General features: G+C 37.4%; 1 protein-coding gene across 10 annotated transcripts; it reads right to left on the reverse strand.

Annotated features, from left to right (window-relative positions):
* Positions 1 to 285: 285 nt before the first annotated feature.
* On the reverse strand, positions 286 to 58,637 carry TDRD5 (tudor domain containing 5). 10 transcript variants are annotated; one of them, XM_037506377.2, is made up of 18 exons: positions 58,539 to 58,637; positions 57,308 to 57,553; positions 56,299 to 56,706; positions 53,874 to 54,064; positions 47,789 to 47,872; positions 44,511 to 44,567; positions 36,531 to 36,684; positions 28,081 to 28,289; positions 23,288 to 23,508; positions 20,489 to 20,701; positions 19,582 to 19,648; positions 11,847 to 12,047; positions 11,185 to 11,343; positions 9,855 to 9,965; positions 5,805 to 5,987; positions 4,925 to 5,068; positions 1,378 to 1,588; positions 286 to 717 (listed from the first exon to the last, which is right to left on the reverse strand). In XM_037506377.2, exons 2-18 carry the CDS (start codon positions 57,537 to 57,539, stop codon positions 470 to 472), a joined length of 3,093 nt encoding a protein of 1,030 aa, XP_037362274.1. In that variant the 5' UTR covers positions 57,540 to 57,553; positions 58,539 to 58,637; the 3' UTR covers positions 286 to 469. The 10 variants fall into 10 exon arrangements, with proteins under 10 accessions (XP_037362274.1, XP_037362273.1, XP_037362267.1 ...); XM_037506376.2 differs by having other exon boundaries at positions 58,535 to 58,637; XM_037506370.2 differs by lacking the exon at positions 58,539 to 58,637 and adding an exon at positions 58,175 to 58,269 and having other exon boundaries at positions 57,308 to 57,548.
* Between the last annotated feature and the right edge of the window lie 796 nt (positions 58,638 to 59,433).

A 59,433-nucleotide genomic window follows, 5' to 3' on the forward strand; every position in this document is an offset into this window, starting at 1 on the left:
GGGAAGCAAGATAATTTTTGTCTTTCTAAACATGGATCACAAAATAGTTTTTCAGTTCTCATTTATCAGTCATGATAGGTCCAAGAAAAAAATTAATAAACACAAAAACTAAAAAATAAGAATGCTTTTAAACCACATTAAACAAAAGTGAACAAAACTAAGTTAAGAATTGCAGTCAATTAAAATGAAAATTAACAAGAATACCAATACTTACACAACAAAGAGAACTGTTAGCATAATAAAGCTAACATACAATACTTACACAACAAAGAGAACTGTTAGCATAATAAAGCTAACATACAATACTTACACAACAAAGAGAACTGTTAGCATAATAAAGCTAACATACAGTCACGCAGAAAGACAGACATCAACTATCAACACTCTATTTGGTCTCAATACCTGCACCTTATTTTGGTCTGGGAAATCACCAAAGCCCTAAGCAGCTGGTTTATTTTTCCTCTCCCTCTCATGCTTCCTTCCTTTTCACACTGGGGCACCAGTGTAGGAGGCTTCTGGATGTGGCTAACCTCGCAGCAGCCCCTAAAGCAGCAGTGGCTGTGCTTCGAGGAATGTAGAGCTTCTGCGAAAGCTGGTGCTCAGGAGACAAAATCAAAGAGAGCTGGTCCATGGTTTCATTACTCGTGCCTTTGAACACTGTAATAGCATGGCTACTAGAAAAATCTTCATTCTTCAGGCTCTCTGGGGAGCTCTCCACTGGGGAAAAAAAAAAAAAAAGACCCAAGTCTTTTCAAGTCTTATCTCCCACTCACTGCCTTCTCTCCCCCACTGCAGATCTTTTACTAACATGTGCAACGATCGTCTTCTGTTAGGTGGTGACAATTAAGAAATCAGAGGATGAGACTCAGACACCAGTCAGTAAGTGGGAAGAAAAGTGAGGATGGGGAATCACGCACTAATATTAAATGAACTACGATCATGATAGGGTAGAGAAGAAGGGGGGGAAAATGCACTTTTGATCAAGGAAGGGAAGATTTGTTTCTAGGACATTATAAAAATAAACTGGATGTAATTCTAACTCCAGGGAAGAGTCTAGGACTCCCCCCACCCCCATTTCCTCCCAGCAATAAGCAAAATGGTGCCCGTGGGCATTCTCTTTTGCCAACATGTTTCCAATTACAAGTCTGTGCCAGTGTAAAGACAAAACTCATCAAGTCTGTGATTGCTAAATTCCAGAAATCAGTAATCAACCACAAAATTAATCCCTTAAGAATGAGTTTTAAATAAGAAAAAGGAACAAGAGATAAATGCTCAAGTCAGCAATTTTTCAGGCTTTGTTCTGGAAAAAAAAAAATCAATGAAGATTTTTAGCAACATGGTAAACCACTGTATTTGTCAATTACTATGTAAACCTACCTGAACCATAGTGTTTTTCTGGGGAATCAGCCATTGTAGTTGTTGAACTGATTGCTGTCGTGGAGAGCTGAATTTGCTTTGGCGGAGTCTGAACGTCATCACGCTCACACTGGTTCTCTTCTGCCAACAGCTGTGACTGGATAAGAGAGACATAGAACTCTTCCAATTTGGGTAATGTGGAAAAATCTGAGGAACCCTTTAAGTTTGGCTGCTACAGAGTGGGAAAATGGGGCAAAAGCATGAAAAGTAACTATCAGTATAATAGAAGAATGAAGCCTGCTTTGTTTCCTTACATACAAACGACAAATTTTTTTTTTCATATAATTAGTAAATAAAACTCCTCACTGTTAATAACCTACACACTCTCTAGAAGAGAGACCATCAATTCAAGAAACATTTATTGATTTCATGTACTGTGTTCCAAGCCTGGCAGGAAATATTGCCACACACAGCCCAGGAAGAGTGGCAGGAAATGAGCAGTGAGCCCCTCTTGTCAGGCACAGGGCTAACTTATGTGCATTTGAACAGAGAACAACTGTTTTGGTGCATCACATCTTCTTGGTTATGGCTTCTTTCACTTAGCATAATGCTTTTGTGGAGGACTGAATAAGCTATCAAATGTCAATCTGCACATGAAGTGGCAGGGGTTTGAACTCAGGCCACCCTATGTTCTCTATGCGCCTTCAAATCACTTCCCAGGAGGATAGGATCCCTGTCCCCAAGGAGCTCATGGTCCTCAATGGGAAACTGTGCCTCAGCTGGCCAGGAAGGGCAGTGTGAAGTGCACTCTACATAGCAAGCCACATGCTAGGAGAAAACCAGGGAACTAGGAAGACTCCTCAGAGGATGTGACAAAACGAAGCATTAAGTGAGAGATAAATGTCCCAGGGACTGAATTTGGGCTGAATTAATGGACCGCCCAATTTTAGCCATTAGATTCTATTGATACATAGGCATTGCTGAAGTAGATATAGTCACAGCAACTTAAACAGCATTTATCTTCGGTGAGGTTAATTGCCAGTAATATGATTAAAGTGACCACACCAGGACTAGGCTGTAACAAACTGACCTAAGTGGCTTGGTGCTGGGGATTTACTTAGAATAAACTGAAACAAGAGTTATACAAACAGAAAGTATAGTGCTTTAGATGTTGTTCAGGCTCATGTTGTAGCAGACATTTAGTATCAGTCCTGTGTTTCTCTGTGACAAAACATCTTGCTCAGTTTCAAACATGGCTGGCGTGAATGTGACTACATAATTATGTAATATGCAAATGGTTACATGTATAGCCTCATTTTGTTGAGAAAATAAACCTATTTTTAAGTGCATCAAAAAGAATAAAATATTTAGGAATAAATTTAATAAAGAAGTACAAGATTCACATACTGAAAATTGTAAGATGCTGATGAAAGAAACTGAAGACTCAAATAAATGGAAAAACATTCCATGTTCATAAATTGGAAGAACATATTTTGTAATTTCCACCCTACTCAAACTGATTTATAGATTCAATGCAATCCCTATCAAAATCTCAATGGCCTTTGTTAAAGAAAACAAACAATCCTAAAATTCATGTGTAACAACAAAGGACACTAAGTAGTCAAATCAATCTTTTGAAAGCAAAAACAAAACAAAACTGAAGACATCCCACTTCCTCATTTCAGAATATATTACAAAGCTACAATAATTAAAATATTATGGTACTGGCATAAAGACATCTATAAACAACAGAACAAAGTAAGAGCTTAGGGGAAAAAAACCATACATACAATGTCAACTGATCTTTGATAAGAGTACTAAGAATATGCAATGGTGACAATGACTTCAATAAATAATGCTGGGAAAACTGGATATCCACAGGTGAAAGAATGAAATTAGACCCTTCCCTTACACTGTAGACAAGAAGACTCAAAATAGACTAAATACTTAAGTATAACACTTGAAACTGTTAAGACTCCTAGGAAAAAAAAAGGGAAAAAATTTCATGAGATTTCTTAAATATGACACCAAAAAGACAGGCAATAAAAGCAAAAATGAGTGAGATTACATGAACTAAAAATCTTCTGCACAGCAAAGGAAATAACACACTCATTAATGACCATATATTGTATGACATTTATATGAAATGTCCATAATATTGAGACAAAAGGCAATTTAGCATTCACCGAGAGCTGAGGGAGGATGGAGAAGGTGGTGTAAATGGGTAAAGGTTACTTTGGGGGCAAAGGGGTAATGAAAATGTTCTAAAATGGACTGTAGTGTTAATTTCACAAATCCGTGTATACTAAAGATAGTTTGAATTGTATGCTTTATTTTTTTAAAAAGATTTTATTTTATTTATACAAGAGCTGTGGTACAGGCCAGAGGCATGGGGATTATTCACCAGAGACAGAGCAGGGAGCAAAATAGGCAGATGGACTGAAAGCACTACTGAGGGGAGCAGCAGGCGAGACTGGAGAGGTCTGCTGCGCCATGTGGGTCTCTCCCTGGCCGGCTGGGAATCGAACCCATGCTGCAGAGGCTGCGAACAGCTTCACAGTGCTGCGCTCAACCCGCTGTGCCACTGGGGAGGCCCCTGAATTGTAGACTTTAAATCAGTGAATGATATGGCATGTGGATTATATTTAAAATTTTTTTTTGAAACTTGTGGAAAACAAAATACATGACTTTTTAATACTAAAATCTGTGCTCTTAAGCAACTTAGATTTCTGGAATAGACTATTCTATGTAATACAGCATATTTTATCATTGCTGTCATACAAAGCAACCATTTCTGCAGGAAATATATACTCAGAAGGTTTATTTTATGCAAATTTGCTTTACAGCAAGTGTAGACCTCGAGCCTTTTATTTTCCATTTAACACACACAAAAAAAGCCATATTTTTCATTATTTTTTTTAAAGATTTATTTATTTATACAAGAACCAGGGTACAGGCCAGAGGCATGGGAGGGTGAAAGAATTCACCAGAGACAGTGCTGGAAGCAAAACAGGCAGATGGACTAAAAACACTGCTGAGGGGAGCAGTGGGTGAGACAGGAGAGGTCGGCCATGCCATGTGGGTATCTCCCTGGCCGGCCAGGAATCAAACTAGCACTGCAGAGGCTGTGGACAGCTTCACAGCACTGCGCTTAACCCGCTGAGCCACCAGGGAGGCCCCATATTTTTCATTATTTACAAAAACCATCCTGCTGTTTTTATGCTTAAATATGTTTTTAACATATTTAAGAAACATAAAATAAATGGGTTCTGTTCCAGGCTTAGTGCTTTCTGCCAAAGTCAACATAAAAAAAACTGGTCTAGCTGACAGGGTAGACATAGTGTTTAAAATGTATGACAAAGTTTATGAAAACATCTTGTTTCTCTAACTCTAACATATAAGTTTAATTGATCTTTAAATTCCAGGTTCAAAATTTCCTTCTGAATGGGTGAAAAACATTTAATGTCGTTCTGCCAATTGCTAAGAGGGACCATTAACCAGAATTTTACTTTCTAAAAATAAGAGCACTTCCTCATACAAATATCTGTAACAAAACATTAGAATTTACCTTTGGGATTCCTGGTGAGCCAGTGTTATTTTCCTGAGCCCCCACTCCTTCAGGTTTTTGAACTTCTTCTTTCATTCCATTTACCAGGCCTGAAGACTGCCATGAATCATCCCATACATCTTTGGGTGTAGAGAAACACCAATCCTAAAGAGAAAGAATTGCAACAATAAGCTGAACTATAATGCTACATGACCCAAACAAGAGAACTTGGGCAAAGTAAAGGCAAGGAGGCAAAGTATATTAAATGAGAAAAAGTATTTATTAAATTTCTATATCAGTGTGACTTCCCTCTTGTTTTATTGGTCCTTACCCACTATCTTTAACTCTTTTGAACACACAGGTATAAAAAGGAAACACCTCTGTTTATAGTATTTTCCTTAATACCGTTTTTATAGCTAGATGAATTTTCAAAATCACCTAGTATTTAAATGGCACAAGCACTAAGGAGCAACTTAACTGCATATATTTCTTCTTTCTTGTATGATTAGGAAGAAAATTAAGTTTTAAATATATAGTTAGACCCCCAATATTAGCAAATATTCTCACTGCGGAGATCCAGAGGTTCTATGACAAGGTTAATCAAAATAAAAATATAATTAGGGCAAGCAGTTTATTTATAGATTCTAAGGCTTTGACTAGGTGCCAGCGTAAAATGAAAATCATGATTGGAAGGTAGTAACTAGGCACAAGTCCGTGGTTAGTGCCCCTGCTTCATCCTACCACAACCATCTTCTAAAAACCCAACATGTAGTCTTCTGAATTATTATCCTATAACTTCTTCTGAATTCCAGATTGCATAGCTTTCTTGAGGCTTGGACAATTAAATTCATATTTCCTTTTTTCAGTAGTGATTTGCTTTCTGCTTTTCCAAGGATCTTACCTTCTGTGGTATTTCTTTACATGTTGAATACTGTTTCTTTCCACCAAGGCTAGAGGCAAATAAATGGGAGGCAGCATCTCCTCCATTTCCCATTTTAGCCTGTAAAGGTAACCAGTTCTCATCCCAAATATCATCACCTATGGTGACTGACTCCAGGCATGGCATTCCAGTGGGGATCTCATCCTAGAATGTATCAGAAGACAAAGAAAAACTTTAATTTATGGTTCCTGTATGAGCACCTTTTAATATTCAGTCTTACAATTTTTTCTGACCCCAGATAAAGATGGCAGTTTGAATACACAGTTGATTACTCTCTCTTCCTGATATTTCACCAAAATAAAATGAAGAGATTTAAGGTATAAACTCATGGTCTCAGAAAACAGGAGAAATGCCATATACATCCTGGATGCAGGAAAGCAGACAAGTGACAGCTGATTAAGCAGTCCTGAGAAAGTGGGATCCTGACCATGCAGTGAGAGAAATTGAGAAGCAACCCAAATGTATAGCATGAATACTGCAAAGCTCAGGAATTTGGTATTGCACGGTTTGGAGAAGTGGAAGATAAGGCTCTAAGTCCAAACTTAATGACACAAAATCAAGAACCTGACAGCAAGAGTTCAGGAGAACTATCATGAAGAAACTCAATGACGTTTGAGAATCTCAATCCGGCAGAATTATCATTCAAATATGATGGTGAAATATTTTCCCAAGCAAACACTAACGGGGTTCATAATCATCCCACCTGCCCTAGAAATACTGTTTAGAGTTTTTCTACAGGAAAAGAAAAAACAAAAACATAAAACCTTGAGCAAGGTGATAGGTTGTAGAACTGGAAACAAACAGAAATAATATGAGACAATAACAAAACATTAATGCGGAAGACAAAAGGACAGAATTTGTAGAGTCAAATATTGATGACTCAAACCAGCACAGAAAAGGGCTATTTTAGACACAAGTTTAATATAACCCTTCTGGTAGCCACAAAACAAAAATCTGGAGCAGAGACAAGTAGGTAAAAAAAGTAAAAAGGCAGATAGAAATACATGGGAAAAGAAACAACAGAAATATAAAACCACCAGAAAACAGAGGATAGAATGTCAGTGATGAAGTCCCATATATCAAAAATTATCCCAAATGTGAGTAGTCTATCTCACCAATGAAAAGACACAAAGTGACTAGATAGAATAAGCAGGATCCATCTATATTATGCATTCAAGAGTCACACATCACATTTAAAGACAACATAGAAAAAAAGGCAGGAAATGGTATCCTCATTTCTGATAAATTGTTGACGTGTGTGTGTGTGTGTGTGTATAGAAGAAATAGGGTGTAGACCAGAGATGTGGGGGAGGGTGAGAGGATTCACCAGAGACAGTGAGAAGCAGAACAGGTGGATCTACTGAAATACACTGCAAGGGGAGCAGTGGGCGAGACTGGAGAGGTCTGCTGCGCCATATGTGGATTAGCTACCTGGCCAGGGATTGAACTCAGGCTGCAGCACTGAGGCTTAACCCCTTGGCTACCAGGGAGGCCAAAATTACTGACTTTCAATTGGAAAAGGTAATATGAGATGAAGTTGATATTACATAATGACCAAAGAGTCAATCCATCAAGAAGATACAACTACAATTAATATATGTGCACTGAACATGTGGAGACTAAAACAACATGCTCCTGATTAGCTCTTGAGTCAATAAAGAAATCAAAGGAGAAATAAAAAATTACCTGCAGACTAAAGAAAATGAAAAGACAAGCTATTGGATCCAATGAGATATAGCAGAAATGGTATTAAGAGGAAATTTCCTAGCAATACAGGTGAATATCAATAAACAAGAAAAGTCTCAAGCAACCTAATCTGACATTTGAATGAACTAGTAAAAGAAAAATAAATAAAATTAAAAATCAGGAAAAGTTAGGCCATAATAAAAATCAGAGTGGAAATAAACAAAATAGAAACCAAAAGGACAAAAGATTGATGAAACCATAAATTCCCTCTTTGAAAGAATAAATAAAATTGATAAACCCTTAGGCAGGTTTACTAAGAAAAAATCATTCATCATGACTAAGTGGGACATCCCAGGGATGCAAGGATGGTTCCATATATATATATCAATATAGGTTAATTAATGTAATATACCACATCAACATTATGAAAGATAAAAATCACATAATCAATAAATAAATCTTTAAAAATATATTTAAAAATCACATAATAAATAAATCTTTAAAAATATATTTAAAAAATTTTAAAAAAATCACAAAATCATATGAATAGTGGTGAAAAAGCATTTGTCAGGGTTCAACACCCACTTATGATAAAAACTCTCATGCATGGAGTATAAATAACCAAAAGAAAAAGTTAACAAATCACAACAAAACTAACTCTGAAAAATATGATGGTTATGGGGGGAGGGAGAAGTAGAAAAGGTCGAAGGGGTCAATCTGATAGTGTGAAGGTCACTAAGACTTTGGTGGTGGGTGAAATGAGGTGTGAAGCTATTCTCCAAAATTAAAGCCTATAAATCAATAAAATTTTATTTTAAAAAATCACGTATCTGACAAAGGACTAGTATACAGAATACATAAAAAATTCTCAAACCTCAAGAAAGCAACCAATGAAGAAAATAATCGACAAGGGTAAAAGGCTTGAGGAGACAAGTAGGTGTGGATGACAAGTAAGAACACGAAGTGATTTTCAACATCAATAATCATTAGAGAAATGCAAAATACCATGCTGCCACCTAACTACACACCTACTGGAATGGCTGAAAATAAAAATTACTAACAACACCAAGTGTTGACAAGGATATGGACCAACTGGAATTCATACACTGATGGTGGGGATGCAGAGTGGTATAGTCACTCTGGCAACAGTTTAACATACATACTTATCACATCATCTTGTAATGTTACTCCTGCTTTTGTTCATACAAAAACCTATAGATGAATATTGAAAACAGCTCTACTCGTAATTATCAAAATCCGGGAATATCCCAAGTGAACCTTAAGGTATTATGTTGAAAGAAAGAAGCCAGTCTTAAAATTACATACTGTATTTATGATTCCTCTGATAACACAGTGCTGAAAAGGCTAAAACTATAGAGATAAAAAGAAAGATGCATGTTTGCCAGGGGTGAGGGATATAACCAGAATGTGACCACGAAGGGGTCACTCCAAGGATATTTTTCAGGTGATGGAACTAACCTGCTTGTAGAGGTGCTGATGCAAATCTACACATCTTAAAATCAATAGGACAGTACATCAAAAGAAAATCAGTTTTATTCAAAAGCAAAGAAATATTAATGCTAGAGAAAATAAAAGCCATGCAGAAAAAGGAAAAGTTTTCATAGCCTACTGTTTGGCTGTGAGTAGCATTTACAGTTATAAAAATGTAAATACTGAATGATGCATAGTGCTGCTTGATATAACTATATTAGTAAGAGGGTGGAGGAGGGGACAGAAATATGTTTGTCTATAATGGGTGTAAAGGGATGAAAGAGAACTAAACCCTTATCTTTCCTAGTGGGCAATCCCTATTTATTTAAAACTGAAAAATTGGGAAATGAAAACAATAAGCATGTTATTTAATGAAAGGAGGAAAGCTCAATTCCAAAGCAGCAGCTAAGAGATGAAAATGGTTGCTCTGTGAAATAAGAAATGCAGAGGAGGGGGTCACTAGGCACTCTCAGTCATGTGTATATAAATGTTTAAATAAATCCTGTCCTCCAAAATAGTTGTAAATATTTTCCTCTGTTGGGAGACTTTTCTTAATATTGTTTCTCAATACTAATTTCTCATTACTTACTACCTAATTATTGAAGAATGCCCAAAGCTGTGGGGTAGTAATTGATACATCAAAATCTGATACAGTCTTTTCTTCTTTGTGATAGAAACTGCATTGCTAAAACATTGGTCTTGGTAATTGTTAGAAAACAATTTGTAATTCATCTAAAGGTGGTGCTCTGCTGGCACTGAGATTAGGGTCCTTCAGAATTATTTTACTTAGTTCCCTTCATTTATGAATTAACTATAATACATTTATTACATTACCTCATTTTCTTCCTTTAGGTCTTTTGGCTCTGGAATAGACCACTCAGAATTTTCTTCACAGCTTTTATCTTGTGTTTTCAAAGAACTGAGTTCAGAATCCTTTAATGGCTCCTTTGACACAGATTTAATGTAATTTAGACTCCTTTCATCATTAATATCTTGTTAGTAGAATATGAAAGATAAATTATTTATTTTCTGTACTGATGTTGTTTTCAAAATCTACATGTCTATAATTTCTGGGCATGTAATTATAGGCTGTGGTTCTGTTGTGGTTCATACAAATGCTACATTATTTTCTAACATTATCTAGGACCCTGGGTCTTCCCCTCCAGCACAAGTCAACAAAGATTCATTAAGCACCTATTATGAAATATAAACAGGGTAGTTCTACGGATTCAAAAATGAATCCAATAGGTCCCAGTTCTAAGGAACTAAAAATATAGCAGGAAGACATACAATCAGATAATTGCAGTACAACCTTCCTCGTAAAGTCATCACAGAGACACAACCAAAATACAACTGAAGGAGGAGTCTGTGTAGATGCAATAAAGGAAATAAAGTGTTAGGGTGCTTTAATGGAGAGTAGGGATTACAGGAAACTCCTACATGTGTAGATGTATGTGTGGGTGGCACTTGGGAATCTCACTAGGTTATAACGTAGACAGGGAAGGGATAGAGGAGCTTTAAGCCTATTCCTCATGGAAAAGATGGCTTTAATTCATTTCTGAGACTGAACTACAATTATCTGAAGATTTCAATGGAGTGATGATAGGATATTTAAGAATTTAAAGGTTGAATTTTGTGTTAAAAATGTGTTGCTGATGTTATCATTATTATGAGTTGGAATAATATATAATGATGATGATGACAATGTTATTACTGTGAGTGGTTGTTAACCAAAGATTACAGAGGAATCAAGAGGTGAGCACTCTGAATAAACTGAGGATTGTAAAGATTAGAACAGCATTTGAATTAGTAAAGTCACATTATCTAGGACCCTGGATCCTAGATAACTGCACCAAGGCAGAAATGAAAATTAATGTATGAGAGAAATCACACTGGAAGAAGCATAAATGCAGCAAAGATTTAAATCAGTAAATAATGAGAAATGAGACAGCTGTTCAGAACATTGTGCAAAGTTTCAAACTTTCCTAGATCTGGAAAGCCCCAGTTTCCACATCTAAAAAACAAGAATAATTATAGTAACAGGGATTTTTGAGGATTAAATAATGCCTCATACATAAAGTGCTTTTTGTAGTGTTTGGCACATACTACTCATATGTTAACAATAACTTTAAAAATTATAATAATATTTGCAAAGACCTCCTACCAGATTATATAATTCACTCTCTTTTGATTGTGGACTTATCTCTCGGTCTTCATTAAAATAATGCTGCTGAGATGGGCAACCCATTTCTGTCAAGATAATGTCCTCGGGCCCTGTGCTGGATTTAGTGTACAAAGCTAAAGGATTGAGTTCTCTGAAACCCTAGGATTAGAAAAAGAAGGAGATGGTGTTTAATTACAGGATCAACAGAGAAAACATTATCAATTCAGGGTTTTCAAATGTTGTGGAAATGTATTTTCTAAAATTTAAAAAATTTTTCGATATAGACAGCTTTCCATATTTAGAAAAACTATTGGCATTAATACTAACAGTGATATAGCTAGACGTCACTATCAGTTAACTGCAAAATAAGAGTGTGTTGTTCTCTAAGAAGAACTCGAAGAACTAAATACTTCGGGCAAAAGAAATTTCCAATCAATTACTTAAAATGAAAGCATTCATATTCAAAAGTCAACAGGCCAAATGTAATTTTCTGTGGTTATTCAAAAATAAAGAGAATTCTGCATTAAGAGGGGGGAATCTCACAGAAGTCTCAAAGATTAAAGAATAAGTTAAATAACCTTCTACATTAAAATCTCTTATACCTTGAAGTGTTGAGATTAAAGAGATTAAATATATTACAAAACACATCCAGACTGCTCCACCTTAGAAGGGACATTTTCTCGGCATACAATAGCATGGCCCTCTGTTCTCAAGACATGATGGAAATAAATGTCTTCATTTGAGGATGTATCACACAGAAAAATGTTAAGGATCTCATCTACGTATTCATCCACTACCCCGACTAAAGGCTTCAAACCACACAACTTCTGGAACTGTAAAATAGCTTTCGCTGTCCAGTGTTCCTGAAATATAATCAAGATATTAGATTCAGAAGATAAATTTAAACAGAAATTATAGCAACCATATGTAAAAGTGAATTTATGCTGAACTAGAGAGTTAAGTGGAAAAAAATAAAGCCAGACAGGTACTAAAATAACACATTGCAGAATTTTTCCAATTTGTGGATGGGAAAAGTCAGAATAAAGGAAAAATGATAAAAAATGTGATTATGGAAAAAGCTATTATTTGTGTGGTGAAAATATTCATTTTCAGAACTGGTGAGCTAGATTTTTCAACCAATCCTGTCATAGAAACAACTAAAAATTCTAGATAAAATATTTTAAAAATATGTTCATAAAGCATCAAAGAGCTGACAAAAGGTTAATTAAAGGGAAAATGAGAACTACTTTTTCTAATACAGGCAGAGCTGAACTTTACTTGTTTTTATAGTCTCCCAGGAGGGGACAAAAATCAAAGTCAGTATCCACCCCCACAGAATGGAGTAGAGAGAACTTTCTTTCATGAAGCTGGCTCCCTATAGGGGTACATATTCAGCATAAGGGGGAAAAGAAAACTACTCTCACATGGACTTGTGGCTCAGTTTTTATATCACATGAGTGGTATACAAATGTTCAAGTTGTTAATTTAAATTAACAAGGTTCGGGCCTCGCTGGTGGCGCAGCGGTTGAGCACTGGGTTGCGAAGCTGCCGGCAGCCTCTGCGGAGCCGGTTCGATACCTGGCTGCTCCCCGGCCACCAGAGGAGGGTCCCACATGGCGCGCAGACCTCTCCTGCCACCCGCTGCTCCCCTCAGCAGTGTACTTCGGTCCTTCTGCCTGCTCTGCTCCCCGCTCTGGCTCTGGTGAATTCTCTCACCCTCCCGCACTTCTGACTGTACCCAGTGCATGTATAAACAAAACAAACAAATAAATAAATAAAACATGCCTCTAAAAAAAAAAAAATTAAAAAAAAAAAAATTAAAAAAAAAAAAATTAACAAGGTTCTGGATTGGTAACATTCCTAGGTTCCTGGCAGAAACAAATGTAAACCCTATGGAAGTAGGCAATCGTCCTGTGGTTTTCAGCCATTCTTAGAAATATTTTTTCAAAAACAATGAACAATACCTAGGGAAGATAAGACACATACAGGGAAACAATGAATCACAAGAAGAGCAAGCACAAATAACATACCCTCAAAAACTTTAGATATTTAAATCTCTAGACAAATTATAAAATTAGATTTACTATGCTTATAGTTAAAAACAAAACTACCTGTTTGAAAGCTTCTGTAGAGATCTACTGGACGAACAGAACCAAGAGAATTTGTAGAAAGTCAAGACACAAGTAACCACAACAAAACCCCTAGTATGTTATTAAGCAGCAGACTGCATAGAATTAAAGAATAAATTGATAAAGTGGCAGATAACTGGGAAAAAACTACCCAGAATGCAGAATGCTAAGACAGAAATACATAAATACAGAAAAGAGGTTAAAAGATATGGGCGATAATTTGATCTGGTTTAACATACTTTTAACTATAACTCCAGAAACAGACACAGAAGGACTATAAATATGAAATAAGGGAAAAGACAATAAATGAAGAAATAATAGATACGAATTTTCCAGACTTAGTGAAAAAACATAATGAATGCCACAAATAAAAGAATTTCAGTGAATCATTAAATATATAAGAATACAGTAAATAAGAAAACATAAACACACTAAAGTGGAAGAACATTAAGCAACATAAGCACATAAGCAATGAACATAAGCAAAGGTTGCCATCAGCAAACCCTCACAAAACAATCCTAAAGAAACAGTTCAAATAGAGGGAAAACACTCTAACAAGACAATGGGTTTGAGTGGCATGAATGGATGAAGAGTTAAGTAACTGAAATAAATTTATGTCTAAATGGACAGTGTTAGTATTTTATATGGTCAATTTTTTGAGGGGTTGAAAACAAAAACATTAATTACAACAAATTAGAAGAGGAGGCTAAAATGTTCTGATATCCTTGTAGATAAAAGACAAAAGATGGGCCTCCCTGGTAGTGCAGGCGGTTGGGCGCAGCACTGTGAAGCTGTCCGCGCAGCCTCTGCAGTGCGGGTTCCATCGATCCCGGGCTGCGGAGATACACACATGGCACGGCAGACCTCTCCTGTCTTGCCCGCTGCTCCTCTCAGCAGTGTATTTCAGTCAGTCTGCCTGTTCTGTTCCCCCGTCTGTCTCTGGTGAATCCTCTCACCCTCCCGCTCATCTGGCCTACACTCCAGTTCTTGTATGCATAAATAAATAAATCTTAAAAAAAAAATAGAAGACAAAAGATATCAGCCTGAATTTTGAAAAATACAGCTATGTGTAGTTCATAAAAGACAAATCTAAAACACAAGGACACATGTGGGTTGAAAGTAAAACAATGATTTAAAAAATGCCAGGAAAACATTAACTAAATGGAATGTGATGGAATTATATTAACATCAGACCAAACCAATTTCAAAATAAAAAGCATTATCAGAAATAAAGAGGCTAACTTTATTTTTTTTTTAAGTGTTTCTTTTTTTTTTTTTTTAAAGGGGCATGTATTTTTATTTATTTATTTGCTTGTTTGTTTGTTTGTACATGCACTGGGTACAGTCAGAAGTGTGGGAGGGTGAGAGAATTCACCAGAGCCAGAGCGGGGAGCAGAGCAGGCAGAAGGACCGAAGTACACTGCTGAGGGGAGCAGCGGGCGGCAGGAGAGGTCTGCGCACCATGTGGGACCCTCCTCTGGTGGCCGGGGAGCAGCCGGGGATCGAACCAGCGCCGCAGAGGCCGCGGGCAGCTTCGCAACCCAGCGCTCAACCGCTGTGCCACCGGGGAGGCCCAAGAGGCTAACTTTATAATGATCAAATAATCAGTTCATCAAGAAGACATATCAATTTTGACGTTGCATGTACCTAATAACACAGCTTCAGTGGATACAAAACAAAAACCAACTGAAATACAGAAACAGACAAATAACAATGTAAGCAAAACTAGACTTCTTACAATAATTGACAGAAAAAGCAGCACTTAAAAGTCAGTTTGGATAAAAACTGCACACAATAAAAATGACTTTATGAATATTTACAGAATACTGCACACAACTGCAGAACATACACTTTTCAAGCATTCATGTCAGAGGACCACACAGAAGTTTCTCATATTTCAAAGGATTAGTATTATCCAGAGGATGACTTGTGACCACAGTGCATTTAAACTAGATTTCAACAACAAAATTAGAAAAATGTTGATAAATTTAAAAGTGTCTATCAAGTCAAACAGGAAAACAAAACACAATTTACAAAATATTTTAACTAAATATTATAATAATAACTTCTAAATCAAGAGGTTGGAGAATGAATAATAAATCCAAAGAAAGTAGTGATAAGGAAATAATAAAATTAAAATAAGAAATTAACAAAATAAAAAACAAGCATATAATAGAATCAAAACAGACTAGGTTCATTCTTTGGAAAACTAATTAAAATGGTAAATATCTGTCTCGTTCATAAAAAAGAGAGGAGATATAAATAAACAATCTTCTGACTGAAACAGGATACATCATTGCAGATATTGACATTAAAAAGACAAGTGAATATTGTGAATGTTTAAGCCAATAGAATTAATTTTAAATAAAATGAACATATTTATTCCTTGAAAAATATATCAAAGTAGTCTCAGGAAAGAATAGAAAACATCTTTTCTATAAGCACTGTTGTAATTTTTTGTTTCAATACCTGTAATTAAAATGGCCAACGGTGATTGAAACTTAAGATAAAAAACTTGTTGCTCAAAACCAAAAAATAAGTATAAAAAACAAATATATCTTAAGCTAAAATTTAGGCCTTCAGATAGTATTTTTAAAGTTTGCAGCATTTATACTTTTTAAATTATTAAATCTTAAAATTTCCCTAAGACTTCTGGAATATATATTACCTCTATGTGTGTTATAAACTCCAACTACACTCACAAATTTACTTTAAAAGTTCTTAAAGATATATTCAGAAGAATGAAATAAAGGATATATTAGTTTTTTTTTTTAACATATACTGACCATCTCCCATAACTCATTGTTTCCTGCAGATCTGAGTTACCATCTTATTTTTTCCCTTCAGTCAGAACTTCATTTAGCATTTCTTGTAGTTGTAAAGATTGCTAGTTACAAATTATGTTTTACTTATTTGAAATGTTTTTGTTTCATGTTCATTTTTGAAGGATAGTTCCCAAGGATATAGAATTCTCAGCTGAGAGGTTTTTTACTTTCCTTTCAAACCTGTAATAATTTGGCAGCTAGCCACTATTAGATTACTCTTCCCCTTTTGCTGTTTTCAGGATTTTCTTTTCTCAATGGATTTCAGCAGTTTGATTACGTATGGTGTTCTTTGTGTCCGTTCTGCTTGGAGTGTTGCTCTTCTTTGGTGACATTGTTCACCAAATTGTGGCGATCTCTGCACCATTTGTCTTTCTTTCTGGGAGTCCAATTACATTTATGTTGGAGTGTCTGATAATGACCTTCAGTCTTGTTCATTTTCAATATTTTTTATGCTCTTCATCAGACTGGATCATTTCTTTGGATCAAACTTCAACTTCAGAGATTCTTCTGTTGTCTCCAAATCTGCTATTAAGTCTATCCAGAAACTTTTCATTTGTTATTTTACCTAACAACTCTAGACTTTCCATTTACTTTTCAATAGTTTCTTTTTGTTGAAATTCCTTATGTGTTAATTATGAGTACATTTTTAAGTCCTTTAACATATTCATAATAGCTGCTTTAAGATCTTTGCTAAATGCAACTTCTGGGCCATCTCAATGTAAGTTTCTATCAACCAATTTTTCTCTTGAGTATGCCACCCTTTGCAGTTTCTTTGTATGTCTAGCTTTTTTTCTTTTTAAGATTTATTTATTCATGCATACAAAAACCAGGGTACAGGCCAGATGTGTGGGCGGGTGAGAGGATTCACCAGAGACAGAGTGGGAAACAGAACAGGCAGACTGACCAAAATACATTGCTGAGGGGAGCAGCGGGAGAGACAGGAGAGGTCTGCCGCGCCATGTGGGTATCTCTGCGGCCGGCCGGGATTGAACACACACCGCAGAGGCTGCGGACAGCTTCACAGTGCTGCGCTCAAGTGCCTGCACCACCAGGGAGGCCCTCTAGTGGTTTTTAACTGAACAGTAGACATTATCAGTATGTTGTTGAGATTCTGTATTCTATTAAGCTCTTTTGAATAATTTTTGTTTAAACAAGCAACTATATTGTTTGGACTCAAACTCCCTTGCAGACAGCAACTGAAAGACCTATCCATTTTCTTCAAATACCAAATGTTAATTTTCACTAGGGTCACTGGGTTTTCTCTAGTACTTACAAAATTTAGGAGTCATCTAAGGACTTGAACAGATTATATACACTAATTTGGGGACTGACTCATTCTGTGGCTCACTCCCTTCTTCCCTCCACCTTATCCCCTTCTTCACTTTGGGACTGTTCTGCCAGTCCCAAACTATAATATACTCTTAATTCTTCAAGCCAGGATGTTACATATTGAGAGGGTCTTCAGGAAAAAAAGATAAAAAATTCACAATCTTGCCTATTGCAGATTTACTTCCAATGGTAGATTTCTGCTTATCTGCCTGCTTTTGATTTTGTCTATGGGCACACTAGTCCAACATGCTACTCTATTGCTACTCTGCCATTACCAAATGCGTTACCTATTTTTGACACACACACACACAAAAAAAAAAAAGATATGGAGAGATATATTCATTTAGTAAAAACACTGAGCACCTACCATGTACCAAGTGCTAATCTAGGCACTGAAGACAGAGAAGAAGCAGACAATGTCCCTAATCTCAAGAGCTTATACCACTGTGTAAATAACTAGTACCCGATAGTATTACAAAAATAAAGTCACAATAGTTGACTGAAGTGGAAATGTGCACTTTAAAATGGCTGGTCAAGGAATGAGCCCCATATATCAAATAAGCTGTTCCAGTGATCAGAATGGGCAAAAGTCCTAAGGAAAGAAGAAGCTGAGGAAGAAAATAAGAAAACAACAACAGAGAACCAAAAATGGAATAATCTAGCTGATATGACCCACCTGGCTACAAGTGGGTCACAAATTTATCTGTGAGCTTTCCAATGACCAAAGTAGTAAAAAAAAAAAAAACAGTCAAGGATAAAAGTACACTAGAAAACAATCCTGAGTAGAGAGTTGTATAAAAAGCACACTTTGTATATATCATTTATAATATTTAAAAATTAGAAGCAGACTGACTAATAAAAGAGGCGTAAACAGGCTATGATGTATATTTAACTGCTAGATAACTTAAAAACTGTGATATATAAGTGTACTTATGGTGTGATAATAAGTTAAAAAAATAGAACACAAAATAATATTTCTATTTTATGTTACTCTGAAAACCTTATAAAACTCTCAACTCTGACATTCAATAAAATAAACTGAAAGAAACACCAAATTTCTAAATTGAATGCTTTTAAAAGGTGGAATTATAAGTAATTTTTTTCTTCCTCTTTATTTTTCAGATAAAAATGATTTTCAGGAATAATCCATGATATATAAGCAACTGATAACTCATTTAGTGTTAAACATATATATGATATAATAAATGTGTATATAATTAAGAGTTCTGAGGGGAAAAACATATGACTAGGTACACAATTGTGACCACATGAACAAATATATCTATATGGATAAAAATGCCTTCTCTAGCCTATCTAGTGATCTCCCACAACGGTGTTATTAGAGAATTCTTTGAAAAAAACAAAAACAAAAACAAGTATTTTGGGCCTCCCTGGTGGCGCAGGGGTGAAAGTCTCAGCACTATCAAGCTATTGCCCGCCACTACAGCCTGAGTTCGATCCTTGGCCAGCGAGATAACCCACATGGCGCAGCAGACCTCTCCTGTCTCGCCCCTGCTCCCCTCAGCAGTGCATTTCAGTAGATCCACCTGTTCTGATCCCCACCCCATCTCTGGTGAATTCTCTCACTCCCCACACCTCTGGCCTGCATTCTAGTTCTTGTATGCATAAACAAACAAAAAAACATTTCACTGTAGCAGTTCCCTCGACACACCCTCTAGTTGCTCCCCAGCATCTAAAGTTCACTGTCCAGATTCCACAATATGGAGAATTCTATTTCTCTAACATCACTACCATGAAACCAATACTGTGCGGTCAAATAGAAACCACTCAAAATGCTACTCTCCCCTTGCCTTGCCTGGAATGTCTTTCTTCTCCTTTTCATCCAAAAAGTAGAGATTCCTAATCTTTGTAATTTCTACTCCAATGTTACCTCATAAGTGGACCTTTTCTGATTACTTTGAAAGGAGATGAGCACTGTTCCTTTTGCACCTCTAACCACACCTGTAAAAGTCTCTACTAATAGCAAACATGACACAGTGCAACAATCCTCCATACTAACTACAATGATCCCTCTGTGGGCTCATTCCATGTTTTATTTTTGTATCCTCAGAACTACTGTTATTGCTGACTAAATGGGAAAATAACAAACATACCTGTACTGGCCTCACCCAAGCCAAGGAACAAGGGATAGCCTGGGCTGGCAGCTTTGTGTAGCAGCACCTGCAATAGGTAAATATATGATATTGACTCATACTTTAGAACTATATTTTATGGCATCTCTAATCCATTTCTTGATTTTAGCTATTCATATCACTTCAGCGTATCTTATTCATGTACTTTTTAAATAGTTTTTTTTTTTTTTATAGAGGCATGTTTTTATTTATTTATTTATTTATTATATTTGTTTGTTTGTTTTGTTTATACATGCACTGGGTACAGCCAGAAGCACGGGAGGGTGAGAAAATTCACCAGAGCCAGAGTGGGGAGCAGAGCAGGCAGAAGGACCGAAGTACACTGCTGAGGGGAGCAGCGGGCGGCAGGAGAGGTCTGCACACCATGTGGGATCCTCCTCCGGTGGCCGGGGAGCAGCCGGGGATCGAACCGGCGCCGCAGAGGCCGCGGGCAGCTTCGCAACCCAGTGCTCAACCGCTGCGCCACCGGGGAGGCCCTCATGTACTTTTTAATTAATACTTTATATTTTCAAAGCAATCCAAGAAATAATACTGTAAAATATATAGTCTTAGAACCATGCAATTAGAATATAGGTAGAAACAGTTCAACCTTCATGCTACATTAATATAACCCTTACCATGACCTCTTTTCTTAATGAGATTGAAATTTATTCTCGTGGTCCACTCAGTGTCATGGTCATGAAAGAAGACACAAGAGATTCTATTCCATCTGTGAAACTAAATGACAATTTGCTAAGTTTGCACTAAGAAGAGGGATGGGCGGGAAGGATGGAGGGAAGAAGACAAAAGGAAGAGAGATCCTAACTCCACAGTGCTTCAACATTATGATTCAAAACTTAAGTCATCCTCAGTAAATTTGCTCACTTACTTGAGGAACCTCAGGGAGGACTTCTGAACAGTTCCAATATTTCCAAAGTCTGGATAGAACACTTCAACTTCTTGTTTCCCAAGGACCCGATGAATAATGACCCGATACCACCATTTATCCTCAGAAATCCTTACACAGCAGAGATGTCCCGGTTGGATATAACAATCTGACATAACATATCGATCAGAAACCAGCTGATTGGAGTAACAGCGCCTATGGGGTTCCACAATCCACAATAAAGACAAATCCACAAGGGAAGAAAAAAATTAAAGATGATTTATTTTTAAAGATTTATTTATTTATTTATTTATTTATTTATTTATTTATTTATTTATTTATTTATTTATTTATACAAGCACTGGGTACAGTCAGAAGTGTGGGAGGATGAGAGATTTCAGAGCAGGGAACAGAATAAGGAAGTACACTGCTGAGGGGAGCAGCAGGCAGCAGGAGAGGTCTGTGTACCATGTGGGACCCTCGCCCAGTGGCCGGGGATCGAACTGGCACTGCAGAGGCTGCGGGCAGCTGCGCAACCCAGCGCTCAACCACTGTGCCACTGGGGAGGCCCTAAAGATGATTTTTATTGCTGTATCCAAAGCAGGAATGTCTTGGCAAGAAGCAAAGAAAAAAATACTCATTTTTTAAAGATTTGTTAATGCTTATTAATACCAATTAATTTACTTTTATTTTTCCTATCCAAATCTCTTTTCCTCATCACTTTCTTCAAACAGAAACTCATCACTCATTTTATCCCACATTCTTGGTTGTACAGAATGTCGTCCAACTTTACTTCCCAGCACTTTCTAAACTGCACATTTTAAAGGCATCAGTGATCTGTTAATTCCTAAATCCAACAGCCTTTCTCCTCAAGTTTCAATATACTTGCTCTCTCTGCAGTGAGTAGGATCCTGAGCTCTTTCAAGGTCTATACTACCCAGTTTCTAAGAAACTATTTTCTTCAACTTCTTCCTTGTCAATAATTATTCCTTTATTGGCACTGTAATTGCCTTATCTGTTGGGTTCTCTGGACCTTATCTTTAGAAAATATATTTAAGAGCTTGGGCTTTGGAACCAATAACTAGATGCAAATCCTCACTCCACAATTTACTATTTGTGTGATGTTATCTTTTTGTGCCTCTTTTCTTGTTAAGGATGATGATAATATAACCAGTTTTTATAAATGTTTTATATAAATATTTAGCTCAGTGTCCAAATACAGTAAACAATCAAATGTGAGCTATTAATTATTTGTGCTATATTGCATCTCATCCATTGTCATGTCTTACATTTTAACGATTTTCATAATAGTAATAAAAGTAGTATTTGCCTTTTTCACTGTGCTAAATATTTGCATTGATGGTAAGAAAGCAGAGTGAGTTAAGCTCCAAGTGCCATAGCTAAATCAAAGCAGTGGCACCAAACATTTCCAGTAGTCATTTTTCATCACTGCTACAAAATTCACATTTTAAAAATATAAACAAGGGGCGGGGGGGGGGGAACAGGACAGTTTCACTTAAGAAAGTCCTTGGTAAAGCAATAGAAATTAAATTTATTAAATCTCAACAACTGAGTGACCATCTTTTCAATATTTCTTGTGACAAAAATGAATTTTACATAAAAAATTTCGCAAGTCATTTCAAGAAAAAAGCACTTATGTGTTTGAGTTGAGAAAAGAACTAGCCACCTTTTTAAAAAAAACATGATTTTTACTCAGAACATGAACTAGACACTTTTCTCATAGAACACTATTTTTGTCTGAAAGGCTAACTAACAAACTATGTATATCCAGATTAGGCTATTTCACACACATTTACCTCAAAAATTAAATGAGCCTGTCACTTCAAGGAAAACAACTGACAGTATTTATTGTTGATGATAAAAATTCAAAGCTCTCAAACAAAAATTAGGATTGTGGGTATACTGTGTCCACCTCAAGATAGGCAGTTTATTTAATTCTTTCCTGAATGTGATTATACATAGTGTGTGTGATGAAACTTGTCAGCATTTGGAAGATCTACATATCTCAGCAAACCAGTACATTCCAAATGACCAATGCATGATGTTATTAATCATAGATGAGGGAAAGATCCATTTCGGAGTTGTCTCATTTGAGGGCCTTCTGCTTGCTTTATGCTCTGCTATTGCTAGTTTGAAATTCTTAATTTTCAAATGAGGAATGTTGCATTTTAATTTTGCGCAAGGGTATACAATTATATACAAGTCCTGGATCCAATCAAAGTGGAAAAGCAGACCAATGGATTTTAACACAGTGTGTATAAAAGGTTCAAATTCCACATCGCCACTAATCTTCAAGAAATTATCCCGTCAACTAATCTTTAAGAAACTATCCCTTATTAAAGAAAAAATAATCACAGTTTTCTGAAAAGGCTTTTAAAATACTCCTTCTCCCAACTACATACCTGTGTGAGTTAATATGTTCTTACATACTGTAACTAAAATAAAATCTCTAAATAGACTAAAGACAGAAGCAGATATGAAAATCCAAGCTTCTTCTATTAATCCACATATTAAAGAGATCTGCAAAAATGTGAAACAATGCCATGCTAAAATTTTTTTTCTTAAAAGGCCAACTTTTCATTAAAATATTATTTTTGACAAAATGGATTTATTATTTTTAAGCAGTTTTCAACATTTCTGTTTTAATTTCTATATGAAAAATACTGATATACAAATGTTCTTGAGTACTCAAATTTTAAGAGTTCTGAGGCCAAAATATTTGAACACTGCTAATTTAGAATGAGACAGATGACAAATATATTGAAAACAATGGACTCCTACCGCATTTCAATCATCATGTCTTCGAGTAACTCTGATGAATCCCTGCTGTAGATTCGGATGTAAAATTGACTAGGAGATATGATATACTCTACGAATACCCCCACAAGGGTACTTGTATCTAGTGGTGGCAGTCTGTATAATTTCTTGTCTCGTACAGCATCCGGTGGGATATCATGATTTGCCATTGCCAAGTTGAACTGTGACTTGTTCATTTCTCCTTGCTACAAGTTGGAAAAAAAAAAAAATCAAAGAAAGCACTGTAAGCTTTTGAGTGATATTTCAAACTCTTATATTTCATGAGTTACTTTTATCAGAATCAACTGAGAAATTGTAAAAATGCAGTCTTGGGTTTGAGCCCAGACTCACTGATTCGGAATACCTGGAATGAGGCCTACAATTATGTTTTTTTTTAAAAAATTTCCCAGATGTTCTTTCCTATGTTAAAATATGAAAACTACTGATTTAAGATTTTTGGAAAGAGTAAAAAGAAGTACATTACATAACTGTCCTATACAGAACTGAAAGCATGATACTTCACCATTAGGCTTGGGGTTGGGCAAAATGGCTGCAGAGTGAAGATGCTGGGCTCACCCCTTCTACCTACTCGCAGCTAGACTGCAGCAGAACAAAAGCCAGTAACTTTTTTTTCTGCTCTTAGAATGTCTTTTTTTTAAAAAATAATTTATTTATACAAGCACTGGGTACAGTCAGAAGTGCGGGAGGGTGAGAGAATTCACCAAAGCCAGAGCTGGGAGCAGAACAGGCAGAAGGACTGAAGTACACTGCTGAGGGGAGCAGCGGGCAGCAGGAGAGGTCTGCTGGGACTCTGCGCCTTGTGGGACTCTCACCAGGTGGCTGGGGATCGAACCTGCGCTGCAGAGGCTGCAGGAAGATTTGCAGCCCAGCGCTCAACCGCTGTGCCACCAGGGAGGTCCCTGGAATGTCCTTCAAGAGCCCAGTAACTCTTTTTTTTTTTTTAAGATTTATTTTTATTTATTTATACAAGCACTGGGTACAGTCAGAAGCGCGGGAGGGTGAGAGAATTCACCAGAGCCAGAGCGTGGAGCAGAGCAGGCAGAAGGACCGAAGTACACTGCTGAGGGGAGCAGCGGGCGGCAGGAGAGGTCTGCGCGCCAGGTGGGACCCTCCTCTGGTGGCCGGGGAGCAGCCGGGGATCGAACCAGCACTGCAGAGGCTGCGGGCAGCTTCGCAACCCAGCGCTCAGCCACTGCGCCACCGGGGAGGCCCAAGAGCCCAGTAACTCTTGAAGGAAAAACAGATGTTTTTTTCATAGATTCATATAAAAGCTAATCAAAGAGATACAACAAAATTCAGGAAAAACAACAAAGTCAATGAACAGAAGGTAGAAATTGGACAGAAATTCAGGAGGTAAGGAGTACTATAACTAAGATCAGTAACTCTAGAAGTAATGCCCAGAAGAGGGCAACCCCAGTGAGAAGTGAAATGGACCAAGCAGGGAGCCTGCCTGGGTAAGCGAGGTAAGCCTGGGTGGGCAGCAGAGTGGAACCAGCAGGCAGCAGAGTGGAACTAGCAAGGCTCTTACATGATAACCCTTTGTAGACGTCAGTGAGCCAGAGCCCAGGGACAGGGCCTGGAAACAGACCCACCACAGTAGGCCGACATGGACATCAGCAAGCTCCAGTGCAGGTCCTGAAAGCAGTCCCACCAGCAACAGACCTTGGCAGACCTCAGTGAGTTCTGGGGAGGGGTCTCAGATAGGGATACTGTTCAGATAGTCCTTGGATGGGCGTGTACTTGATTATGCCTTGGTCAGCAGACAACAGTGCAGACTTTGGCAGGGTTGAGACTGAGGAGATTCATGCTACATTGAAGAGGAGGTGGGGGAGATAGGGACCCATGGATTGTGGTCTGCAGTAGGGGACACCAGTGGCAGGGAGGTCAGCACAGGCAAGGCCTGGGGAGAGAGAAGCAGAGGATGTGTGGAAGCACATTCCCCTGAAAGGAGGAAAACCTTGTGGAGGAGATGGGGCGCTCCTCACAGACAGGTTCCCCAGTAAAGATAATAGCAGAGTGGGCATTCTGATCCACACTCCCCCTTCCTTCCCCTAGGACTGCTACTTACTGTGTGAGTAGAGGGATTGCTGAGTCTTTCATTCCAAACCCCAGAGAGGAGGGATAGTTCGCATGCCAGTCCCATCTCACCTCATCCACGTCAACATCTGAATCCCTCCAGGTCTCTCCCCACCCTCCAGGCTCAAACACTACAAAAAAGATTTGAGTATACACAGAAGGCAGCAAAGGCATAAATAAATTAAAAAAAAATACTAAAGATATTTAAAACAATAATAAAATAGGGAGACCTCAAATAGACAAAAGTATTACATGTGGAAATACAGGACCTCAAGAGAGTAGGCCATCACAAGGAGAGCATGACTTTCTGGAATCCAAATACAAAAAGATGAAAGATTGTTTTTTCCTATCACATAAAGAGTTCAGCACTTCTATAATAAAGAAACTCAAAGAGACAGAAGAAAACTCAGAAAGCCAAGTTAAGAAACACCAAAGGACTTAGATAAGTCAAAGAAATACAAGAGAACATAGAAAAGCTAATCAAAGAGATACAACAAAATTCAGGAAAAACAACAAAGTCAATGAACAGAAGGTAGAAATTGGACAGAAATTCAGGAGGTAAGGAGTACTATAACTAAGATCAGTAACTCTAGAGAAAACCATGGTGGAGAATAGATTGAAAAGAAGATCAAAAAAGAACAGAGGATCAAATCAGTGACCTCCAAGACAGTAATACCATAAGGATCCAGGTGGAAGAAGAGAAGGAAATGAGATGCAAAAAAAATGAAGAGGCAATTTGAGAATTACCTCACACCATTAAGAAAACCAACATACGAATAAGTTGTATCCCAGAAAGGAAAGAGAGATGGGGAGAGGGAAACAGTATTCCTGTATACCAATACCCACATATTACACTAATCACTCTAAATGAACTCAGCAATTGGAAGGCACAGAGTAGAGATTTGTATCTGAAAACAAAACCCAACTTGGTGATTTCTCCAGAGGAGACCTATTTGAGCTTCAAAGATAAACACAAGTTCAAAGTAATGGAGAGGTGGGGGTGGGATAACACATCTGAGGAGGTGTGACGCTATTGCCCTAAATGACGTACAGTATTATAAACCAGTGCTATCACCATAAAGAAAAAAATATTTCACGTTTAACTAAGATTCTCATCCTATCCAATCTTACCAACAAAGGTAATTTTATGGAATGGACTGCATTTCACACTAGTCTTCTGATCAAAAACAGGTTTTCCAAGTACTCTCATTCAAAAATGTATTACTTTCGGGCCTCCCCGGTGGCGCAGCGGTTGAGCGCTGGGCTGCGAAGCTGCCCGCGATCTCTGCGGTGCCGATCCCCGGCTGCTCCCCAGCCACCGGAGGAGGGTCCCACATGGCGCGCAGACCTCTCCTGCCGCCCGCTGCTCCCCTCAGCAGTGTACTTCGGTCCTTCTGCCTGCTCTGCACCCCGCTCTGGCTCTGGTGAATTCTCTCACCCTCCCGCGCTTCTGACTGTACCCAGTGCATGTATAAACAAACAAATAAATAAATAAATAAATAACATGCCTCTATTAAAAAAAAAACAAAAAACCAAAAATGTATTACTTTCCATTATTCCTTCCTATTGTCCTCCTAAAAAAGTAACAGGCTAGCCAAACAAAAAATTTTCCATCCATAAAAGAATTCAGATACAGAGGTATGGAAGGTAGCAGGGAAGAAGAATGGGCAATTAATTATTTAATAACAAATTAAGTAATGGAAAGTGACAAGACAAAAAAGAATTATGTGTGGCGATGTCATATAAGAGAAAAAATTAAAGCGCTCTGTCACTGAGGACCAGTGTACAAGCAATCTGTAGGAGTTGTTGAGGCACACAGCCAAACAAAGGTCCTTGATTCTATTTTCTAAAGCCCTGAAAGATTATCAAGTTGCATTTTGAAACATATGGAGAGAACCAGCAATGTCATCATGAGAGAGCTGTCAAATCTTCCAAGCCATCTAACATATTGAGACTTGATGTATTTCGCTGAGCATGATCCCTTCCAGCTCCATCCATGTTGCTGCATATTGCATGAGTTTATCTTTTTTGATTGTTGAGTAATATTCCATTGTGTATATGTACCACATCTTCTTGATCCAGTCATCTATTTTTGGGCTTTTGGGTTGTTTCCATAGCTTAGCTATTGTAAATAGTGCTGCTATAAACATAGGGGTACAGGTGCTTACTCATAGCAGGAATTTAGAAAACCTAAATAAGGGACCAGGAAAAAGACTAATTAAAGAAAAAATCAAAATCAACAAATAAATACAAACCAGAGACACACTATGGGGGGTAGGGAGAGGAAGGATGAGGGTCAAAATACGGGGGGTGCAATTGTATGGGGAATATAACTAAAATGAAAATGCATACATTGTGCAAAAATGAAAAATGATGTAAGAATTATATAAAATATTATTTTAAAAAAATGGGCAGAAGAGCTAAAAAGACACTTCACTGGGGCGGGGTGGGGGTGGGGGGGTTGGAATATGAGACTTGAGGGAAAGCCAGTTACGTAAGATTGAAAACCAGAATAAATGCTGCAAAAAGTGATGTGAGACCAAATCTAGGGTCACTTCCAAGAAATGATACATCTAGTATGAGATTTTTCTAAAACAGAATTTTGGTTTAAATTCATATTCAGTCACTTATGTTCCACAGCACTGAATGTTCAGGACACAGGGGATCTAGCCCTCACTCACCAGTTGTAAAGGCTTTACCACCAGATTAGGCTTCTTGTAAATCTTCTGTTCTGGGTCTTTATGGTTTTTTGAAGGGCAATCCCATGTAGTCTCCTTGATAGTGGCAGTAGACAGTGAATTTCTAGGGGGACTGGAGACACAAGCTTTGGCTTCTATCTTCTTATCTGTTTGCACTGAACATGAATTTCTGCCTGGTGAAACAGCTCCATCTGAAATGATCAATGGAGTGGCACATCCATATTAATTAAAATAATTTGTATAGCTGCTAGGAAGCATGATCTATATGCCAGGCGGTGGGGAGACATTGGTAAATGAGAGAGGTGAATCTGTCTTTGCGGCCCTTTCAGCACAGAGAGACACAAAGAAAGCTCTCTATGGCAACAGACCTTAACAGATTCATATTGGTAGGTAAAGAGGCTTGCAGTTGGGTAAGGCTTCGTGAACTTTGCAAAAAGGCTTAGTTTTCCAACATCCTGCTTTCCACTTACTTCTTGTTCAGTTTTAGCAGTGAGCCTTCCTTGTTGCTTAATGTATAATATATGTGGCTAACATACTAATATTCCATAATATAATGCCTTAATTTTTAAGGGATTCCAAAATCAATCACATTTTGTTCAAATTTACATGTGTATAATGTTTGCAAGAGTTTGGTACATTAAAACAGACCCCAGATCTGAAATGATAGTAGGTCCTAAAGAGATAAACTAACAAATGTACAAAGATGTAGGTACAAGAATATTTGTCACTGTATTTTTAAAGTAATGATAAAATCTAACTGACTATCAACAGACTAAATGAATTATAGTGTAGTCACATAAAAGAATTATATATACCTTTAAAATAATGAAATAACATATATAGTATATGGAAGAATATCCACAGTAAATGAACATAAAAAGCAAGGTCTATTACAATATTTATACAAAACTACTTAAAAAAATTATACATAAGATCAATAACTACTATATATAAAGTGCCTAGAAATAAGACACACTAAAACTAGTAGCAGCTCTGTATTGTTTGACTTGTTTAAACAAGCAAATACGTTTTTGTAATTAAAAAAAAACATAATTATGTTCATATATACCTTGAAAAAAGTCTGAAAGGCTACATAACATTTTCAACAGCATTATTGGGGGGGGGATAACATGATGGAAAATATTCATTTTCTACATGAAAGTCACTGCACTGTTTGATTTTTTCAGGAGAAACATGAGTTAGTTAAAAATCAGAAAAAATCAATAAAGATATTTTGGAAAAAATAGCTCTCTCTTATTATAGAAACTTATAATAATAACATCAGTGCCATATTGCACTAGTCTTGTTTGGCAAGACATTATTATTTGGGAAGCTGAGGAAAGAGTACATAGGGTCTTCTCTATTAGTTCATGTAACTGCATGTGAATCTACAATAATCTCAATAAAAATTTCAAAAGAAAAAAAAGATACCAAAAACCAAAAACCGAAATCAAGTACCTTGAATGCACTGTGTTATCCTGGAGTCGATCAAGAAACAGAGAAAGAACAATTGTGAGAAAACTGGTAAAACTGGAATAACATCTGGTGTTTTGTTAATAGTACTATATCAATGTTAGTATCTTAGCTTTGATAAAGGTATCATGACAATGCAAGATGTTAATAAAATAGGAAACTATGTAGGGCATACTATCTGTACAATCTTTGCAGCTTTTTTCTAAATCTAAAATTATCCCCAAATAAAAAGTTTATTAAAAAAATATAAGTGCAGATTAGGAGGGGGCGGAGCAACATGGCGGCGAGGAGACACTGCGAGTAAGATCTCCCATTAAAAAAAGTTAATAGGGAGGAAAAGCGGCAGGTCCCAGTGAGAAGTGGGACACGGAAGATAAACGGGTGACGCCAGCGAACTGCCCGAAGAAGAAAGTGGCCATAAAAGAGGACTAGAAGGGAGGGAAGCGCAGAACCCTGCTCCCCTCCCCCGCCCACAGAGGCGGCACTCTCCGACCGGCAGAGAGGAGGAAACAACAAACCAAAACGGCCAACAAGAACAAACGACGCAGCAAGCGGGACTGTGAGTGGAAAGGAACTATTGCAGCCACCACACCCCGTGAACGGGAGCTGAGGCGACCCTGCAGGATCCGCCGCAGCGGTGAGCGAACGGCTCCGGGCGCCATTAGAGAGAACAAAGACCCCGGGAGACGCGCACACAGCCCGGGCTGCCGGTAAGCTGGCGCGGAAACGCGGCGCGCTCGGGGAGCTTGAAAAGCAAGTGCAGACCTGGATCGCGGCTGCCCAGGTCCCCGCGCCTGCGACCTAGGCTTGCGGGAGACAACCTAGGCTTGGGGAGACGCGCGGAGGTCCTCACTGAGGTGAAGTCCCTCCCTGAGTGAGCAGGAACCAGGCGCCCAGGCACGGGAGCAGTGCAAAAGGCGCCATTCCCGCGCCACTGAACTGGGCTACAGCCCGCGTCCTGGAACTGAGGGCTTTGAACTGAGACCCGGGGCACGAAAATTCGGGGCGTGGGTTCTCCACGACGGTGGGGCACAAGGCAGACACAGCACCCCAAAGCTGTTGAGGTGTACCCTACCATTCCCGCTCTGTTCTCTGTCCCACGGGGTGGGGGGAGGCGAAAAACAGCCCCCCAAGGACAATAGGAGAGATCTCTGGCGCCACCTAGCGACCAGGAAAAAAAAAGTCACTAACACCCTATAAAACAGGACATTTCTTAAGACTGCTTGAAAAGGGCAGAAGGTCTCTGGAGGACCCAGTGGCCAGCCGGGAAGTTATTCCACGCCAGGCCCCTTCCGAACAGCAGTCTGAGCCCACAGAGGGAGCAGGCACCCACGTCCGGGGCAGACCGGGTGCGCAGAAGAGTGTGCCTGAAACCGGAGGCGCAGGGACTGCATCCCGCTTCGCCATTGAGAACAGGGACATTTCTTCAGTAAAAACTGCCTAAAACCAGCAGAAAGCTCCCCCAGAAGACAGAGATGGCTCCTGGAAGAGCCAGAGGGGAGCGGAGAAGTTCACCCAAGATGTCAGTCAGTCCGAGCAACACAGTGTCCCAACGCATACGACAAATTAGAAAACAGACAGTAGGGAGTAGAAGAACCACACGCAACCTAACAACTCCTCAGGAAAGAAGCACACCACAAAAAGAAACACACTCCCCAGATTGCAACGACAGCAACTTGGAAGAACTTCTGAGCTTCCAGAAAGAGAATTTAAAATTGCCATGATTAAAAAAGTGATAGATCAGAAGAAGGAAATTGAGTCCCTAAAGAGGGAAGTAAGAGAAATGCAGGAGATAAAGAATTAATGGAGGAACTAAAAGAACTCTGGAAAAGCAATGAAAGCAGAATAGATGAAATGGAAGAACGAATAAGTAATCTTGAGACACAGAAATAAAAGAACCAAAACAGAAAAGGAAAGAGAAGTACGAAGGAAAAAGAATGAAGAAAGACTTCGGGAACTATCTGACTCCATGAGGAAAGGAAATATAAGAGTTATAGGAATTCCAGAAGGAGAGGAGAGAGATGTAGGAACAGAGAAAATATTCATGGATATAATTGAAGAGAACTTCCAAATGAGAAGAAGGAGCTGAAAATTGATATACAAGAAGCAAGAAGAACACCAAACTTCCACGACGAAAGGAAAAACACAGCAAGACACATAATAGTAAAGCTCCCAAGAATCCAGGACAAGGAAAAAATAATGAAGCTGACAAGAGGGAAGAAACAGATAACATTCAAAGGAAAACCAATCAGGCTGACATCAGACTTCTCTGAAGAAACACTACGGGCAAGGAGAGAGTGGAGGACATAGTCAACAGACTCCAAGAAAAAAGATCCAACCAGAATACTCTATCCCGCAAAGCTCTCTTTCCTCCATGAAGAAAGAATATGGACCTTCCCAGACAAAGAGAAAACCGGAATTTCATTGCGACTAAACCCCACTCAAAAAATACTACAAGGAGTCCTAAAGCCAGAACCTCAGAGGGACGAATAAACAAGAAGAAGACCAAAAAAAAAAAAAAAAAAAAGTTATTAAAAGAATAAATAAATAAAATCAAAGGAAAAGACAAACATAATGGCAAATACAGATGCTAACATATTCAATAACTCTAAATGTAAATGGACTAAACTCTTCAATAAAAAGACACAGAGTTGCAGCCTGGATTAAGAAACAAACCCAACCTTTTGCTGTCTCCAGGAAACACATTTAGCTACAAAAGATAAAAATAGGCTCAAAGTCAAAGGATGGAAAACAATCCTACAAGCAAATGGGCCAAAAAAGAAAGCAGGAACAGCTATACTTATATCAGATAAACAGACTTCAAACTCAAAAAAATAAAAAGAGACCCCAATGGTCACTACATTATGATTAAGGGGACAATACTTCAAGAAGAAATAACACTCATTAACATATACTCACCAAACGAAAGAGCACCAAATATATCAGACACAACTGTTGTCCTCTCTGAAAACAGACATCAGAGAAAACACATATGTAGTGGGAGACTTCAACACACCACTATCAACAATGGATAGATCAACAAGACAAAAAATAAGTAAAGAAACTAAAGCTCTAAATAAGGACCTAGAGCATTTGGGCTTAACAGACATCTATAGAACACTAAACCCAAAAAAAACAGAGTACACATTTTTCTCAAGCGCACACGGATCATTCTCCAGGATCGATCACATACTGGGGCACAAGACAAACATCAACAGATACACAAGATTGAAATCATACCAACATCTTTTCTGACCACACGAAGGCATCAAACTAGAATAAATCATAAAAAGAAGGCAAGGAACTATCCTACCTCATGGAGATTAAAAGCCACACTACTGGAAGACCACTGGACTAACGAGGAGATCAAAGAAAAATTAAAAAATTCTTTGAATTGAATGAACAAGGAGGACACCAATATCCTAAATGTATGGGATGCAGCAAAAGCAGTAATAAGAGGAAATATATAGCAATAGAAGCTCACATCAAAAAACAAGAAAGAACTCAAAGAAACAACCTAATCTCGAAGCTCAAAGATCTAGAAAAAGAACAACAAAAAAACCCAGAGACCAGTAGAAGAAAGAAATAATAAAAACCAAAGCAGAAATAAAATGAAATTGAAACTAAAAAACAATCCAAAAGATCAATGAAACCAAGAGCTGGTTCTTTGAAAAAAAAAAATAAAATAGACAAACCCCTAGCCAGGCTCACAAAGGAAAAAGGGAGAAAGCACAAATACACAGAATCATAAATGAAAGAGGAGAAATCACAACGGACACAGCAGAAATCAAAAGAATAATCAGTAACTACTATGAACAGTTATATGGAAACAAGTTCAACAATCTAGAGGAGATGGACAAATTCCTACAACTCTACAATCACCCAAAGCTAGATAAAGAAGAAATAGAACACCTAAACAGACCCAATTACAAGCAGCGAATTGAAATGGTAATTAAAAACCTCCCCAAAAACAAAAGCCCAGGACCTGATGGATTTACAAATGAATTCTACCAAACATTCAGAGACGAATTAGTGCCTATCCTTCACAAACTCTTCCAAAAAATTGAGAAGGAAGGGACAATACCAAACACGTTCTATGAAGCCAATATTACACTAATACCAAAAGAATAAGGACAACACAAAAAAGGAAATCTATAGGCCAATCTCCCTAATGAACACTGATGCAAAAATCCTCAATAAAATTTTAGCTATCAGAATCCAACAATGTATCCATAAGATAATTCAACCACGACCAAGTTGTTCATTCCAGGGGCACAAGGATGGTTTAACATCCGAAAATCAATCAACGTTATCCAACACATCAACAAAAAGAAATATAAAAACCATATGATAATATCAATAGATGCTGAGAAAGCTTTCGACAAAGTGCAACACCCATTCATGATAAAAGCCCTTGAAATTCTTGGGATACAAGGAACATACCTCAACATCATAAAGGCCATCTATGACAAGCCAACAGCCAGTATCATTCTCAATGGTGAAAAGCTGAAAGCAATTCCATTAAGATCTGGAACAAGACAAGGATGTCCACTCTCACCACTGCTTTTCAATATAATACTGGAAGTCCTAGCCAGAGCAATAAGACAAGAGAAAGACATCCAAGGAATCCAAATAGGAAAAGAAGAAGTCAAACTATCACTATTTGCAGATGATATGATAATATACATAGAGAACCCCAAAATCTCCACAGAAAAACTAATTCAACTCATCAATCAATTCAGTAAAGTGGCAGGATACAAAATCAACACGCAAAAGTCAGTAGCCTTCCTATACACAAACAATAAATCTGAAGAAGAAGAAATCAAAAAAACCACCCCTTTTATTTCGAAACAAAAAAAAATCAAATATTTGGGAATAATCTAACAAAAGAGGTAAAGGACCTATACAAAGAAACTATAAAACACTGTTAAAAGAAATAGAAGAAGACACAAAGAAATGGAAAGACATCCCTGCTCATGGATTGGAAGAATTAACATTATTAAAATGGCCATCCTACCAAAAGCAATATACAGATTCAATGCTATTCCAATCAAAATCTCAATGGCATTCTTCAAAGAAATAGAACAATTATTGATGAAATTCATATGGAATCACCAAAAACCCGAATAGCCAAGCTCTACTGAAAAAAAAGAAGGAAATGGAGGCATCACACTCCCAGACTTCAAACTATACTACAAAGCCATAATCATCAAAACTGCATGGTATTGGAACAAGAACAGACATACAGACCAATGGAATCGAATAGAAAATCCAGAAATAAACCCACAGATTTATGGTCAACTAATCTTTGACAAAGGAGCAAAGACTATGCATTGGAGCAAAGAAAGTTTGTTCAATAAATGGTGCTGGGAAAACTGGGTCGCTACATGCAAAAGAATGAAGCTTGACCACTACCTCACACCATACACAAAAATCAACTCAAAATGGATTAAAGAACTAGACATAAGACCTGAAACCATAAAATACATAGAAGGAATATAGGCGAAACACTACGGGATTTGCACATCAAAGACATCTTTACAGACACATCACCCAAAGCAGTGATAGTGAAGAGAAAGATAAACAGCTGGGACTACATCAAATTAAAGAGCTTCTGCACAGCAAAAGAGACAATAACAAAAACAAAGAGAAACCCCACCAACTGGGAGAACATTTTTGCACCCAACACTAATGATAAAGGACTGATCACAAAAATCTGCAAAGAGCTGATGAGACTCAGCAACAACAAAGAAAATAATCCAGTCAAAAAATGGGCAGAAGAGCTAAAAAGAAACTTCTCTGAAGAGGAAATGCAAATGGCCAACAGGCATATGAAAAATGTTCAACATCACTTGTCATCAGGAAATGCAAATCAAAACTACCATGAGATACCATCTCACACCAGTGAGAATGGCACATATTAAAAAAACTAGCAACAACAAATGTTGGCGAGGATGTGGAGAAAAAGGAACTCTTGTGCACTGTTGGTGGGAGTGCAAACTGGTCCAACCACTATGGAGAGCTGTGTGGAGATTTCTGGACCTACTAAACATAGAGCTTCCATATGATCCAGCAATTCACTCCTAGTATTTACCCAAAGGACACAGAAACATCAATTCCAAAGAGCACCTGCACCCTATGTTTATAGCAGCACTGTTTACAATAGCTAAGCTTTGGAAACAACCCAAATGCCCAAAAGTAGATGACTGGATCAAGAAGATGTGGTACATATATACCATGGAATATTACTCAGCATTCAAAAAAGATAAACACATGCAATTTGCAGCAACATGGATGGCGCTGGAAGGGATCATGCTCAGCGAAATAAGCCAAAAAGAAAAGAAAAAATACGGATGGTCTCACTCATAGCAGGAATCTAGAAAACTTAAATAAGGGACCAGGAAATGAATATAAGAAAGTGAAAATCAAAATCAACAAAAAACTATGAACCAGAGACACTTTTTGGGGGTGGGGGGGGCGAGGGGAAGGATTGGGGTCAGAATGGGGCATTTGCAATTGTATGGGGGAATATAAAAATAAAATTTAATATTTAAAAAAAAAAAAATATAAGTGCACACTCATGTAATTCTAAATCTCCAGGTATTTCTAAAAATCTTTTGATGAAAAGTTTGAGTTAAGAATCACTGAATAACCTAGCATATCCCCATCAGTGCTTCCAATTTCCCACAAGAAAATCGATTTCTTCAGAATTACTAAAAAATCTGGACAATTAAGAAAGTAAATTTTAGGAAGTCAGATAGGCTTTATTAATAATACAGATGAGCCTTAAGGCAACAAATATCACCAGAAAGGTCAATATATTCAAAACATTTTCAAAACTAATGTGGTATGTTTGGTTAATGCAGTTACAATAAAGAATACTACATGGTCAATGCTTTGTTTTTCCTTGTCCTTGCAAGGACAGTTAAAATCAGGTTAGCATCATTCGATTAACTCACCAGGTGGTAGAGTCTTCATATCAGCATCAAACACCAGTAAGTCTTGTTCTCCTTCCCTGAACTCAACATGAAGAATGTCACTGAGAGCTCCAACAAGTTCTGTCACATTTAAGAAGCCCAATTGTTTTGGTGAAAGTTGCTCTTTAAAAATTACCTATGACCACAAAACCACAAATACCATGAAAGAACAGTGTTAGAAAATGGAATCTAAGGTATACAGATACCTTGAACAATGCTTTAATTTGGGCAAAATCAAACTAAATTTGTAAAGGTTGGTGAACTCGGGTTTTACATTGAAGATTTGCTTCCATACAAGTATAATACAAACCAAGAGATCATTAATGCCCCACTGAAAAACCTCTAGGGCAATTTCAAGTTCCTTTTAGAGTACATGGTATATCAAATGAAAATTAGGGTACCTTCACACCTCTCATTTTTAACAATGTCTATTATAAAGCAAAATCTTTTTTAATAAAGTACTTACAGAATTTCATCAATAAAATTTATAGTTGGCCATAGAGTTAGTCTCAACAAGCTTCAAAATAATGAAATCTTATAGAGCACACTGAGGAAGATGGAATTGCAAATCAATATAAAAACTAACCTAAGAATTAACCTTGTAGATAATATGGAAGTTAAATAATACTCTTTTAAGTGTCTCATCAGAAAACAAATCGCAAGGAAAATCAGAAAATATTTCCAACTGAATGATAATGAAAATGCAACAAATCAAAATTTGTAAGATGCAACCAAAGCTTTCTGCTCAATTTCTCTATAGAGTCTGGTCCTTTCTGGAAGGGAGCTCTAGCTGCTCAGTGAATTCACAGGGGCTATAGTGACCCAGCCCCATTTAAGTCTTTATCATGAAACACTCTCTTCTATTAGAGATGTCAAAATATCATCCAATTTCAGCTGTCCTATACTCTAAACCCTTGCTGGACTTTCTAGTGAATATTGTCTATTTTGTAGTTCTTTGGTGCCGAAGTTCACCAGACATCAAATCCTTTGCTTCTTCTGCTTCCTCCTGACAAAGACCCTGATATTATGATAAGCTTATGGCTACTGGTGGTTACTCCCAACACAATTCACAGGAGATACAGTGCCCAATTTGGTTGTAAATACTGCCCATGGATTTTTGGTTTTGCTATCTAGTTTCTCTGTCTTTATGTGATGTTCCAGCAAGATCTAAAAACTATACTGCTGCTGTACTATCTCATCTTCAGACAACAATTTAATGAGTTCTTGAGGAACGGTAGACTTTTGAATTGGGTATTTCAAGAGGAAGCATCATACAGACAGATTTTACATCTGTTGCATAAAGGGTTAGCAAGTGTATATACAAATTGGCATCTATGATAAACTAAATCTATACTTACTATGTATTTCTAGTCATGAAGCTGAATTTCTGCCTAAATCTATTTACTAAAAGGCAAAAACTGCTTCCCTTTGGCATTGAAAGGTTTTCATTTCTCCAACAGATTGTTGCCTGTAACCTAACACCATGAATTTTATTACAGGATACTACATTTGTTAAAATATTTGGGGTAGAAAACAGTTCTCTTTGAGTTTTTTGAATCTGGCAGCAAAGGCTGATTTTACTCATGAATTTTGGAATATTAAAGTTATATTCCATTGCTCACACACTTTACTCTGCAATTTCACTATTAGATAAGTGGCTATACTTGTTAATTCAGAAAACAAGTCCTTTTGTTTTAACTTTCTCTTTATTTATTTGAATAAGCTCTGTGACTCTAAAAGATTCATTTCCTTAAAACAATATGAATTTTATTTCCCTCCATCATTGAAGGATGGTATCTTTCCTAAATATTCTACTAAATATTAACCTTTGTTGAACAATTACTAAATGGCATAAACTGTGTGAAGTACTGTAAGTCATTTAAATCTCACAAAAACTCTATATAAAGTAGGCTGTATTTTCCTGCTTTTACATAACACCTATAAAATAGTACATGTAAGTAAAATATCTTAACCATTGTACTATAGTATCACGCCAGTATGTGTTTATATCTGTAAATACACAATCATTTTCATAGCACATTTGTTAAGAATTAGGATTCAGAACTCAAGACTCCTTGGGGTTCAAATCCTGGCTGTAATTCATTACTGGCTATCTGATCCTTAGGCAGTTTATTTCTCTGTGCCTCAGTGTATGGTGATGAATAACTATATGAAAGGCATTCAGAATATTCTGCCACACAGTGAACATGTGTATAGGTCTTACTATTTTTAAACCTATATTGGCTGTCCGGAATTACCTGGATTATCATTCTGTAACTTCTTTCATTAAACATTATAACTCCAAAAGTGATCCGCTTCGCAGAGCAGAGCTGAAGCATTTATTTGCTATTCATTCCATTGTATAAATGTCAATCTCTATTTACCAATTCTACTGATGGCGCTTGGTTTCCAGTTTTTATTATGCTTTGATTTGCCTGTTTTATATGTTATAATGCACCTGTTCAAGAGTTTCTGTAAATGCCTATGTTGAATCAAAACAGAGAAAATATTCAAGGAAATAATTGAAGAGAACTTCCCAAACATGAAGAAGGAGCTGAAAATAGACATACAAGAAGCAAGAATAACACCAAAGATCCATGATGAAAGGGAAAATACAGCAAGACACCATAGTAAAGCTCCCAAGAACCCAGGACAAGGAAAAAATAATGAAGCTGACAGGAGGAAAGAAACAGGTAACATACAAAGGAAAACCAATCAAGCTGACATCAGATTTCTCCAAAGAAACACTACGGGCAAGGAGAGAGTGGAGGGGCATGGTCAACAAACTGCAAGACAACAAATGCCAACCAGGAATACTCTATCCCGCAAAGCTTTCCTTCCTCTATGAAGAAAGAATAAGGCCCTCTCCAGATAAACAGAAACTCTGGAATTTCATAATGACTAAACCCCCACTCCAAAAAATACTATAAGGAGTCCTAAAGCCAGAACCAACAGAGGGATGAATAAGAACGAAACAAGACCAAAAAAAAAAAAAAAAAAATTAAAAAAATAAATAAATAAAACCAGAGAAAAGACAAAAAAAAAAAATGGTGGCAAATACAGACACTAACACATCAATATTAACTCTAAATGTAAACAGACTAAACTCTTCAATAAAAAGATATAGAGTTGCAGGCTGTATTAAGAAACAAAAACCAGGCGAGGCGGACCTCTCCTGTCTTGCCTGCTGCTCCCCTCAGCAGTGTATTTCGTCAGTCTGCCTGTTCTGTTCCCCACTGTCTCTGATGAATCCTCTCACTCTCCTGCTCATCTGGCTTGCATCCTGGTTCGTGTATAAATAAATGAATCTTAAAAAAAAAATGGAAACAAAACCCAACCTTTTGCTGTCTCCAGGAAACACATTTAACTACGAAAGATAAAAATAGACTGAAAGTAAAGGATGGAAAGTAAAGGATGGAAAACAATCCTATAAGCAAATGGACCAAAAAAGAAGGAACAGCTATACTTATATAGGATAAAACAGATTTCCAACTCAAAAAGGTAAAAAGAGACCCCAATGGTCACTACATTATGATCAAGGGGACAATACTTCAAGAAGAAATAATACTAATTAACATATACTCACCAAATGAAGGAGCACCAAAATATATCAGACAACTATTATCTCTGACAACAGACATCAGAGAAAACACATATGTAGTAGGAGACTTCAACACACCACTATCAACAATGGATAGATCAACGAGACAAAAAATAAGTAAGGACACTAAAGCTCTAAATAAGGCTCTAGATCTCATGGGCTTAACAAACATCTATAGAACACTATACACCAAAAAATCTGAGTACACATTTTTCTCAAGCACACATGGATCATTCTCCAGGATCAATCACATACTGGGACACAACAAACATCAACAGATACACCAAGACTGAAATCATACCGACCATTGTCTCTGACCATGAAGGCATCAAACTAGAAATAAATTATAAAAAGAAGGCAAGGAACTCTCCTACCTCATGGAGACTGAAACCCACACCACTGGAAGACCACTGGACTAATGAGGAGATCAAAGAAGAAATTAAAAAAATCTTTGAGTTGAATGACAAGGAGGACACCAATTTCCTAAATGTATGGGATGCAGCAAAAGCAGTAATAAGAGGAAAATGTATAGCAATACAGGCTCACATCAAGAAACAAGAATTCAAAGAAACAACCTAATCTCACATCTCAAAGAACTAGAAAAAGAACAACAAAAAAACCCTTATACCAGTTGAAGAAAAGAAATAATAAAAATCAAAGCAGAAATAAATGAAATCGAACTTAAAAAAACAATACAAAAGATCAATGAAACCAAAAGTTTGTTCTTTGAAAAAAATAAATAAAATAGACAAACCCCTAGTCAGGTTCACAAAAGAAAAACGGGAGAAAGCACAAATAAATAGGATCACAAATGAAAGAGGAGAGATCACAACAGACACAGCAGAAATCAAAAGAACAATCAGAAACTACTATAAATAGTAATATGCAAAAAAGCTCAGCAATCTAGAAGAGAAGGACAAATTCCTACAACTCTACAATAACCCAAAGCTAAATAAAGAAGAAATAGAACACCTAAACAGACAAATTACAAGCAGTGAAATTGAAATGGTAATCAAAACCCTCCCCAAAATGGATTTACAAATGAATTCTACCAAACATTAAGAAATGAATTAGTGACTATCCTTCACAAACTCTTTCAAAAAATTGAGAAGGAAGGGATAATACCAAACACATTTTATGAAGCCAACATTACACTAATACCAAAACCGAACAAAGACAACACAAAAAAAAAGAAAACTATGGGCCAATCTCTCTAATCTACACTGATGTAAAAATCCTCAATAAAATTTTAGCTATCAGAATCCAACAATGCATCCATAAGATAATTCACCACGACCAAGTAGGATTTATTCCAGGGACACAAGGATGGTTCAATATCCGAAAATCAATTAATGTAATCCAATACATCAACAAAAAGAAATATAAAAACCACATAATATCAATAGATGCTGAGAAAACTTTTGACTAAGTACAACACCCATTTATGATAAAGGCCCTGAAATTCTCGGGATACAAGAAACATACCTCAACATCATAAAGGCCATATATGACAAGCCCATAGCCAATATCATTCTCAATGGTGAAAAGCTGAAAGCATTTCCATTTGCAGCAACATGGATGGAGTTGAAAGGGATCATGCTCCGTGAAATAAGCCAGAAAGAAAAAGAAAAATAACGGATGGTCTCATTCATAGCAGGAATTTAGATAACCTAAATAAGGGACCAGGAAAAAGACTAACTGCAATAAAGTAAAAATCAAAATCAACAAGCAACTATAGACCAGAGACATACTACAGTGGGGGGCAAGGGGTGGAGAAGAGGGATTAGGGTCAGAAAAAGGGGGTGGGAATTGTATGGGGAATATAACCAAAATGAAAATGCATACATTATGCAAAAATGAAAAATGATGTAAGAATTATATAAAATAAAATAATTCATTAATAAATTAATATACACATTAAAAAAAAAAAAGACCTGGAACAAGACAAGGATGCCCACTCTCACCACTGCTTTTCAATATAATACTGGAAGTCTTAGCCAGAGCAATAAGACAAGAGAAAGACATACAAGGAATCCAAATAGGGAAGGAAGAAGTCAAACTATCACTATTCGCAGAAGATATGATAATATACATAGAGAACCCCCAAAACTCCACAGAAAAACTAATTAAACTAATCAATCAGTTTAGTAAAGTGGCAGGATACAAAATCAACACACAAAAATCAGTAGCCTTCCTATACACAAACAATAAATCTGAAGAAGAAGAAATAAGAAAACCATCCTTTTTATTATTGAAACAAAAAAAAAAATCAAATACTTGGGAATAAACCTAACAAAAGAGGTAAATGACCTACACAAGAAAACTATAAAACACTGTTAAAAGAAACAGGAGAAGACACAAAGAAATGGAAAGACATCCCTTGCTCATGGATTGGAAGAATTAACCTTATCAAAATGGCCTTCCTACCAAAAACAATTTACAGATTCAACACTATTCCAATAAAAATTTCAATGACATTCTTCAAAGAAATAGAACAAATACTGATGAAATTCATATGGAGCCACCAGAATAGCCAATGCACTCCTGAAAAAAAGAGAAGGGAATGGAGGTATCACATATTCCCAGATTTCAAACTATACTACAAAGCCATAATAATCAAAATTGCATGGTACTGGAACAAGAACAGACACATGGACCAATGGAACTGAATAGAAAATCCATAAATAAATGCACAGATTTTCAGTCAACTAATCTTTGACAAAGGAGCAAAGAATATGCAATGGAGCAAAGAATATTTGTTCAATAAATGGTGCTGAGAAAACTGGGTCACTACATGCAAAAGAATGAAGCTTGACTACTACCTCACACCATGAAAAAAACCAACTCAAAATGGATTAAAGACCTAGACATAAGACTTGAAACCATAAAATACATAGAAGTAAATATAGGCAAAACACTACATGACATGCACCTCAAAAACATCTTTATGGACACATCACCCAAAGCAGTGATAGTGAAAACAAAGATAAACAGCTGGGACTATATCAAATTAAAGAGCTTCTACACAGCAAAAGAGACAATAACAAAAACAATGAGAAACCCCACCAACTGGGAGAACATTTTTGCACACAACACTAATGATAAAGGACTGATCACAAAAATCTACAAAGAGCTGATGAGACCCAACAAAAACAAAGTAAATAATCCAGTCAAAAAATGGGCAGATAAGCTAAAAAGAAACTTCTCCAAAGAGGAAATGCAAATGGCCAACAGGCATATGAAAAAATGTTCAACATCACTTGTAATCAGGGAAATGCAAATCAAAACTATAATGAGATACCATCTTACCCAGTGAGAATGGCACATATTAAAAAAACTAGCAACAACAAATGTTGGCGAGGATGTGGAGAAAAAGGAACTCTCCTGCACAGCTGGCACGAGTACAAACTGATCCAACCACTATGGAAAGCTGTGTGGAGATACCTCAACCTGCTAAAGATGGAGCTTCCATATGATCCAGCAATTCCACTCCTAGGTATTTACCCAAAGGACACAGAAACATTAATTCAAAAGGGCGCCTGCACCCCTATGTTTATAGCAGCACTATTTACAATAGCTAAGCTATGGAAACAACCCAAATGCCCAAAAATAGATGACTGGCTCAAGAAGATGTGGTGCATATACACAATGGAATACTATTCAGCAATCAAAAAGATAAACTCATACAATTTGCAGCAACATGGATGGAGCTGGAAGGAATCATGCTCAGTGAAATAAGCCAGAAAGAAAAAGAAAAATACTGGATGGTCTCACTCATAGAAAACCTAAATAAGGGACGAGGAAAAAGACTAATTATAATAAAGAAAAAATCAAAATCAACAAGCAACTGTAAACCAGAGACACACTACGGGTAAGGGGGAAGTAGAGGAGGGATTAGGGTCAAGATAGGAGGGGTGGGAATTATATGGGGAATATAACCAAGATGAAAATGCATATATTGTGCAAAAATGAAAAATGATGCAATAATCATATAAATAAATAAATAAATAAATAAATAAATAAATAAATAAATGCTTATGTCAAAGTGCAACTGCTAGAAGCTTCAACTTTATTTGATACTGCCAAAGTATTTTTCAAAGGGTCCTACAAGCAGTGTATGACATATTCTGGATCTCTGCTTTCCCACTGGTACTCATTATTATCAGAAACTAAAAGTAAATTTTTATTCTAATTTTCTTTATTGTAGTGTTGTTATAACAATAGTGGTAAAAATATCCTGTCTAAGATGTTTAAGTTCTAATGCATAGACTTGGAGGATCCAAGGAGTAGCAAGAAAATATTTGTCTATTATAAGAAGCATAAGTCATAAAAACATGGTTTATGAAGAAGAAAACACTCACCTCAAACTCTCCAAGCAGTTTAGACATAAGCAAACCCTCTGGAAACTTTGATACAACCTAATACAAATAGAAAATAAAATACCATATAGATATCATTGCAATGTTGATTGACAAAAATATCAAATTAAAACAGCATAAACTTAAATAATAGAGGCAAAATTAACAATATTGAGTGACTGAAATACAGTCAGAATTTTTAAAAATTCAGCTTCCAGTTTTAAAAAGGTTGTAACAAGAAAGCACAATGATTTCCAACATCTTCAGAATCGAGAAACTGTTCTCCACAATACTACAACTCTTCAGAAATCCCTAAGTTTCTATAGCTCAGCTAGCACACTTAGTTTTAGCTTGCATGAAATATTCTACAGCATAATTTCAAGCATTTTAAAAGGTAGAGAAGAAACAGAAAAGATATTACAGATAACTTGGGGAAATACATAAAGCAAAAAGAAAGTATTCACAGGTATGTGCACACATATGTACTTACATTTAATATAAAACTAAGGGCATTATTTCTATATAATGCCCAGTTTTTTAATATAATGTCATAGATATCTTTCCCTGTCACTAAACACAGTTCAACATGTATTAATGGCTAGAGATTTTTCAAAATATTCAACATATTTAAACTCATTTACTTAGTCCTCTTCTTATAGCTGTTTCCTATTTTGATGACAAATATTTCAACAATTATCCTCATAGTTACATCTTGCACACTTGTCTGATTTTTTTAAGTAAAATTCCTAGCAGCAAAACCACCCTTACCAATAAAGTATAAAAAGATCTGTGTTTGCTAGATTTTTCCAGATATTACATATTTCATTAAAAATTCTAATTCAGCTTCAGAAAAATATAAAGAAAAATTATTCCAAAGTTCAGTGACCCAGAAACACTAGTTTGCTGCACTTCAGAAAAAATCCACTCAGAAAACAATTTAATGCACACATAGTCACATTAAACATGACAATAAGTAAAAAGACAATATGCTGCTTGACAAAACCTGCTTTTAAGTGGGCAGAGGATTTAAATAGGAATTTCACCAAAGAAGACATATAGATGGCCAAGAGAGACACGAAAAGATGTTTTATATCACTTATGATTAACATTATATAAATCAAAACCATAATGAGATTTCACCTCATATCACTCATAGTGGCAATTGCCAAAATGTCAAGAAATTCTAAGTGCTGATGAAGTTGTGCAAAGTAAGGGGCCCTCATACTGTGGTCATGGGAATATATATTGGTGCAGTCACAATGGAAAACAGTATAGAAATTCCTCAAAAAATTAACAATAGAACTACCATATGATCTAGAAATTACCCGAAGAATATAAAAACATTGATTTGAATATATGCACCCCTATGCTCACTGCAGCACTATTCACAATAGTCAATGTATAGAAACAACCCAAGAGCCTAGTGACAGGCAAATGAGTTCAGAAGATAACATATACAACGGAATACTACTCATCCATAAAAAAGATGAAATAGTGCCATTTGCAACAATATGATAGACTTTAAGGGGATTATGTTAAGTGAAATAAATCAAGGAGAAATACAAATACTGTATGATCTTAATCATTTTGGATTGTAAAGGGAGGAAAGCAATTAAACATACAAAACAAAAACAAACCCTGGATTCTGACAACAGAATGGTGGTTATCAGGAGGGAAGGAGATGGAGAGAGTCAAGGTAAAGGGGGTCAATTGGTTGATGGTTGTTGATGGGCTGGATTTTTTTTTTAAGATTTATTTATTTATGCATACAAGAACTGGGGTACAGGCCAGAGTTGTGGGAAGTGAGAGGATTCACCAGAGACAGAGTGGGGAGCAGAACAGGCAGAGTGACTCAAAACACTGCTGAGGGGAGCAGCGGGCAAGACAGGAGAGGTCTGCTGCGCCATGTAGGTAGCTCCCTGGCTGGCAAGGGATCGAACTCAGTTTGCAGTGGCTGTGGATAGCTTCATAGTGCTGCATCTTAACCCCTTGATTCAACAGGGAGGCCCAGGGCTGGATGGTTGTTGATGGGTGTGGGGTGACATGGAGAGTTGGTGATATGAGAAACTGCACCTGAACCTATACAGTGTTTTAAACTAATGGTATGTATCATAATAAAAAAGAAAAAAAACCCAGAAATTTAAAGAAAAAGTCAGCTTTTAGAGTCCAACAATAAAACAAGGAGATACATGTAAGTTAATAGATACACATAATCTTTCTTAGCTATGAGACACATGATATTCCCTAGCTTGAAAGGATAATTTAATCAATTCTTTATCAATGACTATTTAATTTTTCTCTGATTTTTTGTCACCATCAAAGATTATAGTGAACATTCTTAAGTAATTGCTGGACACTTGGTCAAATCTCCAGATAAAATCAAAGCCTGAGTGCACAAAGTAGAATAATAGAAGGTAGTAAGACTCTGAATGGCACTATTCAGAGGATTATTGAAACCAGAATTAACAACTTACACCAAAATTTTAAGTGCACATTCCTTTTAGCCCAATGCATACCAGTCAAAGTGCTTTCACAAATTAATAAGGCAAAATGATAAATTAAGGAGAAGGACACGAACAGGAAATTCACATAAGAAATATAAATGGCTATTAAGCATATGAAAAGATTCTCAGTGTAAAAATAAAAAAATATAAATTAAAACAAGAAAATTGAATAGGTATATTTCACTGTCAGTGGGAGTGAAAATTTGTTCAAACCTTTTAGAGGGCAATTTAGTCATATTTATCATCAAAACTTAAAAAAGTCAATACTTTTGGCAATTCCACTTCCAGATAAATGTGCAAGGACATTAACTGCAGTATTTTTTAATAGCCAAGGCTAGAAATAACACAAATGCTAATCAATCTCAGATCTTATCAGTGAAATAGGTTACATCTAACACAATGGAATACCATGTACTGTTCAGAATACTTGACATATATGTATATATGCACATATATATACATACACAAAAATGTGTGTCACATATTATATATATTATATGTAACTGGTATCACAGATTGAACTCTCAACAAGATAACACAGAAGAGAGCATTTATAGAAGAACTTACAGTTTCTGAGTAATTTTGAGAATATAAAATTTTGTGTGTGTGTGCAATTTATTTTTTTCTGAAATTAAGAGACTAACTACTTGCAGTATATTTGAAAAGATCAGGTATTAATATAAAACTAGTAAATACTGGTAGGCAAATTAAACCTAACCACAAATGATATCTAAATAATCAACTATTCTTATCCATTTCCCGATATAGCATACTTACAGATTTTATCTTATGTTTGAGTTCTGGATCGATAGTCCCTCCAGGTCCAATTTGTGCAATAACTGACTTGAATGTATTCTCCAACTATGAAAAAAGAAAAGAAAAAAATAGTTTAAATAACAGTTTCCAAAAAAAAAATCTAAATAGTATGTGTAAAGGAAACATCTATAGAAGGAAATCTATTTCAATTAAATGAGTAAAAAATTGCTTTTAAGAGAGACTAGCATTTCATACCATATAGACTATATTTCCAGTAGATGGAACCTTTATAAAACTAAATGCTCTGGAATTTTCCAGGATAATTCACATTCTTTATAACAATTAGATTCTAGAGCTTTCAATTATTCAATCCTATATTCTTAGCCAGAGAACATTTTTGTTACTAATTTCCTTCTGTTTATGAAAGTATTTGATTTTATTAAACAGATAATTAAGAAAATGCCTAATGCAGCAGAAAGACTGAATGGTGGAAGTTTTCTAGGAAAAGGGAATGAGTGTGAACTAAGGCACTGGGGGGAGGCTGGAGGGTGTTTGGCCTTAAAGGAATAGTTCTTCTGCTGTAACAGAAACAAAGACATTAAGAATCAGCTAGGATACAAAAAGGTTCTGTGAATGCGAGGCCAGAAGGTGAAGAGAATTACTATCCTAAGGCTTCAGTATTCTGTGAGTTCAGAAAAAAGGCCCACTCCTGAGGACAGAGGGTAGGAAAGTACAGAGTATAAAAATAAAACTGAGGAAATAATGGGTGAAAATAATAACTATCCAAACTCAACAGGTAGGGAATAAAGGTAGAGAGGCCTAAGTTAAGGTTAAAGAGGGTAGGTGGTGTCGTGAGGATTTAGTAGCGAGAAGTCAACAGCACAGAGAGGCCCCATAAGGTGAAAAGACCATGCATGGGAATAATGGAAAAAGTGAGCTGCAAGTGATGCTTAGAAAGTAGCAAGGAGAATCCCCAGAGAGCCAGGGCCCAGTGAATCCCACAGCAGTAGAGACCCAGAGTGGAGAGAAAGACCATGGAGTTAAAACCATTTAAAGATGCTAAGAAGGGCCTCCCTGGTGGCGCAGGTGATTGAGCGCCGCACTGTGAAGCTGTCCGCAGCCTCTGCAGCGTGGGTTCGATCCCAGCCGGCCAGGCAAGAATTCCACATGGTGCAGCAGACCTCTCCTGTCTCGCCCACTTGCCCCTCAGCAGTGTGTTTCGTCAGTCTGTCTGTTGTGTTCCCCGCTCTGTTTCGGGTGAATCCTCTCACCCTCTCACGCATCTAGCCTGTACCCCAGAACTTGTATAAATAAAAAAAAAAATCTTAAAAAAATACAATAAAATAAAGATGCTAAGTAAATATAATATATATATATGAAAAAGATAGAAACGGTATAAAGAAAAACAATTACCTAAAATCCTATCACACAGACATAATCACTATTAATGTTTTTTCCTTCTAAATTTTTATTTATTAATCTTTCTTCTATTGTCCCTTGGCCTGTTATTACTTACAACGTGTGTTACTTTTTAGGTCTCTTACAAATGAAGACAGTCTCAATATCTCAATGATTGATGGAAAGATGGGATCTGGGAAGGGGAGAATTAAATTCCTATGATACTATCACGAGCTTTGTAAAGGTCTCAACCCTTGATCAAATGTTTTTATTTCTTCTCTGTGCCATGAGACAATTCCCTAGAGCTCTCCCAGTGAGTAAGAGGACCTAAAGATAATGGATTTCTTGCATCCCAGCATACTGCTGTGCTAGGTGTTTCAGGGAACAAAAAGGGGTCATGTTTGACAACATCATTCCTCTTCAGCCACTTACAATTAAGGCGAGACATGAGATCAATGCATACACAGCTATAACCTAAGGTTGACTCTAAGAGGCACAAAATGCAGAAGGATTCATCTCATTAAGTTTTTGGAAGGGCCTTGAAGGATGGGGAGAATACTGCAGAGAAGGACAGCAGAGGGTGTGGAAAGTAATTTCATAAACAAAGGAAAAAGAATAAGGCAATTTGCCTGTAGGAATTAGGGACAAAGAAAACTTTGTCTTATTAGAGAATATCTTAAATGCAATTTTTTAATCTATAAAAAAATTGATACTAGAGACTTTTAGCAAAGAGAGGCATTATCAGAACTTCAATCTGACAGCAGAATCTTAGATTGGTGGGGTGAACAATCAGGAAGCCTCTACGGGTCTCTGGGTCAGAGTTTCAGCTAAGATGCTGAAAGAGTAAGAATGGAAAGTGGTGAAATTACAAAGGTGCAATCCACAAAAATTAGGAAAGAAGACAATGGAGAGAGGGAACTGCTAAACTACTGAGATGAAATAGTAAGAGCCTCAAGGGAAATACCCTTAAGGATTTCAAATTTTATATGGAAAGAAAAGGACCTTGGGACACAGAGATAAGTTTTTACTGGTTTTAAATCAATTCCAAGAGCTGGGAAACTGGGACGTCAGTGGCTGGATGGTCATTACAAATGTGATTTGTCTTTGGAGCATGGCTCATGACAGGGTCAGCAAACTATGGCCCATGGGTCAAATCTGACTCGCCATCAGTCTAATATGTCCCAATAGCTAAGAATGGTTTTGACATTTTAAATGGGGGAGAGGGAAGTCAAAATAATAATATTTTGTGACACATGAAAATTATATGAAATTCAAACTTCAGGATCCATAAATACAGTTTTATTGGAACATGATCACATTATTCAGTTATTGTTCATGATTGTTTCTGTATTGCTAGAGTAGAGAAGTTACAACAGAGACCAACTAGCCCTCAAATTCTCAAATACTTATTATGTAACCCCCATTCAGGGGAAAATATCTGCCAGGTATGAGATTAAGATGTCAAAATGGTGGGCTCTTAGCTAGGACTACAATACCCCTCAAGAAGATAAGGGGAAAAAACTCTTTCCCCCCTCAAGCTAGATGATTAAATTAGGTTTAAACTGAAAGGGGTGGGAGAGATTTTTTCCTAGTGCATGTAATATGGGGGATACCTATAATTAGAGAGTAGATATTAGAATTTGTGGGGAAGGAGTACGAGGTAATGAGTAATTGACATGAAGAAAGTAATCGAGAGGTATGTATTTGTTTCCAATGCCTATATAGCAAAACAAAGAATGGGCAATGAATCTTGATTATAATATATGGACATAAAGATGGAACAGACCCCCAAAATGTGATAGCTCTTCTATAAGAGCTATGAATCAAAATGATATACTCCTCAGAAAAATGAACAGACATGAATAGGCAATTCCTAAAAATAATAACTAATCAGGGTATTAATTTCAACTGCTAATAGGTCAGATTTTTTATTACCCTATCAAATTAGGTAACTCTTTTTTAAAAATAATAATGCCTATTCATTCAACAAAGATGTCTTGAACACATAGTGTGTGCTTCACAATATTCTAAGCACTAGATATACAGTAGTAAACAGGTTAGATGTGTTCACTGACACCATGGTGTGGGAATCAAATATTAAACAATCAGACAGTACATAATTACAATTACAATAAATATGAAAAACCTACAGTGTTATTTGAAGAGATGTGAACCTCTACCTCTACATCATGTATAGTGTTGCAATGTAACCGCAAAAAATAATAACAATAATAAAGTGTCATAAGATAATATGCCTGAAGATATTTGGAAAGCAATGAGAGACAACTTCAACTAGGGCAGGTGGGGGAAAATGAGGTTGGGGAAGGTTTTCTGAAGAAAAAAGTCCATTTATACTGAGTAGAAACCAGCAAAGGGGTAAGGAAAGAAGCACATTAACACACATCTCACTTGAGTGTAGCTGAAGCAACTTTCGCAGAGGACAACATGACTATATATATGCTAAGCCATGAAAGTCTATGTTCCTTTTGATGCAGTAGTTGATTTTTAGAGATTTATCCTGTGGAGTAATAGTGATATGTGCAAATTTTAACAAGATTTTCATTGTATAATTATTTTTAATAGCAAAAACTAGAAATAATCTAAATACCAACATATGTTATAAGTTAAATAAATTATGGCATATCCACATTGCTACTAAAAATTATGTTGCACCGCAGTATTTAATAATGTGGGGCATTGACAATGCATAGTTAGAACCCCCATCAAAAAAGCAGGTTACAAGTTTGGACCAGAATGATTCAAATTTTATTTTGAAAAAGAAAACTCAATTTTTCTGGGTGAGAACAATATAGATGATTTCATTCTGTGCTTTTCTATATTTCAGGTTTTCTGTAATCACTTTGCATTACTTTAGTCATAAGAAAAAGTTTTAAAAAACAGATACCTGGGTGATATTTAGAGAAATGAGTATAGAAACATTCCAGGAGGAGGATACATATGGCTAAAAGCAGAAAGAAACAGAAGTAACATCTTAGAGGAATATACTACAGACCTTTTGGCCATATGGTGAAAAGAACACATTTTTTTTTATAAAGATCACAGAACTGGCACAGAAACATACAGAAGCAAAGATTTCAACTGCTTAAATATTTCCCAAGTATCTCATTTGACTAAGAGTTAGGCAATATGGAATTTGACTTGCCATATTAAAAGTATCATTTGAACGCCTAAGAAATAGCCACAGCACTACTACTCCAAGCTGGCTGGAGAAAGCAATTTCCAGAGAATTACATTAAATCAACCCACTAACTGCTCCTTCTGACAGACTTGTTTAACATATACAATTGCTTGTGGAGGATATTCTTAAAAAATTAATTGACAGAGGTGATCAGGTGAGATAAACATTCTTCTTTTGTTACATGTAATACCAAGCACGACATGTAATTCATGTAAAGACAATCAATTGCTTAGCTGCAAATTAAAAATTAGGTGCAAGCTAAAATGCAGCTCTGATTTTTTAAGTCATTTAGGACCAGAACATCTTTTACATAATTCCTACCTATTTTAAATCTCAAGCTGAATGTTGTAATCAAGTTTTCTAATGTGTTAAGGCAAGGCATACAGTAGAAGGGGGTACTCTTAGATAGTTTTAAGGTTAGAAAACCTAGAAATGTCAGATCCCTATTCTTTACAGGCAAAGACCTACTAATGGGAAGCAAAGAAACACCAGCATTAGCTGTGATCTAAGACTATGTACTAATGTAGAGAATTCTGATGAGGTGGGTGAGACAGAGTACGAAGCTTCACTCACTAGAAAATATAGCTAATCCATACTTGCCCATGTACATTTTCATTCCTGTTCCAAACCTTCTCTCAAAAGGAAAAAATAAAGCGAACTGAATAGAGCACGGTAAAACGAATATTCTTGTCTTGTCAAAAGGTTTTAAATTGTTCCAACCATTTCCTTTGTGAAGCAAAGAAAGGCAATGGATAACAGTAGATATAAAGGTCAGATCTGCATCTCCTTCATGAAAGGGGCTTCATTTTACAAAGGAGGAACTGACTTTCTCTTTTTAATAACATGTTTTCCTTATAATAAAGCAATGAATGTTCACTACGGAGCAACCTAAAACAGAGATGATGGAAATGTTCTGCTTCCTGATTTTGGAGATGAGTACATAACCAGATGCCTTTATCAAAACTCAGACTACATTTATAATGGGTATGTTTTGCAATATGTGAATTATGTTACTAAAGCTAATTTTTTAATTTATAAATACTGCACTTTTGTGTATTAAATGTAATTCCAAGTGCTTATTCTGAGTTTAACTTACTATTTTACTAACGTAACAATAACTAACTTAATTGGTTATATTCAAGTAGTTCTAATTCGAAGGGCTTTAGCATTGCTCATAGAAAAACACCAGGACTATGGTGTTCAGGGTCAGACATTTAGGTGAATATATTAATACTATAATTTGCAAATAACTTCTATAACTTTGGTGCAAAGTAACAAGATAGAAATAGAGATACAGATTTGGGAGTCATTGTAGAACAGCAGAAACCATGGAGTTGATAAAATAGTACTCTTTCTTACTGCAACTTCTTGCTAATCCACAGAAATTCTTAATGAGATCCAAAACAAGTGACTTCAAATTTAAAAGGTCAGCTTTTCCATCAGATCTAATAACCACGGAATAAAAAAAAAAATTTGGTATATTTGTATCTCCAAACTCAAATATCTCACCTGGTTTAATTTTTCAGTGTGATTCATCCTTGAAGTCTCCTCTGAATTTGACTTAGAAGTCTTTTCTATGTTCAGTATTGGCTTCAGTGGTTCCATGTCTGAAGTAGGTTGTGAAAAGCGTGCCTTTGCTACTGGTGAGCCTGTGGGGTATGACCCTGGCTTCATTCTAAATGGCTGGGCAAAAGTTTTACCTTTTGTAAAAAGAGAAAAATTGTCACTAGCAATTTTTAGCTTATTTTCTGGTGGTTATACATAAGAGGCCATGGTGACTCACTCCCCTCAACTTAGAAAACTAAAAATTATGGAAAGTAAGCTTACAGTTTTATATTAAGCCAATAAAATTTAAACATAATGAAAGTGGTTATAGTCCCCATACAATTCCCACCCCCCTTTTGATCCTACTTCCTCCTCTCCCAGCTGTAGTGTGTCTCTGCTGCTGCTGATTTTGATTTTTACTTTATTATAATTAGTCTTTTTCCTGGCTCCTTATTTAGGTTTTCTAAATTCCTGCTATGAGTGAGACCAAAATGCATACATTGTGCAAAAAATGAAAAATGATGTAAAAAATATATAAAATAAAAAATAAAAAAAATAAAAATAAATAAAATAAACATAATGGATGTGATCATTAATCTACAGAAGAAAACTAGTAGATCATAAGTGTGTTGCTGAAAAGTTTGGGGCTTTATCTAAAACTTCACTTAAGGTCACCTGAATGTAATTACAGAAAAGCAGCATTTGACAGGTAAAAAGCTGTATCCTGTTTGAAGCAAAGGCTCCAAATAATGAGTCTGCTTAGAACTACATTCATCAAATTTAGTTCTAGTAGGATGCATGTGTGTGTGTGCGGGGGGGGGGGGGGGCGGGGAGGCGGGGCAGTAGGGTGGAAAGATGTCTAAGACAAAAGATAAGCAACAGAATAAAGGTTGTTCTAGAATGCAGATTTTTTTTCCCCTCTGGAGAGATGTATTCTACTGTACAAAGTAAAAGAGGTATCACTGGCCTTTTCCATGGCCTAGCTCCTTCTTTACCCTAAGATCTAGCTCACCTAAAAAAAACCAATTACTTCCAAGATATCCTGATGATGACCAGAGAGGGGCCAAACGTGGGGAAAGGAATATACATCCCTACTATTCAATAAATTGGCAGAGAACTGTATACAAATTAAACTCCTACTATTTTAACAGCATGAGTTAATCTCCCAAAGTTTGAGTGTCTCAAGTATACTACAAGATTGAAGACTAGAATCAAAACACTCACTGGCCCACATACCTTTCCTTGATCAGACTGTGAAACCCCCTTAGCACACTCTTCAAAAGTTACATTACCCACCACAGTTTAAATATTGGTTTGTAAACTGGTGACATTCTCAAGATTCACCTATTTAATCCAATACAGGTTTAGGAGGGAAAGAAAATCACTGAAGTAGGCATATAATTATCCCAAACAGCTTCAGTGTATAGAGCCTATACTACTGAGGCCTAAGGGAAACACTATACAAAAGATCACAATGGTTTTGTGAGCCATTAAGGGGTAGAGTGATCAGGCAGGAAAATTACAGATGTGTATAATAATAAGAGTTGGATATCTAACCTAGGTAGATATTTCCAGCTGTGTGACTCTGGAAAAACTATTTAACTTTCCTGAGTGGTTTCCTTATCTATTAGACAGGGTCACTCACCCCAATTGTCTATGGTTGGCAATGAGAATTCAAGGTAAAATGCTATTACAAATAAGGTGGATTATCATTACACTATATAGATTATTGGAGTATCTACTAGGATATCCAAGACAGCAAAGACAAGTGATAACACACACCAAGAATTATTTTTTTTAACATTTTCTTTTCCATGTTACTATCTTATGTGAACATACGTAATTCATGTTCATTTACAGTGCTATAAAGACATCATCAGGGGCCTCCCCGGTGGCGCAGCGGTTGAGCGCTGGGTTGCAAAGCTGCCTGCGGCCTCTGCGGCGCCGGTTCGATCCCCGGCTGCTCCCCGGCCACCGGAGGAGGGTCCCACATGGCGCGCAGACCTCTCCTGCCGCCCGCTGCTCCCCTCAGCAGTGTACTTCGGTCCTTCTGCCTGCTCTGTTCTCTGCTCTGGCTCTGGTGAATTCTCTCACCCTCCCGCGCTTCTGACTGTACCCAGTGCATGTATAAACAAAAACAAACAAATAAAGAAAGAAAGAAAGAAAACATGCCTCTATATAAAAAAAAAAAAAAAAAAAAAAAAAAACAGTGAAAAAAAAAAAAAAAGACATCATCAGCATTACAGTGCTATAATGAACCTCACAAGTGGTAATGGCAAGATTCAACCTCAGTAACATTGTGGAACTGTGTCATTACAAAACCCTGCATGCCACAATTGCTCCAAGATTTGCTAAACCACAACACAGTCATTAATGCTAACATGCTTACCTGCTGGCCATCCTCTCTGCTTTTCCTCTGTTACATTCTTCCTTAGCATCAACAAAGAGCCTGCTCTAGTCTGCTCTACAGAAATGACATCCGAAGCTGCATTTAGCACTTCAAACATAGAAAGGAATCCATACTGCACATACTGGAATGATCGTCCAAATCGCTTGGCAAATGCCTTTTCAAAATCAGAGAGGAGAACAGGAGACAATGCCAAGAGGTCTTTCAACTCACTCTTCACAACAGCAGGAAGAATAGGGGGTACCCTTCCTCGGTAAGGTACCCGTGGATGAGAAGTTGGCCCAGAGGAAACACCTGCCTTTCCCCTCTGCATGGAGTTTCGAACCTTATGGCTGCTTCTCTGTTTTGCAACTAAACTTGCTATTCCTTTGGTGGATTCATCTGGAATGGCTAAGGAGATATGAAAAAAGAAATTATATTTAAGTGAGACATTACTCCCTTCTTTATCCTTTATATCTGATTATCTGGACAATTTTTAATTCTCGAAGGGGCTGTTTAGGTAGCATGATAAACATAAATGCTTGGCTCCTGTTTTTGCATTTTTTTCCCTCCAGTTCTTGCATTTTGACAACAGCCTGTTAGCTCCTCTACCAGAGGACGAAAAGATAAAGGTAAAGCCCAGTATGTTATCAATACTGCCAACTGACTCCTGAAAGAAACTCTCAAACAATGAACTCCCCTATGATTTTTTTGTGCTTCATAAAATTTAAAACATCATCATTAAAAAACCATTAAAAAAACAACAACATTGTGATGATATGAAATTATAATCTAAATTCAGTTTTTGTGAATGCAATTTTGGGGAAAATTTTCTTAATTCTGCTAAAGCTTCAACTCTGCCTGTAACCTCAAAACTTCCTGCATTCCTTTCCTCTCCCTTGAGACATTAAAATCCACTGCTTGGGACTCAAGATAATTTAAAGAATTAAAACAATTCTTTACTAAATGATTACTATTACAAAGTTTAAGAACCTTCAAATCGCCAACTCACCTTTCAGGATCACAGTACCATCCCAGCAGGGACAGATACTGACAACATCAGGCATGTCCAACACCAGCTCCATGGTGGATCGATACCCCAGGATTCTGAGAGGTAGATGGTTGCCAACCATCAAAAGATACTCCTTTTCCAACTGCTGTGGGGTCAAACCATCTTTGGTGGAAATGAGAAGTGACCTTATTTCTTTCCTCAGGCACTCCTGTATGTGCTCCTGTTCAGACATTGTACCCTGCTGGGCTTAAGACAAAAACATGACTATGAGGAAAAGCCAACAAACCTAAGATGGGGAGAGGGAAAATGTAAAACAGACCAACAGTGGACTTTACACAACCTTTAAAGGTGATGAGACAAAACCAACAGCATGTGTTCTAAAACATGCGTACCTCAAAGCGCCCACACAGTGCAAACCCCAAATCTCAACCTGTGAGGACTGACCTCCCTTTGTCTCAGGAAATCACTGCCATGGCTCATGTGTGAGATGCCCAAGTTCCTGGCTCATTTTGTTAGTGTGTTGAAGCTTTAGCTCGAGTTGGTTTGGGACCTTATTTACGCTGCAAACTTCCTATCAGACAGAATCTGACTCTTTCAGAATCGAGACCGGGAACGGGACAGGGGGAGCAGCACCTTGTCCGGTCAAGGAGGCGGCGCCACGTCAAGATGCTCCCACCAGCTCTCTTCCCTCTCAAATCACTGTGCGGAACTTCCGGCTTCCTCCCGCCCGAGGTCAACGACACATCTTTGCCCGCCTCCTCCCCTCCCGCTCTGCCCAGGTATGGGGGCCACCCTGCTGCCCTGTCCCCCAACGTCTCCCACGGTGCCTGGAGGGGTGGGGACGCGCCCTGGGGCCCGCCCACTAACCGTGGGGAGAGAGGCAGCCTGGGGAGCGGAGGCCGGGGGCGCACCCGTTCTCAGGCCGGCCCAGCCGACCCACCCCGCACCCCAGCGGCCCTGGGCTCTGCCGTTGCTGTTCCACAGCGTCGAGGGCGGCGCGCCCCAGGAGCTGCGGAGGAAAAGCGGAGCCGAGTGCGGCCCACGCGCCTGCGCACGGTGCCTCGGGCCGGCGGGAGGCTCCGGGCGGGCAGCCCGGGCGCGCACGCACGGCGGGTGGGACGGTTGGGCCCGGCGGGCCACGCTGGAGGGCGGCCCGGGCAGCTCACGCCGCGGGCCGCTCGGTCAGGCTCCCGGACAGCGCAGCGCCTGGGGATCGTGGGTACCTACCTACCCCGGCGAGGGTGGCCGATGAGCGGGCCTGCGGCTCGAGGACCTCTCCAGCCCCCGTGAGAACCTTTCCAACCACCCTCCGCGGGGGCGGGGCGGCCCGGAAGAGAAGAGGGAGCTGCGAGGTCCTCATCTGGGTGTGCGTAGAATCACCTGAGGAGCTTATTGAAGGGGTGGTGGGGTGGGAGAGGGAGAAGTCCAGATCTGATGGGCAGAGCTGCTGATCCAGGTCTAGGTCTATTTGGGAAAAAGTCCAGGCAGTTGTGAAGCTTGGTGAATAATCGTTGTAGAGGGGTGGGGACAGGAGGGCTTCTTGAATGAGTGGGGAACATTCCAGATGCCACGGCAGATAAAGGGCAGGAAACTAAAGAGGATGTATATAGGAAATAACTTGGAGATTATTTTTCCTAGGTGGAATGAGTCGGATTATAAAGTCTTTGAAAACCAAAATTGAAAAAAAAAATTCCGAAAAACAAAAATAGTAATTTAAGAGGTATAGAATAGAGACACAATATAAAGATTTTTATCTTAAAATGTACAACTTAAAGGAACTAGACAAACCAAAAAGATAACCAGGGAAGTTGAACCACGAAGGAAACCTAAGCACACACCTACACTTTCAATTCTAAGATCCCATGTTGTAATAAATTAAAAAAAAAAAAAAAAGGAACAAAATGTTCCATCAATGGGCCAGGAATATTGAGGAATCCCAGAAAGGCAGAAAACGGGCAAAGGGGAAATTATGAGACATGAGTGAATTCAGGCTTTCCAACATCTCAGTGACAGAGGTTACAGAAACAAAGAACAGAAGGAATGGTGGTGAGAATTAGGGATTAAAAAGGAAGAAAATGTCTCAATTTGAAGAAGAGCACACACCTTCAGATAAAAATGGGCCCATG

Source organism: Talpa occidentalis, unplaced genomic scaffold (genome assembly GCF_014898055.3).
Source record: "Talpa occidentalis isolate TD23 unplaced genomic scaffold, MPIMG_talOcc4v2.1 talOcc4.12, whole genome shotgun sequence".
Classification (NCBI taxonomy): Eukaryota; Metazoa; Chordata; class Mammalia; order Eulipotyphla; family Talpidae; genus Talpa; species Talpa occidentalis.

Bases quoted from the DNA above. Each gene is read 5' to 3' on its own strand.
- TDRD5 (XM_037506365.2), bottom strand. From the start codon at position 57,787: ATGAGCCATGGCAGTGATTTCCTGAGACAAAGGGAG. The intron at 11,344-11,846 runs GTGGAGCAGTCT...TTCTAATCCTAG, and splicing joins GAGAAAATGTCCCTTCTAAG to GGTTTCAGAGAACTCAATCC. The intron at 5,069-5,804 runs GTAAGATCCTTG...CTTTCTCTTTAG, and splicing joins GTAAAGAAATACCACAGAAG to GATTGGTGTTTCTCTACACC.